Below are 72,089 nucleotides of genomic sequence, written 5' to 3'. Positions count from 1 at the left end.
TTGTTTTTGAGTTTACTCTTCAAAAATGATGAGTTTACGGCCCAAGTATGTTCTTGGGTAGTAAACTCATGTTTACTCCTCAAAAATCATGTTTAAGGTGTTCTAAGTCCGAATTGGTAAGCCATAAAGTCATATCTAAGTCCTAAAGTTGGTTTGGAGGGGTTTTGAGGCTCAAAAACCCAATCTATTTGAGTTTACGGCCCAAGCATGCTCCAGGGCCGTAAACTCATGAAGATGGTCCTAAATCAATGTTTAAACTCGGATTTGAAGGCTAAAGAGGTTGAATAACAAGTTAGGGAAGTTACCTTGAAGATTTGAAGCCTTAATTTGATGTTTTGGACCTAGTTTCTTTGGTTTGAGGAGAGAGGTTAGAGAGAGAGTAGTGAGAGGGGGAAAAAGCTTCAAATGGAAGCTTAATCTCCTTTAAATGGGTCCTAAGTTCGGGACACGGTGGAATTCTACCCGATACCGACGTTAAACGGAGCTTTTGGTCGCACCCGATTAAGATGTCGTAACCCGATATGGTTGAAACTAAAATGTTTCCGATTACTAATATGGAGTGTTAAAACGAGTTTTAAACATGTTTATACATCCATTAAGTCATAATATAAATCTCAAAAATAATGACTTAATTTAAAACTTAAACGGAATCAATTCGAAAGAGACAAATTTTTATGGACGGAATGGGTTACGGCGATGGACAAACTTCGGGTTGTCACACACTACTCAGTAGTCGGTCGAACCGGTACCGAGTAACGAGTTCTACAACCTTGATTGTACTATAAGCTTTAAATAAATCACCAAGTGTAAAAAAAAAAAATCCTATCTGTTATTAGGGTCAATTTCAAGGGTTTTTTTTAAAGCAATCTCTGTAAGATCTTGATCAGCTACATTTTTGCATGCTTGAGCTCTTCCGTATAAAGTCATTACATTTGTACTCTCAAGTTCCAACACCTGTACAAATCATGTTGCCAGACCCTTATTAAAAACTTTTTATTACCAAAAGACAAAAGAAAAAGAAACAAACAAACAGTGACTAAGGATTAATTAATTGTATCTAACCTTAGTGCAAAGCTTTTCAACCTATTTGTAATCCTTGAGTTTCAACTGGCATGTTGCATTATTAAGGTTGCGAGTAGTCTTCAATGCTTTTGCTTGTTTTTTCTCATCTTCTTTGAAATTAGTATCATAATCAATAAATTTAGCAGTCTGTAAATGTGAAAAAAAAAAAAAGATTTAGTAATACACAATTACACAAACTACTACATCGGTTAAACACATATGTATGCTAAGCCCAACAAATGCAATCCTTTGGTGTTTCAGCAATTCAAACAAAAGAGATTCTAAAATTGCACAAAAACATCAACGATTGCACTTCAAAACTATTTTTATTATATATAGTGGAAATTGGAAGGTGCATGATGAAGAATATAGCAAGAAAAGCAAGAGTGGTACCTTTTTTGTTGGGGAATTGAAGCTGAGGATCAAAATTCACATAATTTTCATCCTTCAGAACCACAACAAGCTTCATATTCCATGGATGTATCATGTTCAAGCCCACAGCAAGCCTCAATACATCATTGTTGCCCTATCACTTCTCCTTTCACATTTATACACACTTTGCCTTTCAAAATAAGGAATCAGAATTGCACTTCCACATTGATAAATAAAAAGTTTTATATCTCAAATGTAAATAATAAAATTTACACTTGTCAAATCTAAATGAGCCAAGTTAGCAAAGCCTAAGTGCTTACATTTCTATTTAGATAAGCCTCCATGATGAAAATGAGAATCACAATGTTTTAAATTATTGTAGAAAAAAACAAAGCTTTGCTTAAATATCAATAAAAAAATTTGACGACTAAAGTACTTGTCGCATATGAGGGTTTTTGTGTGCTAAATCTGATAAATCATAACCACAACTTTCTGTAGATTACTCAAATAGAGAAAATATTTTATGAAAAAAAAAAAAAAGATAATGTAAGAAAACTTCACCGATGGAATACCTTTCGCTTATGAAATTAACATCCAATTGTTGTTCTTCTTTACCTAAATATAAATGGACAAGTGTAATTTTAAACTCATATGAGTTTGAACTCGGAAACAACAAAAACTAGAAAAACCAAATATTAATGAACGTTGAGGGTGAACCCGAGCTGACATTATGATCCAACCAGAGAGTCCAACCCAATTTTTAAACATCCAATGATAGAAACTAAATCAAGCCCAATTCCTTCGTGGCCTGCAACATAGGAACAAAAGATGAACAAAATTTTTAGAGTGAGAGGTAATATATAGATGCATAATTCAACATTCTGTGAACATGGAAAATTTTGATTCAGAACTGATGGAGAACTTAGTGTAACGTAAGGAAGAGAAAAGAGCTAATATTCCAATAATGACAAATGAAATAAGAAGCATCATTAGAAGTGTTAGAGTTGTATGGAGGCACTATATAAAGTGGAGTGTACCTCCCCCATCCTCTTTTATCTCCCATACACCTCAAATTCCAACACAACAAATTAATCAAATCAACACATAATAGGAAATCAATTGAAGATTCCTAATACTCAACTATAAACACATTAAAGGCCAAATAAGTTGTTACAGTGAACAGAATTCACTCAATTTATTTACAACTAAACATGGAATTGGAATGAAATTGAAAACCTTCCTTGCTTTTCTTTTATTCTCCATTTTCCTTCTCTACCAGGTATTATTCATTTCAATCAAACATTTCATCAAACACCTTTTCTGCATAATTCATTCTCTTCACGATTCCTTCTCCAATACATGTCAACATATACATCTAAAAGCACACAAAAAAATCATCTGACATCCACAAAGAATAAAATATCAACTATTAATAACGAAAAAAAGCATGTGTTAAAAATGTGACATCCCCATTTTCACGGTCAAAAAATACCGATTTTGTTTATGCTTTTAAAATAAAATTAGAGCAATCTTTCAAAAAGTTGTGCGGAATTTGTCCCCAAAACAAAATATGATAAAATTTTATCAAAAATTTTCTTAAAGAAATGTATTTTTTTCATTTCATTACAAAACTCAGGATGTCGACATCGATGCAGACCAAAAGCATAAACAGTACAATATAGGTCTTACAACATTTATTTACATCTACCGACCTATAATCCAAAAATCTCTCATCATCATCCAACTATGCTCTGGTTCCACTACCTGTAATACAGAAAGTTGAGTGGGTCATGCTTGGGAGACTGGTGAGCATATAGGGTTTTCAACCCACAAATAATAAATTTATTAAATTCATCAACCAACAATAAATTTATTAATTTCATCAACCAATAATAACCCTGATTACCCACTCCCGTTATCCTCACTTTACGTCTCTAAACACCTATCATAAGGGACCTAGCCTAAAGATCATCATCAGGATGTACTTTACTGCTAAGGGGATTCCTTGGCCATATATGTTCGTAAGGCAACCAGGGGGGGGGGGGGGGGGGGGATGGAGTACACCGGTGACACATCATTCACAAACACCTATGGGTTGCGAGGCTGCTAGCGTTCCACCGGACTGTCTAGAAAGGTTTGTGGTCGTCATCTATACTCTACTATATTGGAACAACAACAACATTGATACATCTCATCATTTTATCACACATCAAATATTTCATCTACCCATGTTTTACCCAACATATTTGTAGATAAAAATACATATACGGTTTAAAACATGTATAAAACATCCATTCAACACCCATCTCAAATAAACAAACAATATATATACACATAACACGTATTTTATAGAAAACACTTCATATCTATGTGTAAGATGAAAGTGACTACACACTCACCCGATAAGATGGTGATTGGACAACACTTTGTCCCTTAAAACAATCTTTTTCGTTGAAACCGGGATGTTTCCTAAAAAATTAGGCTTTACGTGGGAAAAGTTTCGACTCGAAAAACTCTTTCCTTGGAGACTTCGGGCTCTCCGGGGTTTCTTATGATGCTAGGAAGGTACCCTTGTCACACCCCCAAACCAAGGATGGCGGAAACGTTCGGGGGTGGAGGACTTTATGTATAGTATCACAACAATGAGTATAATAGTGCTCAAAGTAAATACAATCATTATAAATATAATCAAGAAATTTACATGGTTTTATAAGAGTATATGTTTCAAAACCGATTACAATATAATGACAAAATGTTTTGATTAACGTTGAAGCGTTCCATCCTCAAAAACTGGTAGTCACTGATTTCTATTGATTACCTGAGAATACAAATAATTTTGAAAGAGTGTCAACAATTAAGTTGTTGAGTGCATAACCTTTTGTATATAGAGTAGAAATCATTTCTTTGAAAATGTAAAGTATACACAAGAAAAATCCCATATTTTCCTTATAAAATGGTTTGTAGTCTTAATACCCAAAGACCGAAACGTACAAGTATTTTACCATAATTATAATAGTGTATGCAGTTTTATAAAAATAAAACCCCTTTTTAAAATGGTTTGTCGTTATCTCCCTATGTGAGTCATTTATAACCATATTATGAGATAGAAGACCTGTTGCGATGTTCTTCATGCGTCGGAACTATTATGACATTTGTCACCCCCGACCAGGCGGTCGGGCTGTTGCAAGCAACTTGGGTGTGGGTTTTTAATCGCAATATATATATCTATATACAAATATCACGCTCTCCCTACAAGAAACTCTGGTTATAACTTTCAGGAATTTTAACCCGTACTCTAAAAGTACAATGAAGTAGTGTCTCACAATTTACGTTAACGAGTTTACGTGGAGAGTGAATGAAAAACCTTTTTGTAGTGTAATTGAACCCCTTTTAGTAGTGTATTTGTAGTGTAAGGAACCATAAACTATACCTATTATAGTTTTATTAAGAATGTATGTAGTAATGAAAAACGCGTTTATAGTGTGATTTGAACCTTTTCATAGGGAATGGTAATATAGCAAATCATAAATTATACATAGTATAGTTCATCTTGTATGTTTGTAATGACTAATATCCCATATAATGAATGAATATCTATGTTATTTAGGTGTAACTTAACAGAAAACATAAGTAAATATGTAGTCATTTTAGATAAACACTTTGCTCAACACAATACAAAGTGTGAATAACTTGTAAATTGTTAGTTATAAATTTTTACTTTTCTGTCCCTATTTTAGTAAAAATCATAGAAAAATCATCGTGAGTCAAAATCTAAATCCGTAAACTCCGAAAGTTCAAAAAACATGTCTAGTATACTCAAAAATTTTATTATGATTTTTAATGATCTTTAACTAGTGTCAAAATGACCATTTTCACTAAATGGTCCAAAATCTTAGCTACAGTGATAGGCAGTTTTGAAAAAATCACCATAAATTGTAGAAAATTCGTATTAACATGTGCAAGTAGTCATTTTAAAGGTATGAATAGTTTTTAAAGTTATGGAGTCTAAGATGGTCAAAATAGATCGTGATTGTGCCATAACTTTTCTGTTAAAAGCTGTCATTTGAGTTTAAGCATGTTTAGAAGTTATGACTTGTATTCTCCCCTATAAAACTAAATGGAAACATGAAAAGAAGGGGGGGGGTATGAACTCACATTGAGTGATTCCTTGAGATGGATGTTGAAGATATGGGTTTTCCAAGTCAAGAACACTTAGAGAATGCTTGAGGATTTGAAGATCTAAGAATAAATATGAAGATATTTGTATAAGAAATCCATGATTTGAGTGAAGGAGTGTGGAATATTCAAGAGTAGAAAAGAAGAACTTACCAACAATGGAGGAATAGCTAGTGACTTCCTGGAGTTCTTGGTTCCAGGGGAAATTTGAGAAGGAGAGAGAGAGAGAGAGAGAGAGAGAGTATTTGTTTTAAGAATGTGGTTAATGATTCTTTTAGGGAGCGAGTGAGATATAGATCTTTTAGGTGGATTTAGTGTAAGTAAGTCAAATGGAGTGTTGGAAAGTGCTTAAAAGGATTGTGACTTGATATGGTAAGGAGTGAATAGTGACATAAAGTAGGTATGGTGTCAGAACTTCTTGGAAAAGTCACCCAACCCTTAGATAATGTCTTGTACAAACGATATTATTTGTGGTAAAGATTTACCCAAAGTATGATTAAAATACGAATCTATGGGGTCTTATATGTAGGGGTGGCAATCGTCGACCCAACCCGTAACCTGACACTGACCCAACACGAAAATAAACGGGTTTAGGTTGCGATTTTTGACCCACCAACCCGTTTATTTAATGGGTTGGGTTGGGTTACCTGTTTGGGTTCGCGGGTCAACCCGCCAACCCGATTATATATATATATATATATATATATATATATATATATATATATATATATATATATATATATATATATAATGTTTAAAAAATACTTTTAAATATTTATTAGTTTTGATTACTTGATTATCGTTTAATCGTTTTCCGAATTCCAAAAAGGCAAAACATCTTCGAGTCGACTTAGTGTCCCCTAGCCCCTATTCAAAAAGAAATTTAGTCTTCAGTCTCCAAACTCACGACTCCGTGTCTCCTGTCTCCGTCAATTAAGGCATCGATTCATCGACTGTCGCAGTGTCGCACGCACACCACTCGTCGTCATCACTCTTGTTTATGACTTTATGTTTGATATTTAAGACTTTATGACTTCATTTAGTTGTATTTTTTAATTTCCTTTTAAAATGTGTTGCTTAATAAATGGGTTATATGGGTTGGGTTCAACCCACGAACCCATGAACCCATATACGTATACGAGTTATTTGGGTTGGGTTGGGTTGACGTTTTCAACCCGCCAACCCACCAACCCCCATATTGTATGGTTTGGGTTGGGTCAATGTATTCTGACCCACCAACCCGAACCCAACCCAATTGTCAGGCCTACTTATATGTCAAAATATAAGTTTGGGTGAAAACCCCCCACCAAAATCATCAAAAATGGGCTTAAAACACGAAAGTGGTCACAAATTGGGAAAAAGAAGCAAAGTTGCAAAGTTCATAGGCCAATACCGAAGGTTCGGTCTAAGAGGGTAAGATTCGAAGGCTGATGAGTTGAAAGTGGTGGGACTGAACTGAATGCGAGCTAGGAACCGAAAGAAGATTGGAACCGAACCAAATGCGAGCTAGGAACCGAAAGTAGACTGGAACCGAACTGAAGGCGAGCTAGGAACCGAAAGTAAATTGGAACCGAACCAAAGGTGGATAAGCCGAAGGTAAGTCTCGGACCGAAGGGTATCTCAGACAAAATGTGTGTTCGATCTTAAGAGGACTTCAGTTCTTAAGGGGACCGAAGGGGACTTTGGCCCTAATTTGCTATTTTAAAATTAATCATCCCGTTTAGAGTGGTTTTTGACTAAGTTAAGGGTCGGGATGCCCCGAGTGATTATAAAGAAGTTAAGAGAGGATTTTAAGGGAGATTTGGGAGAGATTTGAGAGAGAGAGAGGGTGAGTGAGAGAGATTGAGAGAGACTTTGTTTGCGACCTTTGTTAGAGTTTGGCCCCATAATGCAAGGTTTATAAACCCCATTATGTCTTGTCATGAGCGTTTTACACCCCCGAAAGGTACTTAGTAGTGCTTTATAGAGTAATTACCCCGCTCACACTGGTTAGGGTTTAGAATTTCCGAACTTTAGAAACTTCTGAGTGATACTTTGCATTATGATAGAAAGTTGTACATAAGAAGACATAGAATATATCCTATCATACAAGCACTACATGAGTTTATCGGTTTGACTGGTTAACTTTTGTTGACTTTGACTTGACCAGAATTTGAAGGTTGTCACAAACCTAGGCTTGGGGGATTTATTGCAGCTTAAAAGAAAGGAAAAGGGTGAAAGGTGTAAATTTTGTAAACAAAAATCGGAATGTTTCGCATTCTATTTATAGTGGTCGAAGCCTTGCATTATGCGAGGCGTAATCTTCAGGTACACGGAGCGTACTGCCTTACAAGGCTCTATGCTAGGCGTAGGAGAGGATTACTTCGGACGCGTCATAACTACCAACACGTGTGCACCATGCGAAGGAATAGGGCGACATGGCCAACTTCAGACCGTGTACATGAGTACGCTAGGAGTACTCCTGTATGTGAAGCGTACTCCCCTGATTATTATTTTTTTAACTTAAAAAATTCATAACTTTTGCATACGAGCTCCATTTTCGATGCTCTTTATATATACACGTAGGTAAGACCGTGCTCTACAACTTTTGTTTAAACTCCGTCGGTTAATTTTGACTTTATTTTTAAAGTTATATTTTAACATGTCGGGACAGGAAAAGTTTGTTAAAAATTCATAACTTCTTCATCCGGCGTCCATTTTTGTCTTTCTTTTTACCGTTAAACTACTATCGACAAGATCTTCGATTCTCGTTTGGGTTGTGTCGGCTAAAAATCGTTTGATCTATATTTCGAGTTTCGGGTTGCATACTATTATGTCAAATCGTAGAAAATTCATAACTTTCTCATACGAAATCAAATTTAGATATTTTTTATGCACACTCTCGATTTAACGTGTACTACGACTTTCATTTAGATCGCTAAGGCTGAAAAGCACTTTATCGTATACTCACTTTTTACGTGATACAACGTCATGTCGGTTCTGTCGCGAAACTTCGTCAGGTCATAACTTCTTTGTTATAACTCAGATTTCGAGATTCTTTATATCTCCAGAATTCTTGTTTCGACCTCTACAACTTTCTTCATAGATATCGGGTTTATATAACATTTGTTTTTGATGCTTATTTTTATCCTTAATTTAGTAAATCATAATAATTAAGTATAAAACTCATAAATTCGCATAATTCATTCTTATTACTTCAAAACGAGTTACAATGGTTGTCATATACTATTACATCATCTTTAATGCTTTATCCCATAAACACGAGCGTTACTAAAAAGTCTCATAGGGTTTAGTTGTAGGTTTCATCTTCCGATTGTACAAGACAATGAATAAAAGGTTGCAATGAATCAATCGATAATGGTTTCATGGTGGTTTGAGAAACTTTTGTTTCTGATTGTGTTTATCGATAATGGTTCTGTAAAGTCGAAGGGTAGTCTGCAGAAGAATAGAACTAGAATAGAGGAATCAATCGATAATGGAAAAAGTTAGATTCTAGAGAGCGAATTAATTGATAATTAATCATTAGCATCCCAAGCAACCCCTCGATTTCAATTTAGTTTGTGTAAGTTACGATCTGACCATTGATTTTACCTATAAATGACGGCTAACTGCTTGTCGCATCCGCTTTCATCGTGTGAAGCGATGTATTAAGGGAACAACCAATGAACGCCATGGACAAAGGTTGTAAGGATGTTAAGCTTGAAGCCGGTGGAGAAAACAAAAGACGGGAAAAATGCTGGAAGAGAGCGATTAGAAAGAATGAATAAGAGGATTAAAGTTGTGTTTGAAGTGGTGGATCGGTGACCTCGGGTGGAGTTAAAGTTGCCTTATAAACAGTGGTGGAGTTAGTTATTGTAGCTAACTCCACAGTCTTTTAGTGTGTGTGTGTGTGTATATATATATATATTAAAAAAATAAAATAAAAAATATAATGTTATCATTTATACTTATCTAAATATTAATAAAAGAGAACCATTAATTCATCAATGAATGAATCAAAACCGTTGATTGTATTTCAAACCTATGTTTTCCACCATCAGAGCAAATTATTGACATCACCCTATCATATATTTTTTTCCCACCTAAAGGAATTAACAGTCGATTATCTTGCATGGGGTTTCAAATAAAATTAAAATGGTTACCATAAATATTATACTTTGTGATTGCATAAAATCAGGAAAATGATATGGAATTATGGATTTCCCTATTTTAAATGGCTACACAATCGTTTAAGTGCCTCGTCTTTAATTTTTTCTCTCAATCCATAACTTCAAGAAAGAACACAAATGACAAACCCTTTGATTTGTGCTTCCGCTGCTACTACTATGTTATTCCAGCGCTTGCTCATTCTATTGCAAGTTCTGTTTAATAAATTTGAAGTTATAGCAACCAACTAACTCTTAATCCAAGCAACAAACTCAATTGGGTTTTCAGTTTTAGGGATTCACTTTTGTCAAATCGATTCAATGATGGTTCCTCTACATCTACATTTGATACCCCATCTTTCATTTGCTTTAAAATTTTGAAATTTAATGTTTTTTTATTGAATTTAAGGAGACTGGGCAATCTTTTAGGGCATATGAAAAGGGGGGAAGGATGTAATAAATAGTATATAACTTTAATGGTTTTATTTTTATTGTAATTAAATTTATCATCTCATTCAATCGTTCTCCTTTTGTCGAATACTTTTTGTCGTATCCTCATACTTTGCCTTGTAGGTTAATCATCGGCGGTAATCGTCACTCCATCATACCCGCATACATTTTCTCATATTTCGGTCAGGTGTAGCTGCCTTGCTGAGATGATTTTCCTTGCTATACTTGGAATGGTGTTACATTCAATAGCATGCATAATCTACCCTAAATTGTAGCTATGTTAATTTGCATTTAATCAATTTCATTTGCAAAAGATCAATTACCTTCCCATTTTTTGTATGTGCATGCGACGTATTTGTAAAAATGTGAAGATCACCATTTAAACCATTACTCATAGTCAACAATGATGAGTCTTTTGATTTTTCAAATTCCAATTTACTGTAAAACTTAGGAAAGTTGTTATGCTTTAAAGATTGGTCATCTATTATGTTGGGGTCTTCGAGTAAAGTAACTACGTTTATGATTTCCTTGTAATTTAAGTTAAAGGTTAAATCTTTTATTGATATTCATATATAATTATTTACTCTACCTTGACACATGTTTGAATTATACTATTATTTTATCTTGACACATGTTTGAATTATACTATTATTTTATTTCTACAATTCTTTTTTGCTTTTGTAGCCACAGTAAGAAAATGGTGATAAATGTAAGTAGTAATGAGTAAATTACACGAATGGTCCTATGGTTTAGGGTAATTTGCACGTTTGGTTCCTAACTTATTTTTTTAACTCGGAAGGTTCCTACTGTTTGTTTTTGTTACACGCTTGATCCCTATCTTACCTAAAAAGACTATTTTGCCATTGATTTTTTTAATTTATTTAAATAAACACACCCCCAACCCTACCCCTCATCTTACTTTACCTAACCCAACATTTTTCCCTATTTAAATAATAGTCTTTTTAGCTAAGATAGGGACCAAACACATAAGAAAAACAAACAGTAGGGACCAAGCCTGTAACAAAAACAAACAGCGGGACCTTCCGAGTTAAAAAAATAAGTTAGGGACTAAGCTCATAAATTACCCCAAACTATAGGGACCATTTGTGTAATTTACTCTTGATTATTTGTATTCTATTACATTTGCATGTTTTCACCTTTAAGTTTCATTTTTAATCACTAACATTTATTTGTTTCTATTCTAGTTATAATGTCCTCTTTGGCCCTTGATATTGATTATCCAATGTGTTTTGACTTCTATAATGCTACTACTGAGAGGATTTCACATTATATGGTGGTGGGATTCATTACAGAAAAAAGGCATGATTTATATGCCTTATGTATTTTGCAAATTGAATATATTTTTGGTTTTTTTCCTTTTCTAACTGTCGGAGATTGATTACACCTTTGATTTTCCATGTAGATGATGTAAAGTTTGATATTACAAGGAGATATTGTACGAGTAAAAGTGTAAAAGTGTGACCCTCCAAAACGGTAGATATGTAAACTTACAACAACACACTAAAGACTTTTTGGATATCTCTTGCCCAAAAGCAATGTAAGTTGATAAACTTGGTCCATATTATTATGGTTTGCTTTCTCTATTTGGTGCCAATGGATATTCCATGTAAGGTGAGATTTTTTACATAATTGATTGCACATGATTCGTTAATCTATATATCCGACTTTTTTTACCTAACACACATAGAACGACTTAATGAGAGATAGTCTTTAAATCCTAACGTTTCTAATATATTTTTTCTCATTTGCTTTTTTTCTTCCATTTCCGGAAGGGTTAGCGTATTTTATTTGAAGATTCTGATGGGATTTGGAATTCAAGATTTCATTCGGTTGCCAAATGGATGATATTCAATTCACACATAATCCTTCACATTTTATGTGTGATGGGTTTCACCATTCCTAAGAGACTGTGGAAGAAATTCTGTTTTCTTTCTTTTTTTATTAAAAGACCGTAACGCCCTCATTGAAATAGGAAAAAAGATTAGAAATTTCTATTTAGAATAAACAAATATATTAAAATAATACTAAATTTTTCAAAATTGCTTAATTTAATGAATTTTATATCATTTTATGCCAACCAAACGTATGCCATGTTGCGATTACTACGATTCCTTTGGTAGAATACATACCTTCTTCTAATTACATTTTCTAAAACAATTATTGAATATGTTTTTGTCTGAATAAAAGTAAATTACCATTTTAATTTCATAAAATTCATCAACTGAGGGGAAAAATAAAAAAGGCCAAATAGGTAAAGGTTTAGGATATTAACATATTAAGTTAATTTTTTTTAGATTAACCCATTAGGTCAGTTTGTGTAGATTAGATTAGTTAATCCCATGTTCGTGTGTGACAATATACACTTACAATACTTTATTGTAATTGTAGAAATTTCAAGCTATGCTAAAACCAATTTTCTTGACAGGTTAACCGGTGCTTTCTCATACTTGTTCATTTTACCTTATTTGTTTATTATTTATATTTTTTAGCTGTCTTATTCATGTTTTTAGTTACTACCAAGTTCGTTAACCTTTATTTGGAGATTCGATAATCTACAGAACATGTTAGAGCTGCACATGGAGTTAGAAATGGATAATTCAGATTTTGGTGGCAATATTGGTTTTCTCTTATGAGTTCCATCTTCTCGATCTCAAATAATTACAAGTGGACCTTATTGGCTGTTTGATCAACTACTTCATTCATGGAGGTAAAATTTATAAATTAATGTAACTTCTATTTATATGAAACACGTTAAAAAATTTAATCTTGGTAAGCTCATATAGATGTATAGGTGATATGAGATCTATAATTTGTGAACTATATTTAGATTGATTTTTTTTTTCATTTTTTGTAAATTGAGGCGAGGTCTATACAAAAAATAGCAAAAAGGAATTTTGAAAATTTGAGTAAAAAGGGTGAAGGCCGTGAGCTGCAACCAAAGGCCAAGTGGATATTGTCCTTGAGTCCACCTCATGTGCCACTTTTATTATGTTAAAATATATACATTGACGTATAAAAATGAATTTAATTTTTTTAATCAATATATTATGGGGGAGCCACCCAAATAGAGAAGAAAAATGGAGGTCATCAATGTCACTTAGTATCAAGCTATTGCAAAAGAGAAGTTACCAAAGATGGTGTAGACTACTATGCTTCTCGTGTTCAAGAATCTAGTAAGTAAATCTGTTTGTAACTCAAGTAACGCCAATACCCTTGCGATTGCATGTTGTTTGTTTTGAAAGATTTAGTTTTTGAATGAAACAAGTTTAGGCATGTGAAAATAGCATTTGGCTTCTGATTTCTCAAAGTATTCATAAAATAACATCCCAAATTCTCAAAATAGCAATTTATGTTCCGAGTTGTGGACTTTCTATTTGATATCAATTAAAAATCCACTTTCTGAAAATAACATCTAACTTTCTAAAATAATAATTTTATATAATGAAATGAAAATAAGATTCTATCCTACACTTAAAATGAAAGTAAGTTGTTATATTGAGCATTAAAATAAAACTAAAAAAATGGAAGCATAAATTTAGGCAAGATGTTATTTAGACAATAAAATTAAAGTAGATTGCTATTTCTTACATTTACCCCAGTCTTGGGCTATACCTTGAATAATCAATGCACTTTTATGCTAACTTGTGTCTACCATGAAGCACGATATACCCACTATTACGTTTAAAGTTAGTAAGTTTATTAATAACAAAATTAAATTTAACCTAAAAATGAAAATAATACCCTACACTACCCTTCATTTTCCGTACCCCTTTCCTCCCTCCCTCCCTCCCTCCTCCACATAAATTATCTAACCTATGGTGTGATTTTTGTAGGAGAGAAGAAAATGGAGGAAATAATAAATCGAAACCTTGTGTGCTACGGCTCAACTTTATCATATGAAAGAATCAATCCATGTAGGTTTGTTTCCTTTCTTGATTTCCTCCTAGGTTTTCCTTCGATTTACTCTATAAGAAACCCTAATTAATTCAAGGTTTGAACATCTTTTTTTGTTTTCAGTCTGTAATATGTATCTTAGTACTTGCTTTGTATGATTTCGATGCATTTTCATGGACTAGTAACTCCTTCCGCAGGTTGAACACGAGTGTTTTAGAGGAGTTCTAGAAGAACACATCAAATAAGGTAACCGAGAGATCATGTACTGTTTTTTTGAAATTTTTAGGGTTATGTTTTTATAAGAATCTTATAGATTTCATTTAATAGATGAACACAAATAGCTAAAGTATACAAAATCTTATCTAATCTCGACCCTTGCTGCAGATGATATAATCATGATTAATTGAAGATCGATAATGCTTGGAGACAAAAAGATTAACAATCATATATTTTTTCTGGTGCCGTTTTAGGTGTATGATAAATAAATCTATGTTGGTAAAATTTTAGGTGGTCAAAATTGTTGAATTTAGATTCTTTTTTGGAGCTTATGTTCTTTTGAACATTTGCTTGAATTTGTAACTATTTAAAATTTTTAACTTTTCAAGTTTATCATCATAATTTTAGCATAAAGGGTTGAATTATCTGAAAATATGACACTTGAATATTTGATATAATTTTTTTGTTCTTGGGTGCTTTAAATGTTTTTCGGGGGTATGAAATAGTTTTTATGTAGTTAGCTCATTTTTTCGGCTATTAGATATATTCTTATTACAGTAAGAGAATACATAATGTAGTTTCATCGGTCATTGGTGGTCTTGTCAATAAGGGAGTTACGGATCAAAGTGAATATTATGTGAATATTATCCACCTACATTTTGTTATGTGATCATCATCATCCAGGTTTATAATTAACATATATTTGGCTTTATGTTTTTTTTTTCTTTTGTATAATGAAAATGATGATGACATTCATGTATTTTTTCGTAAACAAAAGGTAAAGAGCAAGTCCATGTCCTACCTTTTTGGGAGGAGAATAAATTATAATTTTCGTCTCATTCAACATCGGTCTCGGTAAAATGTATTACAATACAGTACAACTTGTATTGGCTTGTCGTGTCATATGTATTGTGTACTTTTATGATTTATTTGAGATTAAATTAGCTTATATTTTTCTTTTACATGAAACAGTGAAACCTATAATCATTCACATGATTATTTATATCAAAATTCCAATGGGACCTCATTCATGGATAATAATGGTTCACATCTCTACTTTATGCATGACCACAACCCATATGTGGGTCAGACTTTCTTAGGTGTTAATAGGTAAAATCGTCATATACTATCATAAACATAGGTGAATTGTAAGCATCCACTAAGAGTGTTCAACCCATTTCAGTTGCCGTATCTGCTAAGGTTCTAACTTTTGATGACGATAAAAATGATCTTGATGATATTTGAGGTGGTTATGACAACGATTCCCATATATATATATATATATATATATATATATATATATATATATATATATATATATATATATATATATATATATATATATATATATATGACAACAATTCCCCTAAATATTGAAATTGTTCTTTTTTCACTATATGTGCAATAAGTTTTAACCATTTAAATTGTTCTTTTTTCGCTATATGTGCAATAAGTCACCTTATGTTTATATGTAGAACGGTGAATGAAAGAAAGCTAAATTGTTATGGTGGCAAAAAAAAAAAAAAAAAATCCAAGCTTCACAAAAGTCAGACATCATTATAAATTTATAATGTTCAGACATTTCATTGTTTTTTTTATGTTCCATACGTTTTACGCAGTTTATAATCTTGTTTTTAATTAAACAATTTTATAATATTGTTTTTAATTAAACAATACTAGCTAAAAAGCGAAAGAAAAGTAAACACAAATAAAAATAAAAACAAGAGGTATATAGAAAACAAGACACCAGGCCCGTCAGTCCACCAGATCAAGCCCATCAACAGACTTATAAACCCTAATTTCATAACCTATATAAACACATCCAACCTCCATTTCCTCAATAGATCGCCGCTTCTATCTTTTTCCTTTTTTCTTTTCTAGCTTTCCACTGCTTATTTGTATTTTCGTTTTGTTTTCTGAAAATTATTGATTGAAAGATCGCGGTGATGACTCGGAAATTCAAGCTCAACAGACCGGAATGCAGTCATCTCTCTTTAGAGATTTGTTTGCGTGTCGATAATCCCGCTGAACTGAGCGATCTTTCTTTTACATTCAAAATTTTCTATTTTATAATTCTATTCTGAATTAGTTGATTTGTTTTGGAAAGTGAAAGATGTTACGATGAGGACTCAAAGCTCCCTCTTCTGATTTCTTAGATGAGGAAACTCTGCTGGCAGAATCGAACCAAATTAAACTTCATGCCTTCTGAGTAAACTCTTTCACCGATTAAATATATTTATGATCGTCTTCATAATAATATTTTTGATACAATTCGTTGTTTTAAATATTGATTCGTTAAAACTAGGTTTTATTTTGATCTATTTGTTGATGCGCAGCCCTTAAGATCGCCTTCCAATTAGCTAAATGGAAGCGTTTTGAGTCATAGCTACGCTATATCAAATCTGATGTGTACATGTATATGTATGTATTAATTTCAAGGTTTCTCTTTAGGGTTTTCCTTTTGAGAATCTTTTATCCTAGAAGAATGAAATTAATTCGAAGCGAATTCATTGTTATTTAAATCTATAACGTGCTTAATTTTCTGAAACTCTTTTACGATGATTTATTATCGTTGTGGTGTTTCGGATTCTTATCGGGTTTGGATTTTTGATGAAAGCTTCGGTTTTATCTTATGGGAAACATCATTGTTTTTACTTATATATGTTCTGTTTATTTGTTTGTATACATATTTAGATGAAAACCTCATTTTGAATAAAGTAAGGTTTGATTGTTTTTTGGTAATTGCAAGAATGAGGAGAAACTTTTTTTGGGAAAGCAGTAATTGCTCGATGATTATTACCATTAAAGCTTATTGATATTCTGACTTGCCATCGCCGATAATTTAATTTAAAAAATGACTTTCATAGCTTATATATTTTTATTCCACTAAAACTTTGTTTGTTTGTATAGCTTTTCTAGTATTAACTTTTATCCGTATCTTACGAAACTCCCTTTTAAATACCCTTTCCCTTATAAATATCCAAGCAGTTAAATACCCATAATTCAATACCCATTTTGATTGATAATCTGTTTTCGCAAGAAATTTGCAATTGGTTCGTATCATTTGTTTAAACAGAGAAATCGCGGTTGAGAATCTACTTGGTGGTTCTGATTCGAGCAACCATAATTCTGTCTTAACCGCGTTTCTCTGTTTAAATTGATGGTTTGGATCAACTTCTATTAGGAAGCCTTATAAGCGGTTGAGAGTTGAACTCCCGATTTTATTTATCTATTCATTCAATGGATTTTTGTCGTTGTAAAAATAGATTTCCCATTTTATTGTACAATCGTTGTAATGCAATTTCAAGATCTATCAAGCATCTTCCCGAAGCATATTTTGTTTGTATCTTACGTTTAATATGCTAAAGTAATGCATTTATTAATACTTTTTATTTTTGTACAAGTTCAACAAGTTAGATCTAGCAATATGTATTTTCTTTTGTTTTTGATAATTGATTTAGTCTCTGTCAAATATGTTGTATTTAATAAATACTAAGTTTTTAATCATGCTTTATGACCCATCTTATTGGCTTTACATTTGTTTTATATGTCGGTTGGTGAATATGCAAGTGTTTGTTACTTTTTTATATTGGGACTATATATATATATAAAAGGTCCCAATATAAAAGAGGAGAGAGAGAGAGAATTAAATTACAAATATTCTTATACATAATGACTTATGGTATTATTTTGTAATTAAATTTAATTTTTGGTCGATATAATCTTTTCTAATAATAATAAATAATTTTTTTTGTTGTCATTTTCTTATTATAGAGTAAATTAAACGAATGGTCCCTTGGTTTGGAGTAATTCGTATGTGTGGTTCTTAATTTATTTTTTTAACTTAGAAAATTTCTTGTGTTTGATTTTGTTATGTGTTTGATCTCTATTATTTGTTTTTATTATGCGTTTGATTTCTATCTAAATAAAAATTATATGGAAAAATGGTGCGGTAGATAAGGTGAGAGGATGTGGGATTGGAGTGTGGTTATTTAATTTTTGTTTGATATAATCTTTTCTAATAATAATAAATAACTTTTTTTTTGTCCCATGTCATTTTCTTATTAATGACATTTTTTTTGTAATTTTGAATAAATGTTTTTTTATAGAGTAAATTACATGAATGGATCTTATGGTTTAGGGTATTTTGTGCGTTTGGTTTATAACTAATTTTTTTAATTTAGAAAGTCAATATTGTTTGTTTTTGTTACGTGTTTTGTTCCTTTTGTTTGTTTTTGTTACACTTTTGATTTCTATTTTACCTAAAAATACTATTAATTAAATAGAGAAAAATGGTCGGGTAGATAAGGTGAGGGGAGATGAGTTTGGGGTGTGTTTATTTAAAAAAATTAAAAAAATATGGCAATTAGTTTTTCTTAGGTATGAAAGGGATCAAACGCTTAATAAAAACAATTAATAACGACCTTTAAAATTAAAAAAATAAGTTAGGGACCAAACGTGCAAATTATTCTAAATCATAGGGACCATTCGTGTAATTTACTCTTTTTTATATTTTTCATTTTTTTTTTATCTTTTTAATTAATATTTTATATCTTCATTTCAATTAATAATTACCTTAAATATAAATAACAAATAAGTTATAATACTCCTACTCAAATAAATTATAATATATTATGACATGTGGTATTATTTTGTCATTAAATTTAATTTTTGTTTGATATAATCTTTTCTAATAATAATAAATAAAAATAATTTTGTTTTATATCATTTTCTCATTAATGATATTTTTTGGTAATTTTGAATAAATGTTTTTTATATTTGTCATTTTTTTTATCTTTTTTAATTAACATTTTATATCTACATTTCAATTAATAATTTACCTTCAATATAAATAACAAATAAGTTATAATACTCCTCATATAATATATAGTTTGTTTTTTTAATTTCAAATTTTAATAAAATATTGTTTGAATTTTTATATTAAGTATTTTGTTTTATCAAATCTGTAACAACTAGTTTCTAATATAAACTTAATAATATAGTTAAGAAAAGCGCTAAACACCTTAAAAAGAACCGAAGTTGATTTTATTTTTTGAAGTATTATAGAAAGCCTTTTGCTGAGTAAAGTAAAAATAGAAATAACAGTTAGCTTTCCTGCAATTGGCAATGTCAATTATAAACAATATAAATAATCAACAGGTGATTTTCGAATATTTGTTATGATAAGCATGATTACACACTTGTATTGTTAAACATAATAACGTTTGAGATTTTTTACGGAAACTTCAACTATTATTTAAGCCGATATAAATAAACATTGCTAGATCTGATTTTATAAAAATGTAGGAAGAAAAAAAAGGCAGGAATAACGTGGTTGATGGAAATTATTCAAAATTACAATATGTATCTGTTTTCTAATTAGTAGATTTGATGATATGATTATAGAACGCAACCTGAAAATCCAAACTGAACATAATTATGCCCAAACAAGCAAATTGATTCCGTTCTTGGGTATTTATAATGGGTTTATTTGGTTTTTGAGTTCTTTTGTCCGGGTTATTTAAATATAGGGCATTTGGTTCTAAAATCCTATCTTGTAATGAAAAGTTACTTTTTAATTGTATTTTTCTTGTTACACTAAATCAATTGTATTTTTGGTTGTTTGGATTTTATGTTTTTACATTTCATGAATAGTTAATTTATGTTTACATTTTTACTATATAAACTAGGTGGGGAATCCCTACGTTGCGGGGTTGGATACGACAGGTCTTTCAGTAAAATGGAAATATGAACAAAATAACTTTACATTTTAAGAATGACTTTTAAAAAAAATTAAATTTCTATTTTTTACATATTCATTTTCACTATAGAATGTAAAAAGTTTGTTTTTTTTTTTATATATATTTGTTTTAAAAAAACAAAAATTGCACCTTAAGACGGATATGAACACAAAATGACCGGGAAACCGAAACTATTCCCAACACGTATCCGCACAAAATATGGGTAATGACATAAAATGACCTAAAGACGGATTTGAACACAAACACATAAACAAAGGATCATTTTTACCAAAAATCACATAAGTTTACTATTCCAAAAAAGTGTCCTTTAATATATATATATATATATATATATATATATATATATATATATATATATATATATATATATATATATATATAAAAGAATACTAACATTTTTTTTTTTTGCATATTTGTAACAATTCTGTATACCTTACATTATTTTTTTATTAACAAATTTTTTTCTCTAAAGGATTTATTACGAAATCATAAGATGCAAAAGTCATATAAAATACAATATGTATAATCATATTATAAATGTTATTTCAGTTATGATACATTTTATTTGGATCTTTTTGGTTATATTATCTTTTTGTATATGTTATTCTGAAAATAACAAAATCAAACAGATTAATACATGAACCGAACCTGAATTGGTTATTTGGAAGGATGAAGCTTGGTGAAACTAAGTGGAGGTCCGAACCGACTCATGTTGAAAAATCAGCGGAAAAGTTATGGTTAGTGTGGAAGTTGATCTGAATTGCAATTGGGTTAGGTCGTTCCCTTCAATGTTACTAAGCTTCTTCTTATGCTGCATGACCATATTCAAAACAAAATCTTTTAAGGTTAACTTTTACTCTTCTCTTTTGTTGATTTGAAAGGCTATAAACATGATTTTTTTAACAAATTTAGTTTCAATAGGTTGGTCTATTTGGTAGTTTCTCATTGTAGCCTCTTGCTAGAGTTGTTTTACTTGTTCTAAAAAAAAACTTAAATAAGTAATATCATGGCAAAAGGTGATAAGTTTATCATTTGAAACAGTTGTGGAAGATGGCTACCATAAGGCTATGTATATCGTTTATGTTTTTTATTGTAATTTGAGTTTGTTGTGTTTTATATTTCTAACATGTAGCAAAGATCTGTCATTTTAAGCTGCCAAAATTTAGATAAAACCATTTTTTTAGTTGACAAAATGCTAGAACTTTAGCTTCCAAAATTATGTAAAATTTGTAAATTTTTAGTGGCTAAAAGTTTAGATTTTAAACTCCAAAATTTATTCAAAAATAAGTTCTTTTTTATTTTAGCTCAAAAGACGACATTTTTTAATCCAAAGAAAACTTTTAATAAAAATATGTTATAAACTTCTTTAACCATTGTACGTACCAATTAAAAAAGAGTCTAAGTTATTTAGCTTTTAAGTAATTAAATTTAATTAGAAGTATTTCACCATAAGTTCTAGGGTTAATCGTTTCCAAATAACCGGAACAATATTTTAATACTATTATAATTAACCCCAACCGGCTTGGAAAGAGTACTAATTTATTTTTCTAAGTTTTGTTTTATGTTGTGTTTGACAAGTTAAAAAATAGTTAATAAACTAGCTTTTTAAAAAGCCACTTCGACTAACTTTTTGGGATGTGTTTGTAGCGTCACAGCTAGCTGAAAAGCTAACTTATTTTTCGAGTTTTTTAAGTTGTCATGTTTGGCAAGCCAAAAATTAGCTTATAAGCAACTTATACGCTAACTTTTTTAAAAACCTACTTAAACTAGTTTTTTAGGAGCTTTTTAAAATTTTTCCAAATATACCCCTTAATTAATTGTAAAAACAGATTATTTTAAATGTCTTTTTATATCATTTCATATTTTTCAGCTAGCTTTTCAACTAGTTTTAGCAAACATCATTTTTTATCAGTTAGTTTTTCAACTATCAACTAACTTTTTTATTTAATAGCTAGATTTTTACCTATCAGCTAGCTTTTCAGTGTGTATGCCAAACATATCCTTAGTTTTTTTTTTTTTTTTTTTTTTTTTTTTTTTTTTTATTATTATTTTTTTTTAAATATACCCATTAATAAATTATAGTAACACATTTTCTTAAATGCCCATTTATGTGATTTTTACCTATCAGCTAGCGTTTCAGCTAGTTTTACCAAACATCAATTTTTATCAGCTATCTTTTTATTTAACAACTAGTTTTTCAGCTATTAGTCAATTTTTCAGCTAATAGCTAGTTTTTCAGCTAGTACACCAAACATAGCATTAGTTTTGAATTTTGGAATACAATTCAACAATGTCAAATACAAAACAAGTATAATCACAATAATTTTATTTTCTAAAACATTTCACACAATTTTTTTAACATTAAAAACCATAAAAATTGTGATCTAACTAGTATAACAAGATTGCATCGTTTTCTCATCATTATATATTAAAAAATTATTTAACAATATCAATCATATTTTTCTTTCTAGTATTTAATTTTGGAAAAACATACTGTAAAATAAAAATATTTCTCACAACATCTACATAAATATGTTAAATGTGAAAGAAAACGTAAGTATTAATGTAAAAAAAGACATGGAATTTTTGTTACAAATTATTGGTTTTGGAGACCAAGAAATGATAAAGGGTATGGAATAATTCACTCACGCTCTCACAATGTAGAGATGAACGTTTGAACCAAAAGCCGATAACAATTAAAACAAATAATCATTATTGATCTGGTCTTCGATTATTATAAGATTGCCTTAATTGGTATTTAAGTAAACCAATATCAGAAGCACTCATTCTAGGGTTAACCATTTCCAAATAACAGGAACTGAAACTTGAAGGAAGTTTATTTAAACACGGTGTACACGTACGGTAGGAAGAAGGATCTGCCTCACTTGGCTCTCTCCTTGTGCATTCACTGTGGAAGATGAGAAAAAATCAATTAAAACAAAATCAGACTCCTCCCCTGATCGTCCTTTAAGTGACTTAAGGATAGATAACTTTTTAGCAATACTTCACCACCAAGGATCCAAAATACATTGAAGTTAGCCTCTTACTGGTTAACCATTGTGTATGACGGAAAAAAAAACCTGAAATTAAAGAAAGAAATTCGATCTCCTCTACTATTCGGCTCCTTCCCTTCCCGTTCAATGTTCACCAACAATCAATTTTTATCATCTTGGATTAAATCAAAGTTGATCAAGCAAACAATACAAATTGGGCCGATAATCAGGAAGCTTAATAAATTCAAGTATGTAACCGCAATCATTTTTCTTCAATATTTCAATGTTTTATGTGTGATATGTATATTTTATAAAGTATTAACCAATATCAAACTTTCAATATTTCAAGGTGTATGAATAACAATGTACTTTTGTGTTTTATCCTAACAAAATACAAGAATAGCAATGTAGTTTTATTTTATTTTTTGTATGTTATAATTCAATATTTTTATTTTTAATAATTTCAAAATTTTTTGGGATGATTCTGCATTATTAATTTTTTTTTCATTAGTTCTATTTTATTTTTTATTGTCTTTCTTCTACCAATCCTATGTTTTATTTCTTTTTCTGCCTGTGAATAATTTGTCAAACCTGTAGATCGAATTTGCCTAAGTGATTCATGAATTATCTGATTGCTAATTATAGAATCCTTTTCTGTTTGAGTTTCACTTGATTCATATATTTCTCTCGTGTATGGATTTTGTCGATATTGTGTATGAATAAAGGTACATTGTTATTCTTCTAATAGTTAATGACATACATTGTATGAAATTTGTCGATATTGTGTATGAATAAAGGTACATTGTTATTCTTCTAATCGTTAATGACATACATAACTGATTTATTGGCATTGCCATTTATGTGTATTGAAGTTAAGTTATGGTAAATGATTTCGTTGTTTATTTAGATTGATGATGAAGTTGTCTTTGTTGAAAACATTCAAAACGAAAGCAATGTTGAACTAAGTGAACCAACAAACAAGAGGAAAAGAAAATCTAAAACTAGGGTACCTTATTGGGATCATTTTGATAAAGTTGTGGTTGATAAGGTTAGACATAGCAAATGCAAATGGTGTGTCATAATGTTTAAAGTTGACTAAAATGTAAATGGTACATCTAGTTTGAAAAAACATGTTATTAGTTCTAAAAGGAAAAAGAAAAAAAAACAAAGCACTTTAAATTTCAAAAAAGAAGAAAACAAGGAGCATAACTTTGATCCTTGGGAAGACGATGACAAAATAATCAAAAAGACTTTGTTAAATTCGTTTGTATTGGGCGAACTACCCTTTTAAGTTTTTAGAGTATGAATATTTTATCAAGTACACTAACGCATTAAATGGGAATGTGGTTTTGCCTAGTAGAACTACACTTTCAAAATGACTTGTTGATTATATTCTTGAAGAAATGACTAAGTTGACTAAATTTTTAAGTAATCCCTAATTACGGTGCGTTTGAACATGAGAACTTAGATAAGCTCATGTAAAAGGGTGAGTTATATGGTGGTCACAGCATATCTCCGAGATGACACCGGATGCAAGTTGCTAAATTTTATTCAAGGGTGGGGTGTCAATAATATAATGACCATAACGTTAGATAATGCTAGTGTAAACCACAAACCAATCATATTTTTTAATAAAAAAAATAACCAAGCTCCTACAACATGGGTAAATTCTTACAAATAAAGTGTATCTCCCACATACTTAACCTTATTGATAGAGATGGGTTTGATCAACACCAAAGAACTATTAAATGCATGCAAAGGGTCGCACGGTACATTAGAAACTTCACTCAACGTATTACAATGTTTAAGAATGTATGAAAGAACTTAAAGTAGAAAGAAATATTCTTTTGTGCAACGATTGTCCCACTCAATGGAACTCGATGTATGATTTATTGAAGATCTCAATGAACTTGCAACACGTTTTTGACAAGTTTGAAGTTAAAGGTAAATTCCCTATTTCATTCCATTTTTTTGAGCATTTGGTCAAATATCACTCTACTTCGAACTATGATAACATTTTCGTCATTACAATGATTGACCCAAATTTTTTTTAGCTTCTAGTTCACAATTTAACTACATATTAGACTATTTAAATTCCATTTTTGGTTATATATTCACTAAGTTATAGGCCCCCAAACAAGCGGTATTGAAGTTGTTTTTGCTTTTTCAGCATTTTGGCATAATTTCACTATACTTTGAACCGCTATGTATTCCCCAGTTTGTACTTCACAATTTAACCAACATTTTATCCTATTAAATGAAATTTTTTTGTTATATATTTATTGGGTTACAGGCCCTAAACAAGAGGTATTCAAGCTGCTTTTTCAAAACCAATATTTTGTTTATTTTGATAGATCCTACCAATGTATGAGATATTATATCCCCGAGGAAGAATATGTAAGAGTTTGGAGAGCTATGGTTGTGCTTTTTGAGAAATCCAAGGTGAAAAACAAACAAAGTATTGGTGTCGATAAAGTCAATGACATCTCGATTTTTAAGAGAAATATGCGATGTGTATAAACATATAAGAGAACTAGGTGAATGCTCGCGCGTTGCGCAGAAACACCTATATAGTTGAAGTCTTTACAAATATATGGTTTTTTAAATATAACAATAACATTGTTGTAAAATTTGATATAATAATTTGTATATACTAAATTGATATAATATATTTATTATTTTGAATGATATGATAATATATACACTTATTATAACTTCATAATTTCAATCGTTTGAATGTCTTCTACCCACGATTTACACATGAATAAAAATAAATATAATATATGATTTGATGTTATTTATAGCTGTTTTTATTGTTAATTAATTTTTTAAAATTTATTTGCTTAATGTTTTAATTTCTATCATTATAATTATTTAAAACATCAAACATTGTTTTTTTATTTTAAAGCTAACAATATAATCATTTATATAGAGTTGTTTTTAACTATTGTTATTATAAGTTATTTTAAGTTACTTATTTAGAAACTTTTAACGATTATAAAAATATATTTAAGAAATATTTTAGTTAAATAGAAATTACAATTTAGTTTTTGCTTTTATCACTACAATTTATCACTTTTAACTATTTACAAAATATTCTTTAGTATTTTTAAATGAAACTGAAATTTATATTTGAGTTGACATTGTAATGCGCAGAAACAACTATATATTTGAAGTCTTTACAAATATATATATATATATATATATATATATATATATATATATATATATATATATATATATATATATATATATATTAAAATATAACAATAACGTTGTTATTAAATTTGATATAATAACTCGTATTTTAATTTGATATAATATATTGATTATTTTGAATTATATGATAATATATAAATATATTATAACATCATAATCTCAATCGTTTGAATGACTTCTACTTGCGAGTTACATATCAATAAAATTAAATATTATATATGGTTTAATATTATTTATAGTTGTTATTTTCAACTAATTTTTTAAAATTTATTAGCTTAATGTTATAATTTCTATCATTATAATTATTTAAAACATCAAGGTAACAATATAATCATTTATATAGAGTTATTTTTAACTATTATTATTATAAGTTATTTTAAGCTATTTATTTGAAAATTTTTAACGATTATATAAATATATTTAGGAAATATTTTAGTTAAACTGATATTACAATTTAGTTTTTGTATTTATCACTATAATTTATTATTTTTAACTATTTACAAAATATTGTTTGGTTTTTTTAGAGGAACTGAAATTTATATTTGAGTTGACACTGTAATGTTATATTTAAAATAATAATTGAAGTATTTTATTCAAACTGTTCAAAAATTGTAGCTTTAAACTGATAATGGTTTAAATGCAACAACATTTTAAATCTAATAAATTAAGTATAATATATTAAAATTTAAAGACATAACTTTATAAATAGAAGTAAAGATATTATTTTAAAATTGAAATTAAGTCTATTTATGATTACACTGTAGGTTTGATATTTATCAAGGTTGTAGAAAACGTTAGACATTAGCTAGTCGGTGGACTGGAGTCTAGGGATTAATCGGCTAGATGAGGATTAATTGGGGGATTAATCGGGGACCATTAATTATTAAGAAAATTATTCAAAAATTTATAAATCTAACTTTATTTGTAAGAATATAAATAAATAAGTATAAAAGTTTAATAATAAGTTTAACAAACACAACAATTTATCATCCAATTAATAAAAAATGTTATTCAAATTTTAATATATCTTAAGGAAATAAGTATATTCGGGTATTTGTATATTTGAAAACATAGAAATTTTGAAAATTTTGGAGAAAAGCTTTAAATTTTTAAATTTTTTTTTTTATATATTAGTTGAACATTAAAATACTATGAACTTTTGAAATTTTAAAAATTTTGGTTTAATATTTAAAAATTTGAAAAATTGAAATTTAGCCGATTAGGCCGCCTAGGACCGATTAGGACCCGCCTAGCTCCGACTTTCACCCCCTCTGACCAAAACCGATTAGCCTTAATCCTATTCGGTTGAAGACCGCCTAGCGATTAATCCCCGATTAATCGGCCGCCTAGACCGATTTTTACACCACTGATATTTATTTAACTTTATTAACCAACTTACAATCGTTATTACAAATACAATTTATCACTTTTAACTATTTATAAAATAATCTTTGGGTTGTTTAAATTAAATAAAATATATATTTAAGTTGAGCCTATAATGTTATATTTTAATTAATAATTTAAGTATTTTATACAACTGTTCAAAAATTATACCTTTAAAACGATAATGGTTTACATCCAACAATATATTAAAACTAATAAATTATGTATAATATGTTAAAAGTTAAAAAACATAATTTTATAAGTAGAATTAAAAATATTATTTTAATATTGAAATTTAGTTTATATATGAATACACTTTATATTTGATATTTATTTAACCTAATTAGCAAATTATAATTATTATTATAAAAAAATTGAAAAGTTATGGGAGTTTCAAATGAATGTGGTGAAAGGAAAAAAGAATGGGGTTTCAAATGCATGAGATTCAAGAAAAAATGCTAACTTTATAAGTATGTATGATGCTTGGTAAGACTCCACTCCCGAACTATTACTTTATTCAATATATAACTAAGACTCAAAATTTAAAACTCAACACAATTAAAACTTGGAAACTTGACTCGCTCTATTTTAACAAGGACTCGGTAGAATAATTCAAATTGATAGATTTTTCTACGGTCTAAGTATATACACAATGCGAAACGTATTAAGTCACTCAAGCTAATCAAGTTCACGTTTTTTGTCTCATGATTTCACCATAACTGGGAAAGATAAATATATTATAACATATTGGCTTAACTATCCCACATAACACGTGAAAACTCAATTTCAACATAATAATATCAAAATAGTCTATTTTAGACCATTTTTTAAGTCTTTAGTTTTTCATTTTTTTTTCCAATATAGCATATTCATTATTTTTAATCAAGAATTCTTATTTTCTTTATTCGACCACCCTACCTTACACATATTTCATACAATGTCCTGATTGTATGCATAACAACATTAAAGCACATAAGAGCACATAAAAGCTAAAAAAGGAGAAAAATGAATAGACTCTCCTAAGATAGTAGTGGCGAAATAGAATCCAAATGTAGTGTATAGTAGTTAACACCTCGTGTAATCGTTGGAAAAATGGGACTTTTGAAGTGTACGAGAATGACTGGATCATGTACCATGAAAGCGAACTTCGACAATGGGTACATCAAAAAGTGAAATTAGGTATGAACTTCGACTGTGCCATGGTAAAGTTGTGACCATGTCGTGGTGATGATAATGTTCTAGGAAATCATCGGGACTGAAGGTATCACCACGCTGTGCTAAATGTGTGACCATGTCGGGGTTTCGTAAATTAGTGTAAGTTGTCGCAGAAAGAACAATAAGCAAGAATGGTGTCGGGATGACACATCCTACTCATTTCATAAACATCATTTCCCCATATTTAAGGGTGTATACCCACAATTTTGCTCAAAACTTCTCTCAAATATTAAAATTTAAAATCACACCCTCACTTGATTTTTGTCACGTCTCTTGATAATCACATTGAAATCTAATGGCCCAATCATTGAACTTACTACCAACATTCTAATACTCTGCAAACTAAAAAACACAAATATAAGTAATAAATGGAAAATCATTCAGGTAACAATCTAAAATAAAATAAAACACACCCAAAACAACCAAAATAAAACATAGTATTCAAACAAACCAAATACACTAAATAAAAACAATAAACATAAATGGATAGATTACTCGTCATCATTTGATTGACGAGTTACGCTTAGGCTAACTCCATCACCTCATGGTCCGTATCTTTCGCTCTGTGTTGGAATGTAGGGAAATTATGTTCCCATGTGTGTCAGTCGTATGATACCCACATGCTACATTAAGTCTATCAAAGTACCCATATATGTCATCTAAATATTCCCTGACTTATATATAAAAACGATCCATAAGGGGTCCATCTCTCACGGGTATGTATGTAATAGGCTCTTGAACCAGTGTGTCAGCTATCCTCCTTCAGTTTCAATAGGGTTGCAGTTCTGGTGCCGACTCCTCAACGCCTCCCAATGGTATAGTCGGGTCATCTCAAGGAATTGCATAACCATTTCCGATATTTATCACTATCTTGGTTGTCTCCAACAACCAAGCATGCAATGGACAACCCAACATTCTCATAATGGGATGCTCTAAAAGACCATACGAGATGACAAGTCTCGATGCTAATTTTCATCCATAAACTAGGCTCCCTTGTAACATTTGTGTTCTTGGGATGAATCGAATTAGGGTTTCGGAGGGTCAAAATATTTAATTTTGTGAAAAATGGGTCCTCACGATATGAGGCATGGAGGCTCAAAACGTGACGAGGGCTGCATGAAGATTCCATCCGGGACTGATCTCACAACATGAGCAATAAGAGCTCACAATGTGAGGAGCGCTGCAGCCCAAGCCCATGGAGTTTTAGGGTTTCCCACGTATTTTAGCTCCCTTATTTCATTTTTAGGGTTCATTTCTCAACCTCCACCTTCCCCTAACTCAGAAAACCCTAGTCCTAATCCATCTTGGTGATTTTGGATCCATTTTAGTGTTTTGGTGGCTAGAAGAAGAAGAAGAAGAGGTTCTAGAGTGTTGTTTCAGCAAGGAAGCTCCATTATCATCATCTTGTGCACATTTTGGACCATTGTAAGTATGTAAGATTCAATCTTCATGAGTTCAAATTGATAGATCTAAGTTCTAAGCTCCTTTCTGCATTTCTGAGTGGGATTTCTTGCATGGGGCACATAAAGTTGGCAACTTTATGAATCATTGACTCATTCTCTTCAACATAGTCGTTGGATCTGAGTTTTGGTGTAGTTTGGGACTCCAAGTTTGAGTCTAGATCTCATTTTCTTCACTTTTGGTTTAGCAAGAGTTTTAGTGTAGTTCGTGAGGAAGTTGACCATCCCATCTATTTTGTCCGGATTAGGTTACGACGTAAATCAAGTTTGGGTGACGACGTGACGAGAATTGGAATCTTTTTGGATAAGTTGAGTGGACTCGCTAAGTCGGGACTGAGTCGAGTTGGTCCTCACGACGTGACCATGGTCTGATTATGATATGAGAACTTGTTGTTGGAATTTGGACTGTAGATTTTGGACCATGTTAGGCCTTAGGGTTTTGTTGGGCTAATGATATTTGTGGATTGTTGGTTGAAGGCCCATGAAGAGGTTTGGGCCCAATTTTGAAAATTAGGCCATAATTGGGCTTTGGATAATCATTTTGGAAATTGTGCTTTTGGTCAATTGGATTAGGCTTTAGCCTTAGGCCAAGTTAGGGAAAGGGTAAAAAGTACTTCTACCTTAGTATGGACTCTTAGTGTGAATCGGAACTCAACTATTAATTGCAAGTTACTTTGTGATTGATAGAGCACAAATTTTAGCGGTTCATCAGCCAGAGACTTTCTTGTGAGATTCAACAGTGCAAGGTGAGTTTCCTCACTGTATTTAGCAAGTTGAAGGCACCAATGCCGACCCATGGTTTTATTATATAGAATGCTAGATGTCTGCGTGACTTTTGCATGTGTATGTGCTTGTATGCTAATCGGGCAAGGCCTGATGCCGGGCGGGGCCCGACGATCATTTTGTATGCTATCTATCTTTGTGATTATTGCATGTGTTATGTATTGATATGCTTACCGGGCATGACACGATGCCGAAAAGGACCCAATGACGATATTGTATGTAACTGTCTTTGTGATTATCGCATTTGTTTGTATGATTATATATTTATATGTCTATATGTATACCAAGAAGGGCTTGATGACTAACATATATGTTTACCGATGCTAAACATATTGTAAAAGAATTCACGTAAAAGCCTTAACTGTTCTTAGCAAATCCTCTCTCGAATACTTCCAATATCTACTGACCAAAATGTTGTTGATCAATTCAACACCAACGACGAATAAATTTCGCAATATACAATGATCTTGCTCATTCATTATCATCCTCGTTTACGATTCCAATGCACTGGTTGTCTCTGGCTGCTTCTAATGTTGTTTAGAAAAAGACAACTGAAATTGTTACTGTCAAGTTGAAACCACTTAAGACAAAGAAACTTACCAAGAAGCAATTCGTCCAAATCCTAAAGTTACCTTCTACATGAGAGTTCTATGAAATTATAGTTTTTGTTTTTATAAATCATATTTAACATATAAGAAAATCTTTAGAAAAAATCTTTAACTTTAGTCTTATTTATGAAAAAACTATGATTACTTATTTTAAAAGAAAATTACAAATACCTACAAAATCTTTACATATTTAGGAATTTAGACGATAAAAAGTTCTTATTCGAATACATGGGTTCTTTTTAGAATAAAATAATTTTTTAATGGCTTTTTCAAAAACACCACAAAAAACAATCTATATAAATTATCTACATGATTTGTCTATACATATTATACATAGTTTAATGTGCATAATAGTAACTATGTTGAAAGTTGTTTCAAAATTTATCTCACAAACATTATCCATGCCACATTACATTTTTCAATATGCCGAAATTTCAAAGCATCGTGCGGACGGTTTAAACTCTAATTAGTCATAACTAGGGAAGAATCTCGCGTTGCGGGGTTTGATACGCTAAAGAAATTCTTCAGGTGAAGATTCCTTAAATCTATCTAAATATTTAGGTATCTGTTGTGACTTGCACTCCAGCCCTCCAAAAGCCGAGTGAAAAGTATCCCGGGTAGAATATTACTAAAACCTTTGACACTTGATAAAGGGTATATCTATCTTTTGTGCTTAACTTCTATTATAATTCCTTAGGCGATATGTTGGAATCATCAATGCAACTCTTACCGACAAAGGGCGAGTTAGTAAATTCAAGAAATTATATAGTCTTGTGTTATCAAGATTGTGTTTGAATGGTGAATTTCAGGATGATTATCCCGGGACTTGGAGATGCAGGAGACCGAAGTTATGGTACATAAATGAAACCAAATGAAGGCGTTTATGGTACATCGTATCTTTTTTAAGTTGTGTTGGGTAGTTTTTTAGTTATAAATTTTGCTGAATAAGTTAAGACATTCATGTCTTTCAGATTGTTGTTGTTATTATTGTGACAATGTGACTTATTTATGTTGAGGTTTCTTTCAGCACCTTTTGCTTGACTTGCTTTACCATAGCATGTGTATGTGCATGTCTTATCTTTTTCTTTTTCTGAATTGCAACCAAGCAAACCAACTTATATTTATTTAACCTTTCACTTGCATTTTTTTAAGTCGCCCTACAATCTGAGCTTTTTTTTATTTATTTATAAATTTACATACTTTGTTATTGCAAGGTTAGATTTATCTTTTGTGTTTGTTTGTGGATTCCAGCGGAATTGGAATTCGGGATTCCATTCCGTGGCGCGTTTGGTTGCCAAATGGATGGAATTCAATTCCATGTTTGATAGAGAAAGAATTCAGTTCCATTTTTTCTTTTTCATTAAAAGAACAAAATACCCTCACTATGTTAAAACAAATAAAAAGGAAAATAATTAATTATCAGAGTTTTCAAAAAAAAAAGTTTCAATTATTGAGTTCCATTCCATTTCCCGTCAACCAAACGCTTGACATATTCCGATTCCTGTGACAGATTCCATTCCTTCCATAAACATAACAGTTGTTGAAGTAACTTGAGGGGTATAAAGGGAAGTTTTCCAAGAAACAACCTAACACATGAGAACAAACTCATACACTTAATCCATTGTTTTACTCAACCAACAAATTAATTATTTTTAAAGCAATATAAATACAAAGTCGATAAAAAAATTAAATTTATTAGAGAAGTAGAAACAAATCAACTTTTTTTTATCAAAACCCTATAGAGTTTTGAAAACCAAATTCCAAATTTCCCATAAACTAAATCTATTAATTCTTATAGACAAAAAGTTGGTATAATATTTACCATTTGAGAAGTGAAAAATGGATGTGAAATAAAAGTTCAAATTTCTTCAACTTTATCTATTTTACCCTATAAGACTTCAAAAACATTTCATTGATTAGATTCCACCTCAGCAATCTTGCGTGGTGACAGTTTGTTGGTGACACTTTGTTGGTGACATAGCGATGTAGTTTATGCTATTAAGAACATATATTTCATTATTATGACACCTGCAAAAAGGAAAATAAAATAAGACAATGTGAAACCGATTATTTACCCACCCAAAATGACAAAATATAAATAAGAGTATGTGAAATGGATTAGTTAAACTACACCTCATGTCCCGGAAAGTGATAACAAAGGCGTTTTGTTTCTCTTAGACATTTCATCGAACACCTTGAAGGCATTTAGAAAGCAAAAGAATGTTCATTGTTGAATCAGTAAGGGAGTAGCATTAGAATGAACACCTTGACGGCGTTACAAAGCAAAAGAATGTTCATTGTTGCATGAGTAATTGAGTAGCATTAGAGTCAGAATCAGTTGCGGGAATAAGGTCAAATGAAACTAATTACTAACCTGATGACCGATAACATGGCATACCTCCATAGAAACATGTCTGTGAGTCTCTATTGATCTTTGTCCATACTTCTTGTATTCAGTGGATCGTTCACCAGGCTTCATAAAAAAACCTTAAAAGAATTCAAAGAAATAAAATGAAACCTTTATGAACGTTTTGACGATCGACGACGGTGTCAGTGGAAATTACATAAAAGTATGCAAACATGATGGTTTTGTAACTTCTCAGAAATCAGTATGGTAGTTTAGGAATTTCACAGTCGACGAAGTTCTTGAGCAACCCAAAATCAATCGCGACGGGGTCGTCTGTTTGGCAAATCGTATGCATTTGATTGAGGCAGTATCGATTTCAAAGTGAAAGTTTGTGTAAGGTAATGTGAACATGCTAGCAGCAAACCGAAGGTTAAACGGACTAAAGAAGGGCGGTGGGAAGCATCGAGATAACCTATGAAGCGGTGGAAGGTTATTAAAAAGAAAAAAAAGTAGCCGGAGGCGGAAATGGAGTGATGATCAGCTTAAGACGCTTACCAAATGTTATCTGAGAAGAGAACATGCATGTTTTTAAAAATCTGTTTGGAAAAATCTGTTTTGGATTAGTTTTTGAAAAACAAAAATCAAAATTGTTTTTAAAAAGTTTTTGGTTTAATTTTTAAATGATTAAAAATATATGTTTATATATTTACAATTATTTAGTAATTTACATATATTATTTTCTAGTTAACAATTTTTTTAAACACATATTATAATTTTGTAAACATTTTATAAGAAAATATAAAATATAGATTTCTTTTAAATATTCCTAAATTTTTTATTATACCATTAAAAAATGTTCATACAAATTATAAATAATTCATAAAAAAAATATATCATAGATAATATTACATTCGTCTTCGCAATGTGTTTATATCTTGCGCAATAATATCTCGTATCGTTGCCATATATAAATTATCATCACTCGTGCGACGTGTACTTGGACCTTCTTCGTAAACTTCACTACTAGTATCACCTCGTATGGGATTGTAGGATTCTTGTTGTGTCCTATTATAGTTATGGATCGCCATCGATGCTATCACAATTTTAACTTGGTTCTTATACTTGTAATTAACATGCATGTCTCTTAATAACGCCCACCTAGCTTTCCTCACTCCAAAAGTTCGTTCAATGATATTCCGCAATGATGAGTGGAGATAGTTAAATTTCTCTTTTGGTCCACGAGCTTCACGAACAGCAACCGAGTGTCCACATCGAAAATCCAGTAAATGATAACGAATATTTGTACTTTTGTATGGAGCAAGATACCCTCTAGTATTTGGATATCCGGCATTAACAACATAATATTTATCTGTAATTAAAACAAACAAATTATTTTTTCCTTTCAAAAAAGTAGTAAAAATATAAAACTTGTGTTCCAAAAAAAAATATACTAACCACCCATTGGATATGGAAAATTAAGATATGGTCTCTGTAGGGCTTCATTGAATTTTTTTTTTGTTATGTGCAGTCTCCTCCCAACCGGCTCATACAAATGCAAAACACATGTTAAAATCACAAACAACCATTATATTTTATGTTGCATATCCCTTTCGACCAATGTACTTTGCTTCCTTGTTTTGTGGAAATGATGCCCTAACGTGTGTCCCATATATAGCACCAATGCAATCCTTCAAATACAAAAATATATCATAAATAAATCATTTGTTAAAGTTTGACTGCTAAGAAAATGAACATTAGATAATACCTTGAACATTGGATAATACCGAGGGTTATTTAATATATATTCAAGAACATCATCATTATAGTTTGCGTCTGGCTTGATGATGTCGACACTCAGTTTTAGCACGACTTCCAAAACTATATGGAAATGCCTATGAATTGTTTCCCCCGAATGATTAAAAAACTCTTGCACAAATCTCTTGATACACCCATGAGCCAACGTCATCAAGAATATTCCTACAGATTCCTCAATAGATATACTTCGTGTTTGTTGTAGCCCGTAATTTGTGGCAAGATATGCGCATAATTGTCTAAAAACCGGTACGTGCAATCTAAACATCTCATAACACCATCTAGGATGTCCATTTAGTACTTCATAAATAAACATGTGCCCCGTGCGGTCTGAAGTGTGACATGACATACGTACGTTACGAGCTAGTATTATCCCTTTTAAAGTTAATCCACATAACATTTTAAATTCTCTATCCGCTTCCACCCACCATTCTTCATTATCATTAGAAGAATTAGAGTCATCACTATCCATCCTACATAATACAAATAAAAATATGTCAAACAATAACACATAACATAAAGACAAACAATAACACATAATATAAAATGTCAAATACATAATATCAAAGGACAACACATAATGTTAAAACATTGTAAACACATAATACATATTGTCAAAGCATAAAACATAATGTCAAAGCATAACACATATTGCTAAATCATTATTTCATAAGTAACTTAAGGAACCCCATCTTGGCTTCGCCAGTCGTTGGAAACATAAAAGCTTCACGGTTTTGCTTTTTAGTGAACACAAACAATGCTTGTGAAAATTCGTTGGACCCTTCACGAAAATCGGGAAACTTCGTAACAATGGCCATGCAATCTGCTATTGTTGTCGAAGGATTATTTTGTGGATAAGTTTGTGTGCTTTTTGTTGATATGCCATCCAATAAAGCATCTACTTTTTCTTCAAAAACCAAACTTTTACTCTTAGTTGAACGGTTGTTGGAAACAAGCTTAGACCTTTTCTTCTTACTCGAACTACTTTCATGGAAACTAGGTAAAAGCAGTTCAACATCATCATCTAAATTGATATCATTACTATCTCCTTTGCCCTCCACATTTTCTCCGTTTGGATTGCTATTGTTTTGAAACTGTAATGGAGTCATAGTATGATCTCCAACGGCAACAGAATCCCGAAACAAAAGAGCATATTTCTCATCAAGTATGCTCAAATATGCGTTCCTAAATTTTGCATAATCTTTATTCTCCTGCAAGATAAAAAGATAATGTAAATCAAATATGCTTAATTTATATGCAATATATATGCAATCATAACTTAAAATAATTACAAAGAATAGTAAATCATACCTTTATTTTCTCATCCCACCACTCGGGCAATGCATCTATTAGGCTTCTCGTCCTACCGAGTCCGATTTCAAGCCTCATTAATCGGTCATAAAGCTTCCACTCTATTTTCATATTCTCCCATTTGTTTGTTAATTGTTATTTTTCAAGCGTATAACCTGTTTTTTCCTTCATGTGTTTTTGTATATTCTCCCACCAACTTTAGTTAAGTGAGTATCGGTTTTATTGCCTTTTCTTACTTCAATTACACATGAATCAACAAACACCATGAAGCTACGATTATCCTATCCGAATTTTGGTTTTTTCATTTTTAAAGATGTTTCACAGTCAACAACAGTGACGAGGTTTTCGTCCATTATCTGTAAATTTCATATCAACATTTAAACACCAAACCAATTTCATTAACTTTCCTAAATGATTTTATCAATTTAAACAATTGCTAATCAATCTTTTATATGATTCATGAGCTATAGTTTAATTAAAACAGAAAAATTAGAACAACAATAGAAGAAAACAACACAAACCAAAATAAAGAAATTGAAATAATTTTCTCAAACGGTTACCTGTTAAAAACACAAATTGGTCCCTGGGAACAAAAAATTTCATCACTTTAATCAATATCATCCATATTTCATGAATTTCACTAATAATTATTCAATAAATCATTAATTTCACAATTAGATTAACTGTTAACAACACAAACTGTTAACATGGACCGATCCATGTAAGGAAAAATTGAAGGAACAAATCAGATATAATGCTAGGAAAATCGAAATCAAAAGAACAAATCCGCATACAGTGCAAGGAAAAAAGAAGGTTCACAGTTTCTTTGCTAATGAAAATCGAAAATCAAGACAAAAACAAAACCAAAATCGAAGTAATTTACTTACCTGGTCGGAGAGGGAGAAAGGAGATCGGCAGAGAAGGTCAATCGTCGGCTTGGTGGACAATCCTCGACAACTTTGGAGGGATCGGTGACGACTGGGAGGTCGATGATGAACGACAGCGAGAAGAAAGGAAAAGAACGAGAAGAGAAGAACGTGTATTGATTATGGTAGTGGTTGTTGGGGGTATATGAGTCATTTAAGTGCGAAGGCTTCAAAAGTTCCAAAAAATCACAGATACGTGACTTTTCCAAATGCTCATAATCCTCCTTTAGGAAAAGTTAGTTTTAAAAGATCTTTTACATTTACCAAACATCTTTTACCCCATTTTAACTGTTTGGAAAAGATAAAGTCTAAAAGTTGGTTAAAAAAGATAAAACAAACACCCCGTAAGGGTGGAAAAATAGTTTATTCTTCTTTTTATAATAAAAAAATAGTTTATTCTTCTTTTTACATGTGTCATCATATTAGACATCATAATTAATGCATATTTTATTTTTCTTTTGTCATTGATCACCCTATTATGTCTCATAATTAATGCATGTCATTTGTCAACCTATTGATTTTCCATTTCAAATTTCAAAATTTAAATTTATCACTTTAATTATATAAAATTAATAAGACATAATTTTACATATTTATCTAAATCAGTGATTATAATTTTATATAACTAAAAAAATATCTTAATTAATAATTTATTTAAAAAAATGATAAATAATTTTAAGTTTTTACTATTAAAGTTTAATTATGTTTGTAACCGTGATTTTCACAGGTTATAAACTAGTGTATATATAATTGCAAAAAAAAAAAATCCCAACATCGTCGTTTTTTTTTTAATTTTTAAACCGGTTTCATTCAAGCCGAACCTATTTACATAAAATTAGATATTTTCAATGAATAACTTGACTTGAACAGAAAATCGGTTTTTAAAATGAAATCAATTTTGAAAAAAGCAAAAAGAAAGAATAATGTGGTTTAAATACAAGTGCGGATAGTTTTGGGCCGGATGCAAACATTTCTGGTTTGGTGAATGGGCCGTCTAGAAAACCCGGCCACAGTCGAATAAACCCTAATTCCACAACCTATTTATACACCCCTTAATACATACTATCGTTTCATCGATCGGCCTTTGTATATTCTTCATCTACTTGTAATTTCTCTTGATTTGTTTCCGTTTATTTGTATTCTTTTCATATTGATTTTTGAAAATTATTGATTGAAAGATCGCGGTGATGACTCGGAAATTCAAGCTCAACAGACCGGAATGCAGTCATCTCTCTTTAGAGATTTGTTTGCGTGTCGATAATCCCGCTGAACTGAGCGATCTTTCTTTTACATTCAAAATTTTCTATTTTATAATTCTATTCTGAATTAGTTGATTTGTTTTGGAAAGTGAAAGATGTTACGATGAGGATTCAAAGCTCCCTCTTCTGATTTCTTAGTTGAGGAAACTCTGCTGGCAGAATCGAACCAAAATAAACTTCATGCCTTCTGAGTAAAATCTTTTGCATTTTAAATCAATTTAAATTTGTTTTTGTTTTTATTGAATGCGTTTGTCTATTTTGTTAATATTTGTTTATTGTTTTGGTTTTTTAATAAAAGTTTGATTTTTGATTTCTTTTGAGATAAGGATGAAGCGAAACTTATGCAAATTCCAACACTTGGACTGAGAGATTCATTCTCGATAGATGAATTAATTGCTCCTGAATCTCTTTGTATATGTTTAATTGGATGATAAATTAGATTGTTGGTTTATTTTAGATTTTTTTAAACCCGCAAATATGTTGTTAGAATGCTTCACTCTTAGTGAAAGAGTCCAAATGAAGCCGATGTTCAACTCGACTCCAAAGCAACACATACACTTTTTTGAGAATTACTTCACACTTTTTTGAGAATTATGATACACAGGACATAATAAGGAATCTATCAGCACTCTTATCTTAATGGGATCTAAAAATAATCACCATAAAAATGTTAATTTTAATAGGTAAAAAACGATTACACCTAAGATTTAATTTCTCCACAAGATAATCAAAATTAGGTTGATTCATATACTTGCACCAATGTCGTTTGAGTCCCACCCCTACCACTTTATGTATGGAATTAAAAGGAATACAATCATTATAGAGATGATTAATGCAGCCTAAAATCTTTTGCTATACATTCTTTTCAGTTCCTATTCTTGAATTGTGTGAAAAACCACCAGCTTCCCATGACAAAATTTGATAATTTTAAAACCAAGGAGCTCCATTGTCATCAAGAAACCACTATTTCCATTTATAAAGAGGTCGATATTAAAAGCAGCTACCAAAAAAATAAAAATTTACTATAGAGATTTATAGTTTCATACGAGGATAATTACTTAGAAATGTAATAATATTTTCCGTTTGTCCATATTAGGTTTCTAACGTATTTTTTGTGTGTATATTACATCATTAAAGTTATTGTAACTGTTTAGAAATAATCCATTTTACTGGTTTTTTCATATTAAACACAGTTTGTAAATGGTTATAATAATCTTAATGGTATAATATCTAAAAAAAGTACCTTAGAGATCTTAAATGGACAAACATAAAATAAGAAAAATGTTAAAATCTTAGAAAATGTTATTGTTTTTTTAGTATAAAGGATATTGTTAAATTATATTTTGTGTTTAAATAAAACTTTATTGTGATTGTTTATCTTAGGAAAATAGAAAAATGATTTAAAAAGATTACAAGGTGGTGAAATTTTCAAAAAGTTTAAAAAATACTGTTATTTTTTTATTACAAAAAATATGAAGTTTAAAATTTGTAAACACAACACTTTCTAAGTATATATTTACAAAAAATATGAAGTTTAAAATTTGTAAACACAACACTTTCTAAGTATATATTTTGATTGTGATCGAAATAGAAAAACAATTTAAAAAGATAATAAGGTAATGAAGTTTTTAAAATGTTAAAATTTTTTTTTTATTACATGTAAACACAATACTTGCAAATATATATTTTTGTACAAAAATACTATCGGAAGTTATCAAAATCTTTAATAAAATGTCAATAAAATGTCATTGTTGTTTTTAGAGCATTTTTTTTGTTAATTTTGTTAATTTTGGATTATTTTTATAATATGGTTGTCATTTGTCACACATCATTTGTGGTCGATTTGAGTTCATTTATTCTATTGTATTCTCTCAATTTATTAGTTGTTTATTCTTTTATATTCTCTAAAGTTATTAGTTTGTATCTAAATAGTCATAGAAAAACACAACTAAAAATCCTTTAATGAGGATACTTGTAGTTCAAGTGTTCAAACAATAGGTGACAAAAATTGATAGGATGCGGAACCCAACACAAAATAACAAGTTTGGGTAACATATTTTTATGCGTTAAAATAAACGGGTTGATACGACACGACATGAAAACTAAACGGGTAAGATTAAGTTTGAGAATTTCAACTCGAATATGATTAAAAAATGATATGTGTATTTATATGTAAGCTTTTGAATTCTTTAAGTAAACTAGATAGATATAAAACCAAAAAAGTTAAGTAAAAGAAAACTTTTGGATTGATTTATTTTGTAATGTTGGAAGGCCAATACTTCATTTTTATTTCTTTCCTTCTCTTTCAAACTATATGGTTCTTTGAATTACTCTCTCATCCTCATGATCTTGTCTTTCACCTCCCAAACTCAAACTCTTTTAATTTTGTTGTTTGAACTTGCTATGACTTTATATATTTTACCTTCAAACTATTAGTTTTTCCTTTCTCCCTACCCAACTTTTATTTTTTCAACATGCTCAATCCTTTAACCTCACATTATATCACATATTTCAAGGTATACCTACAACATGAAATCCGACACGAACTGGACACAGAAATAAACGGGTTGGCACGGCACTTTAATTAAACGGGTTGGGTTAGGATCAACCATTTTCAACCCGTTTAGTGTTTCAACACTACACGAACCCGACATGATACGATTACCATCTCTCGTTCCAACAAATGTTTTTTTTTTCTTTACTTTAACTACAAATAATCATCAAATTACGTTTGAGTGTTTCCAACCATTTATGTCTCAATGGTTCAAAGAATTAAATTAGCTACATGATGCTTATTGTTCCTAGCAATTTATCCCTCATGATCTGGATAATTAAAATCAATTTTTACTCTTTACATCTACATTTAAAATTCTCATGACATAATGCTATATTTGTTTTTCTCTTGTGTCGCAATACTAATAATCAAACAATTAATTTTGATATATACTATGTGAATCTAAATAACCTATATATGTTTTAGGTTTGAAGCAAATAAAAGAATCTGCAAGCAAGAATGTTTAAGGTTATTACTCATTTATTTGTCATGTTATTGCAAGACTATTTCAAAACAATTTGGAAATATAAATTTTTTATTTCCAATCCATTATTTTTTTTACAATAAAATAGGTTTTTAATATGAAAAATATTAAAATCAAACATTGTTTTTTAACTCGTTGAACTATAATTAATATTAAAAATGATTTATTTTAGTTATATTTTTATTTATCTAGTTCTTTTTTTTTTTTTTCTAAAACCATTATATTTGTATTTATTTAGCTATTAAAAACTTGTTCTTCACCTTTTAAGTCAACCTTTGTATATTGGCTATTGAATTATTTGTATCTATTTAGCCATAGAATTATTTGTTGTCATGTTTCAAAAGTTTGTTTTATTTAGTTTTGGAAAATATCTAGTATAGTTCTAAAAATTATGGTCAAGTTTACGTTTTAATCATTTTTTTTTTGTTTTTATAAAATCATCTTTAAAACCGGCACAAGTTTATATTCCATCTTCTTTTTTTAACGGTTAGAAGAACAACAAATTAGTTTGAGACTATTTTATAATTTAACTCAAAATATTTGGATTTTTCTACAAACAAAAATATTGATATTATTTTACAAACAAAAGTATTATTATTATTATTATAAGGATTTTATTTGCATAAAAGCTCAAATATTTTTGTTTGTAAAAAAAATCTCATTATTTTGAGTCAGTTTACGATATAATCTCAAACTAATTTATTATCGGTCTAACTGGTAGATAATGGTCAGAATGCAAGCTTTTATCGTTTTTGTATTTTTTTTGTAGAAAAAAATAATAATTTTGGACTTACACCTAAACTGAGTTTAAATTTAGGAACTTTACTGGAGATTTCTCTTTAATTTTTAAAGTTAGTTTGTTGGTTTATGGCTGTATAAAGTAGAAAGCGATCTATATTTTTAGTTAACAAGACATATTTTAGTTGGTTTAAGTGCCATATTTCCTTAATTTGCCACAACCATTACATGTTATTGATTAATGGTATTAAAATGATGCAATGATATTGCTTAGCCCTAACCTTAGGCTTTTAGATACCCGCCTATGTATATATGTATATGTTGGTGCCCTCAGATGCTAAAATCATACTAAAATCATAGAGCATAAAGTTTTTAGCAAAAAATAGGTAAGAATATTAATCACAACTCATAACATAAAATGATAAACGGTAAACCAAACTTGTTAAGATCAGGATCCTATGTAAGATTGTTTTTGGGTTTGTAACATCAGGATCCTAAGATCGTACAAACTATAACATAATTTTAACTTATAAAGTTAAAACATGAAAAATATCTCAAACATTCAGTTTTCCGTTCAAAATATCTCAAATATTCAGTTTTCCGTTCAAAAGCTATAAAAACTTCAAAACATTAGTTACAACTCATAACATAAAAACAACGCATAACATAAAATGATAAAACAGTGAACTGATAAAAGATAAAAGACGAAGTGGAAAATTCATTTTTATAAAAAAATAAATAAAGAGAAAGTAGGATTAGATCAAATCCCGATTCTACAATCCTACCTACCGATTCTATGATCCTACCTGCGATCGTACTCTAAATAGGATCCAAATGTGATCCATATCGTTTTTTCTTACCTAGGATCGTACGATTGTTAGGCTTATTAGTATTGTGTTAATTGTGTGTTGTATAGGATTGTTTATATCGAGATGGGCCTGTCAATTCTCGTGTTTTGTGCTTATCCGTCTAGCCTATATATTGCATGCATGTAACAATTAGGGTTAACTTTTTTTTGTATCGCCCTACCTAGTTCTCACAGAGAAGTTCTCGTTGAGCTCTTCTAGAGCTTTGATAATCTAAGAATTCGACACTATTTCTTTGTTCTTGTTATTTGATTCACGTTATTATTTATAGAATCTGTCGATCTATCTACTGTTTCTACAATTGGTATCAGAGCAGGAGATAGTGTAACTCATACGCTACTCTTCTGTCAAGTTCTATTAGGGTTTTGCATTTTTATTGGATCTGTTCTTGTCGTCTTGATCATTTCTATCGATTACAAGGTTGCAGAAAACGCTAGACGTTAGCTACGCGGTGGACTGGGGTCTAGGGATGTTGCCCCAAGCCTCTGAGACTCTATGTTTAAAGCGTTAATGAAACTTTCATTATGATTTTTTCTTCCCAATCGGGCTGATATTCACATATGTCATTTAACTACCTTACTCTTATCACAATGAGTTAAGAGTTGACTGCTTTGCCATTCTTTTATAGAAGAGGTACATTTTACTCTTCGGAACCATCTCCAACATTTCTCCATCGATTTTGCATTCACAAACATAACCCTTGAGACTCTCAATAATTACCAATGATGTTTATGGTTACACAACATCTGTGTTTATGATCTTAAAATCGTTATCACCACGATTTGAGTGAACCCAAAATCCAAAACCTATTTTTGAATTGACGGTGAACAATTAATATGTTCTAGATATTTTCACCAATGAATTGATGATTAAAACCTTTATGGTTTGTACATTTCACAGTATGAAATCTTTTTTTCTTTTTTTAATTTTTGAGTGATCTTTATGAAAAGCTCTTGACCCAAGACTTTTCTTCCCAAAAAATCCAATTTTTTATTTTTCTTGAGATTTTCAGAATTTTCTGCCACTTAAAATAGATTCAAAGCTTACTTGTTATTATGGCAACATTTATCAAACAAGTACTTCTTCCAGACTTTCAGACTTATATTCAGTTTCGAATTTTGGTTGAAGCTAAAGCCACCCTTGAAGCCTACTCAAAAGAAGGCTGTCACTATTTCTTAACAAATAGATGATCGTAATACAACGGGAAACCACACAAGCACTTAAGAGTCTCTCTTGACTCAGAAGGAAGAGATCATTGCCTAAGATCCATCTGCTTTTGTGTCAATTTTATTTAACATCACGGAATCCCACAAATATAATTTTCTTTATTTCTTATTCTTTGGCACACTCTTGAACAAAAATCTTTATGATTTTTTCCAACTCTGGTTCTAATTCCTGTTGATAACTGTTATTTAAACAACAGGTTATGGTGTATTGGCATTCAATTCTGAATGAGTCAAAATTGAAAAAGGCGATTTTCTTGGGGATAAGGGTTTAATCAGGCGTGTCTTATTTCAAAATCCTTGACATCACGCGTGTCAGTTACAATGCCGCCTGACACATACAACTGTCACGATATTCAAGGCAGATTTATAAGGATATGGGAACGTCAAACGACAAAATTTTCTCTCTCCACTTATTACAGATGTATAAAAAGGGTTTTGACGGTTTGGTTTCTCTCACCGCTCACAAATTTATCAATACTCTCACAGAAAAACCCCTTTCTCTCTATTGTTCATCGTCGTCCACAATGCTACCATGGCTGGTTCATCTAAAACTGCGTCGTTTTCTTATCAATCGACCTCTATGGTCATGCTAAACGTGAAGCCTGGTCAAAATATGATTCTCGATCTCACCGCCTCACGCTACAATGAAGCCCTAAGGCCGATGGTGGAGTGCTTGCGTTTCTCGCCACTGGCTCAAGCTTTGACCATGGCAGAATCCATTCCTCTCATCCATCTTTCGAATGCGTATTCCTCTACTTCTTTCATCCAAGCTAATGATGTGATTACCTTTGAGGTTGCTTCATGTAAGATCTCTATTACCAAAGATCTTTTCTACAGAATACTAGGGTTTGGTTAATCTGACGGTCTTGTTGATCCTGATTCGATTTTCTCCATTTCTCTAATCGATATGTTTTACCAAATGGGCTACATTAGGGATCTTTCACTGCTATCCAAGTTCAAGAAGCCCAATCTCCCTCAAATGTAGAATGGTCTGTTTACGTTGTTGTTCAAGATCTTCTCTGAACGAGTTGCTGGTCCTGACAGAACTAGTAGGCTCTTTTATACCATTATATATGGTCTTTATCATGACATCAACTTGGATTATGGTTCTATTCTCTGGGCACAACTCATTCAAAACACTGCCTCTGCCACTCATAATACTGAGATATCCTACGCTCGTTTCTGGTCGATCATTGTCAAACGAGCCCTGGTTCACTTCGAGGTTCCTTTGACAGATGATTATATTGTTGTTTCTATTCCGATTCTACAGACGTCGACAATTATGATGTCTGACCCGAGCTAGTTTACTTTTATTGGCTCAATTCCGGAGGTCATGTTCGCAAAGGTGCTTCAAGACAATGTGATTCTTAATGAATATCGGATGTTACCTCCTTCTGGTGCTTGCCCTATGACTGAAGAAATGTGAAATGCGATTTAGGAGGCTAACAAACCAAAAAGGGGAGCAAAAAGAAAAGGAAAAGCTGGTAATTCAGAAGTGGTCAAAACTCCAAAGAAGAAGACCAAGAAGCAGGCTTGCAAACCAAGATCTCCCTCTCCAGTCGTTCAGGAGGACTCGAAATCCCGAACGATTTCATATTTCTGAAGGGATGATACCGTTCAACATGAAGTTGAAAACACAGCTGCGACTTCGGAACCATCTGATGGGTTTTGGTCATAAGACATTCTATGTGCTCATACAAACCCTAAAGCTTGGATCTAGGTTTCTCTATTGCACATGCAAGTTATCCAAGACTATAAACCCTAGTTCTAGCATGCAAGTAATCATATTAATATGTAATTAGGTTTAAGATCATACTTGGATTGTTATGTAGCAATAACAATCCCAAATCTCCTTGTGTTGACTTTGGAAGGCTTAGAGTCACAAGTGTCACTCCTCTAATGGCTTACAAACACCAAGAGAAAATGGAGAAGATATAAGAAGAAAGGGGAGGTATCAAATTCGTCCCTAGAACCCTTAGGGAAGGTCTTACACGAAATCATGTGCCAAGGGGGTTTATATAGGTGTACAGATAGGGTTTCAATCATTATCCTTATCTAGTTGCTTGCTTACCAAGCAACCCATAAGATAATCCTTGGATCCTTATCATAGTCGAATTCTAAGGCATTATCACCTTAAATTCGTCCATCCTATACTTAGGATAATCCTTACCTTATTTTGTAACTATCACATAATTACAATTCAGCCCCTCTAGTTTAATTAATTACACTTGATCACAAAATTAATTCTTAATTAATTATTGACCAATATTAATTAAACAAATATGATTTCTCCTATTAATATATTATTCTTATAACATATTAATAAATCATAATAACCTCTCTCTCTATTTATTTCTCCAATCAAGTTGCTTTGGTGAAGACAACCCAAAAGGACCATGCACCATCGGGTCAAGTACTTACCAAAATAGTTATGGACTTAGACACTAATCCAACAGTCTCCTACTTGGATAAGTCTAATAACTATTCTGCGTATGACTTCAGATCCTGATCTGCAATCGTAGCTTTCCAAAGCCACTGTTAACTCTGATCATATCAGATACGCGTGTCCTTAGATAAGGGATTATTTATTCCTCCATTCTAGATATCGTATGAGATATGATTTCTAATCATTCTCTTTGTACTATTTTTCGATTCCCGATTTATGATGACTGACTAATTGAACAAATCAAATTAGCCCTAGCCCGGCCGAGCATTTGCGTTTGTCATCACTAAATCATCGAGGGGCCCAAAGATATCGCTTTTATTCTACTTTGAATAAAAGGAACGGATAAACTTTGATACAATGCTTGCTTGCACTCACTAACCAAATCACACAAAACAATATGTTTTATAACACCAAGTTACTAGTACGTTTACATATTATCAACGTGCAACCAATTTGCAAGATACAACTCACACATCTCGGTTTCAAGAATATAAGATGTTATCGTCTCACCAATCACTCGTGATACAATTCATGGAGTGATCCAAGTGAGCGTGGGTTTAATCCAATGCTCAAATTCATATTCATAAGCACTCATGAACGTTGCAGCAAACATTTACTTATGTCTAATACTCTTTTAGACAATCCACACACCAATTCACGATAGTCTTCATTCATATCTACTTCCAACATATGAACGACTGTGGCTCGTTGAATAATTTGATTGTTCTAAACCAATTAAATTATTCAGGAAGTCAAAACATGCAAAGTGAAACACAAGAATAATACTAATCCCATATGGCCTCAAAACTTTGAGTATAAATAAAACTCCTTTTATTTATCACCATATCGATTACTCATTATTTGTCGTTTCGGGTAATCAACTTCTTACTTGAATTATTACACTTTTCCCATGCTCTTAGCATGCACGCAATGTTTACATACGGTTCTTACTTTGTGAAATAGATCAAATTGAACACATTTCCAATCATTCTCATTTCACAACTCCAAATCCTTTTTCATAAGTGAAAGAATATCAAATTCTTGCTACTTATAGAATATGCTAGATTCTAACATTCTATGCAATGATTCTTTCGTAATATCACTAACCAAAGTCACAAAGACTATTGCCAATGAAATTACAAAGTCTTTTATCGGAGATTGTTACAAGACAATTCCTTAGATATGATGTCTCTCACTCAAAGTACATTCCTTTGAACATCCTTTTGCATAAAAGTTTCTAATCTAGACATAGATTTTCAATATTCAATTCCCAATATGGACACGCTTCCATATTTTCCATATGAAAAATCATTCTTAATAGAATCTTATCTATTCGTAATGATGTCGATATGGTCCATCCAATACCATGCTTCCAACTACTCACAAGCAACCAATCCTCGTCAAACTTTGGATTGTCCTTTGATAGTTGTTTAATTATTTTAGTCAAAACCGATCCTAGTCCCTTTTCCCTCTAAATGCGCTAGACATTTGGAAAATTTTAGAATGGTCAAACATTAAAGCATTTGCAATCGATCCTATACCCGAAGCGTATGGGACACAATGCATAATGTTTTATTTGCTATGTTCTCAAAATTCGAATTGTGAAGAGGAATGTCGTAATCATAATCGAAATTTTAAGAACACACTATGTATCTTTGACTTAATTTATTAACATTTCTCAACCTAAGCCTTTAGATTTGAAATGAAACATAATATTCTCTCCCATTAATTATAGCAAAACAATTTTACAACCCTTACGACTTTGCAAGGTATAACTCTTGTTTTCTATAATTAATATTGCCAACTTGCAAAACTTTCCATAATAATCATACAATCATAACTTTTATGCTCCCACTATCATGATGATTACTATAAAAACATAACACTTATGCTCCCACTAGCTTCGACATGTATTCATAAACATCTTAACTTTCAGAAAATCAATACCTATTGATTTTCTTAAGTCCATGTTTCTAATACTTAGTACTTTGATAATCCTTTATCAAAGCTCCTTGAACTTATACACCTTTGCCTTAGATAGTTCATATGTGTTTCTAAACAATTAATACTAATTTCTAAACCTCACAACTCAAATCATGGAAAGGGATACCGTAACCATAATCGAATTTGAGAATGCAATTTTACAATCACTATCCCTTTAAAATCTTTCTTAGTGAAAGCATTTCCTCACAATCATTTTCATGAAGGAGGAAATCTTATGACACTTAGATTTAAACGGTGTATGTGTTCCTATCCATGTGAATTTGTTAAAACCAAAGTTTACGCAAATTCAAACTCATATGGACCGAACTTTCTTAATCTTGATTTCTTGCCTTATGGTAGCACAGCTGCCCACCACGTCTTCCAAGTAGTTAAGCAGCTCACATTTTCCTATCAATGTACCTTCCATTGATTAAGGTGCTTTGTCTTTTATGCGTTCAAAATAAGAACTCATAGGACTCACATGCATAATTAACTCAATTGGAATAGCACAGAATCAAAATATTGTCAACACGATAGGTTGTAAACCTCAACTCGTGTGCTAGTGATGATCGATAAGGTTTATTTGATTTGTTCTTGAAACCTTTCAAGACCATTAAGACTCCCACTGACTCCTTGACATATAAGATTCTCTTGTGAATAACCATTTCTTGACAAAACAAATATTCAAGAGTTAGTGTAGTTTTTATCAAAACACTTCATAAATTGGTCCTAGTTGGCCTTTGTCTTATCCAAGACATCACAACTTTCCATATTTGATGAATGTTATAAACCTTCTTAATACTTTTCACTCATTGTCAAAATCTTAACTTTAAGACTTGTTATTGGAACGAAGTATGATTAACCTTTTGATTTAACCATTTCTTCAATTCTTGATTCCTCTTCTTAAACATACAATTGTACTAAGACTCACTTAGAGGATCAATTGAGATATGGTTCTTAATCATAAAGATCTATCATAAAGCATAAGAGGTACTCTCCCTTCTTCTTAGAATGGAGAAACTTTTATCTTTCTGCCTACTTGATTTTTATTTGTTTTGCTTTTGATTTAAACTTTTTCAATCAATTCAGAACTACACTCAATCTTATGAGTATAATCATATTTACTAAACCTTTAGTAAATTATGACGAATATCTTTGTTATTCTTATGGTGGACTTGATCAACACACAACTTTGTGTGCTCGATCTCCTATTCCTTTCACTTGACACTTTGTCAACGAATTAGTCTAATTTCCAAATACGAAGTTTCTCATTCATCATGCAACCAAGTTGCCTGACTCCAAATTTCTGTCCAATTGAAATTTGGGTGATGAGAAACTCTCCCTATTTGGTAAATTCTCGACTTTTTCCATAAGAATCATATCCATTTGTTGAAAAAAAATATTCAAACATCAATTTTCATAACGATTTCATTGCAAGGAAGTAAACAAATAAATAAGTCAAACCAAAATTTATTTTATTTATAAAAGCAGCGGAAAACATTTGTCCTTACAATGCAAAATCCATTGAAAACTATGTATGTCAAAATGAAAATTTCTAACAACTCTATTATAACTATCTAAGCTCAAAATCTAATCTTCAAGTCCATGCGATCAAGATCCATTTCTTGTGATTAGATTCATCTTGCTCTTTCACCAAGCTTCCTTTCTTTTCACCGATCCTGCAAAACATTCAAATGCAATCTTATCACATCATGTATTTGAATCAATGAATAGGAACTTAACGAAGTTAGATAGTGGATTTTACCTGAAGCGCAATCATACTTTTTGACTCTCCCATCTTTGGAATTTTCAGGCTCTTGGGGCAGACTTCTATCCAACGCCCTTTCTCTTGGCAGCAAACGCAGGCCGGTTCTCCTAGAACGTCCTCGGAAGCATGGTCGATTGACTTTCCCAACAAATATGCTCCATTGCTTCGCCAAATCATTTCTGATTCAGCAGCAATGAGTATGTAAGTTAGGTCAATGAGGTTGTCGTCATGATCTATCATATAATACTTTCTTTTGAACTGATTATATGATTCAGGGAGTGATTGCAAAACCCAGTTCACAGCCAACTCATTGGGAAATGACACACCCAACATAATCAACCTATTGATGTGTGATTTCATTCCTAGAATGTGGGCACACACGGATTTACCATCTTCATGTTTCATTTCCAATAGGGCCTTAGTGATATTGAACCTTTCAATTCTTCGATCTTGTGGGTTAGGGAGAACAATTGGAGGAGGTAGAGGAAGTGAAGCATGATTTCTTGTTCCTTGATCGAATCGTGGAATACCATCTTCATGTGGAATACTTGTTCCATGGGATTTGGGAAGACCATGGTTGTCGAACTTTGACATATACAAAATGGGAGAAACAAATTCAAGTTAGTTGATTGAGTCCTTAGTAAATCACCCAAATGAGATACTAAGGCTAGGACCCAACACAATATGCTACAACCTAGAAAAGGGATGCCGTAATCTAGTTGCAGAATATTTGAAGGTAAGTGAATGATGATTCACTAATTTCCACCATGAAAAACGAAAAAGAAATTTTAAGTTTTAAATCTATAAAAACTCCTAGATCCTTTGAGATTCATTGACCATTTCAATGGCATGTTTAAATCTCGATATGCCCCTCTTGTTTGTGATTGAGATGCTGAGGATCACAAAGCGGGTGTGAATAACCATGAAAACTTACATGGTGCCCTCACATGTTACAGTCACCTATTCGATGTGCCGGTAAATCACACACGCTCCACCGAACTATGACAAACATTGAGTCACCCTTTGCTACCTTTGCTTAGAACCATTTAGTGTGCCGATAAACCACACACGCTCCACTAACATCTTCGCAAGGGCACAAAGTGTAATTTCATGGAATTGCATCAATTCACTTTGCCTAAGTAACTAAGATTGGGAATTTGTAAAAACATTTAGTTACTTTTGTATTTCATTATACTTATAATGGAAGGTTTCGTCCTATCCTACCCGTTCGGCTAACGACCCTCCACTAGTCAAGAGTGCGGTGGGTAAGAGTGGATACCCATTCAATCGCCATATTATAGACAATTTCCTTAAACACCCCTTATAGACCAGCTTCGTGAATGAGGCCTACTAACGGTAAGACTGACTTTTACTCATATATATATATATATATATATATATATATATATATATATATATATATATATATATATATAATGTTAGACTTTTAATGTTATATATATTATAGGGTGCATTTTACACTTTCAAAATATTAGGTGATCAAATTTAACAATTATACTTTTAATTCAATTAAATTGTAAACCTAAACTTTTATGGATTTATTAAAATTCTTTTAATTATACACCTTAATTAATTAATAAAACCATAAGGGTGTGATTTGAACTTTTCAAAACATTACTAGGGTTTTAGAATTTAACATTCCTAATTAAACTTTTAATCAACTTTTAAATTTCAAAACTTGAGGGCAAGTTTTGAAACATTTCAAAACATTAGGGTTTAGAATTTAAATATATATCACAATTAAACAATTAATTAAAATTCAAATTCCAAAACTTGAGGGCAAGTTTTGAAACCTTTTTCATAACATTAGGGTTTTAACTATTTAAATTTCAAAACTTCAAAACTTTTAGGTTCAAATTTAAACTATAAAACCTAAAGGGGAAAATATGAAACTTTTCATAACAACAAGGATCAAATAACAAATAATTGAAATTAACATTTAATCACATAATTATCGATATTTGATTTATTTAACGATTTCTTGCAAAACAATTTATCAATTTACTCAAAATAATTAATCAATTATCACATAAGGAAACAATTATCTTATTAATTGATAAATATCTTCAATTAGATCAAAATTATAGTCAAATATATCATATAATCGGATTAATATTGATCTAACATGATAAGGTAACTATCCATAAGCAAAAACAACAAGAAAACCCGAGATACCCTTCATCTGACGAGTTTACTCATCGAGTCAGGCTTGGACTCGTCAAGTCTGCATGGACTCGGCGAGTCCAGCCTCCAAAACACCAAAAAACAAAATTTTTGAACATGTAATGCATCAATACAATTGAAACCAAGCTAGGCTCTGATACCACTGATGGGTTTTGGTCATAATACATTCTATGTGCTCATACAAACCCTAAAGCTTGGATCTACGTTTCTCTATTGTACATGCAAGTTATCCAAGACTATAAACCCTAGTTCTGTCATACAAGTAATCATATTAATATGTAATTAGGTTTAAGATCATACCTTGATTGTTATGTAGCAATAACAATCCCAAATCTCCTTGTATTGACTTTGGAAGGCTTAGAGTCACAAGTGTCACTCCTCTAATGGCTTACAAACACCAAGAGCAAATGGAGAAGATATAATAAGAGAGGGGAAGTATCAAATTCGTCCCTAGAACCCTTAGGGAAGGTCTTACACGAAATCATGTGCCAAGGGGGTTTATATAGGTGTACAGAAAGGATTTCAGTCATTATCCTTATCTAGTTGCTTGCTTACCAAGCAACCCATAAGATAATCCTTGGATCCTTATCATAGTCGAATTCTAAGGCATTACCACCTTAAATTCGTCCATCCTATACTTAGGATAATCCTTACCTTATTTTGTAACTATCACATAATTACAATTCAGCCCCTCTAGTTTAATTAATTACACTTGATCACAAAATTAATTCTTAATTAATTATTGACCAATATTAATTAAACAAATATGATTTCTCCTATTAATATATTATTCTTATAACATATTAATAAATCATAGTAACCTCTCTTTCTATTTATTTCTCCAATCAAGTTGCTTTGGTGAAGGCAACCCAAAAGGACCATGCACCATCGGGTCAAGTACTTACCAAAATAGTTATGGACTTAGACACTAATCCAATACCATGAACTACCCCACCAATTCCATAGGTATCCACTCCACCCACTTCTTCTATGCCCCTTTCTACATTCTTTCAAATGAACACTCCACCCTACTCTCTGATCAATACTAACATTCTGATCACAATTGCTCCACTACCACCAAAGATTTATGTGGGTGTTTCTCTTCCACAGATGTATGCTCCTCTCTCCACCCCAATCTTTTCATTATCGACTTCTAATACATCTACAAGTATTTCCAGTGCACCTAAAGTCAACATATCTGATATAGGGGTTGATGTCAACATAGGTGTCACTTTGGGTCAAGGTAATTCTTTATCCTCTCCATTCCGTGAGGATGATCCAGATATCATGTTTAATGATGATCAGGAAAATTTCCAATATTTTATCTTAGCCCCTTTACTGTTAATCAAGCAAGCGATGATGACGAAGCCCCAATTACCAAACGACAATTCAAACAACTCAATGATAAGTTGGATTCAATTCTGGAGTCTTCAAAATCTTCGTTCAACTTTGAGTATATGCTAAAGTTGATGGGTTTTGAGCATTCTAACACTTCCTAAGTGTATATGCAACCCTAATAACCTTGGATCTATGTTTGTCTAGTTATCATGCAAAGTTGAATTCCAAGGTTATATTCCTATCTAGCATACATGGGGAACATCTTTAACTTGAATGAAAGTTAGAATAACTTACCTTGTTGTTGGTTATGGTCCTTGAAACCCTGTGAGCCTAGCACCCCAAGTGTGATGCCTCAAATGCTTCACACAACACCAAATGCTTTTGGAATGACTTTTGGGAGAATACAAACACTTTAAAAATCGGCCTAGCCTTCTTTTTTCTTAGTGTAGCCAATTTTGATGGAGAATGAGTTCCTTATATAGTGTTGACACAACTAGGGTTACACCATGTAAACCCTAATGTGTCATGTTTCTTCACTTCCATGACCCATGGGTTTGGAACTCCCATGGAGCATCCTATGGGTTTAACCCAACTTGATAATCCATGGAGCCTCTTAGCCCACTATACAAGTTATGGATGATTTACATAATCAACCCATATATTTAATTAGTTATCTTTTGATCACTTAATTAATTCTAAATTAAATCTTGATCAAACTAATTAAATAATAATATTAATATATTAGAACTTATAATATATTGATAAACCACAAGTGTTATTTCTCTCATTTAGTCTATCCAATTGCATGGTGCCATGCAACCCAAATGGACCATGTCAGGTCGGGTCAAGTACATACCATAAATAGTTATTGACTTAGACACCTTATCCAACAGTCTCCCACTTAGATAAGTCTAATAACTATAACTTCAAGTATGACTTCAGGAACCGATCAACAATCGTAGCTCTTTCAAGGTCTTTCGGAACTGAGAAGTTGATGATACGCCATTTAAGATAAGTGATCATATAATCCTCTGTTCTAGATATCAGCCGTACAAATACATGGAATAATGTCTTACTTATTGTACAATAGTTTGTTTCCCGATTTCCGATTTGTTTGATAAAGAACTTGATTGAACACATCAACTTAGTTCTGACCGGGCCCGGTACATAGGTCAAAACAAAATCATCGAGGGGCCCAGATATCAGCTTCTAATCCAAGAAGGAACAGATAAACTTCGACTCATATGTTTGTTCTACTACTCATTGAATTATACACAAAGGCACGTTTTATAACATCGAGTTACTAATGCGTTTTCGTACAATCAATGCATAACCAACTCATAAGTAACAAATCATATCTCTAGGTTTGAAGACTTATATGATATTACCATCTCACATTCACTCGAGATAAATTCCATGAAGTGATTCTAGTGAGCGTGGGTTGAGTCCAATGCTCAGAACTTATGAGCACTCATGATTGTTGTAGCTATGTCCAACAACTTAGACCTATGCAACCAATCATGACAGTCTTAATTCATACCTACTTCCGGCATATGACCGACTGTGGGGGTTCGAATAATATGATATACCAAACATAATTATTCTAGAAGTCAAAACATGCAAAAGAAATATAGTAAACGATCGACAAGAGATAGCAACATTTTACTCATAAATAAAACACCTTTTATTCATCATCTAATGCCAATTACACTTAAAGTTTTCAAGGTCATCTAACTACTAAATCTAATATCATCATTCAGCCCTATGCTCCGAGCATGATGGAGATGTTTAACCGGAGTCAGTCCCTTCGTGAGGGGATCTGCCAGATTCTCATACGATGATACCCTCTTTGTCACGAGGAGTTCTTCTTCTATTCGATGTCTGATGAAATGGTATTTTCTATCGATGTGTCTAGATCTCCCGTGATCCCTTGGTTCCTTGGCTAAGGCAACTGCACTTTCACTATCATAGAAAATTTCCATTGGCTCCTTAATAGCTGGTACAACTCCAAGGTCTCCAATGAAATTCTACAGCCATATCGCCTCCTTTGCTACCTTGCTAGCTGCTATATACTCTGATTCGCAAGTTGAATCAGCCACTGTCTCTTGCTTGGAACTCTTCCAAGAAATTGCTCCTCCGTTTAAGGTAAAGACCCAGCCTAACTGAGAGCGGAAATTATCCCTATTAGTCTGAATGCTAGCATCACTATACCCTACAACTCTCAAGTCGTGACTCCCACCAAGGGTAAGGAACCAGTCCTTAGTCCTCCGTAGGTACTTGAGGATATTCTTTACTGCAGTCCAGTGTGCCTTGTCAGGGTTCCCCTGATACTTGCTAACCATGCTCAAGGCAAAGGCTACATCAGGTCGAGTACACGTCATAGAATACATGACCGATCTTAAAGCCGACGCATAAGGTATTCGACTCATTTATGCTATCTCAACCTCAGTACTAGGGCTTTGTGTCTTACTCAATCTGGCGTTACTCTGGATGGGTAACTCTCCTTTCTTGGAGTCCTGCATGCCGAATCTCTTTAGCACCTTATCCAAGTAGGTACTTTGACTAAGTCCAATTAGTCTTTTACTCCGGTCTCTCAAGATCCTTATCCCTAGAATATAGGTGGCTTCTCCTAGGCCCTTCATAGAGAAACACTTCCCAAGCCAGGATTTAACTTCCTGCAGAGGTGGGATGTCATTTCCTATGAGTAGTATGTCATCCACATACAATACCAAAAAGCTAACTATACTCCCACTAGCTTTGACATACACACAAGATTCATCATCACTCCTAGAAAAGCCAAACTCTTTGACTTTCTCATCAAAGCAAAGATTCCATTTGCGAGGTGCTTGCTTTAATCTATAAATGGATTTCTCAAGCTTACACACTCTATTAGGGTACTCTGTATTGACAAAACCCTCTGGCTGACTCATGTAAACATCCTCAACCAACTTTCCATTAAGGAAAGCGGTTTTGACATCCATTTGCCATATTTCATAGTCATGGAATGCAGCTATGGCTAACAAAACCCTAATAGACTTAATCTTGGCCACTGGAGAAAAAGTCTCATCATAATCAACTACCGGAGTTTGTGAGAAACCCTTTGCAACCAGTCGTGCCTTATAAGTGTGTACATTACCATACATGTTGGTCTTCTTCTGGAAGATCCATTTGCACCCTACAATCTTACGACCTGGTACATTCTCAACCAAGTTCCAAACTTGATTGTCATACATGGACTGTATCTCGCTGTCCATTGCCTCTTTCCATTTGGCTGACTCAGGCCTACCATGGATTCCGTGTAACTGTTAGGTTCATCTAGACCTATCAGTGTCTCATCACTGATAAGCGTATTACCTTACGCAGTAATATGGAATCCATAGTAATGCTCAAGTGCATTCCTAACCCTTGTGGAACGCCTCAGAGGTACAGACTTCTCAATTGGCTCAACAGGAGTTTCCTCCTCAAGTTGAGTGCTAGGATTTGAAGTTCCTTCACCACTTGACTCTTGAATTTCTTCAAGGTCAACTTACCTCGCACTTTTTCCTTGACTTATGAACTCTCTCTCTCTCTCTCTCTCTCTCTCTCTCTATCTCTCAAGACAACCCTCCTAGATTTAAAGACCACATTTTCACTAGGTCTGTACAAGAGGTAACAAAAGGATTTCTGTGGGTAGCCGATGAAAATACACCTCTCGCTTCGAGGTTCAAGCTTATCATGAGTCTTGCGTCTCACAAAAGCCTTGCAACCCCAAATCTTGATGTAGTCTAGTTTGGGTACTTTACCAGTCCACATCTCATGAGGAGTTTTGGCAACTTTCTTCGTAGGGACCAGATTAAGGATATGGGCGGTAGTCTTTAAGGCATACCCCCAAAACGAGATTGGTAGCGAAGCTCGACTCATCGTGGAAAGAACCATGTCCAACAAGGTTTGATTACGCCTCTTAGCCACACCATTCAACTGTGGTGTCCTGGGAGGTTTCAATTGTGAGATAATCCCACATTCCCTAAGATAGTTGAGGAACTCTGAACTAAGATACTCACCACCTCGATCGGATCGAAGCATCTTAATGTTCCTGCCCAATTGATTCTCGACTTCCTGTTTAAAGTCTTGAAACCTTTCAAAAGTCTTTGACTTATGCTTGATTAAGTAGACATATCCATATCTACTGTAATCATCAGTAAAAGTCAAATAATAACAATTAGCATCCCTTGTGGCATGTTTGAAGGGTCCACACACATCCGTGTGTACGAGATCCAACAAACCTTCACCCTTCTCATAAGAACCTGTGAAGGGTGACTTTGTCGTTTTTTCCAAGTATGCATGATTCGCAACTATCATCTGACCTTAGGTCAAATAACTCCAAGACTCCATCCTTTTGGAGTTGGCCTATGCGTTTCTTTCTTATATATCCAAGACGACAATGCCATAATGACGCTTTATCCAAGTTATTATCATTAATAGAATCAATACACAATACATTATTTCCTAAGTTATCAACCACATATACAGTTTCATACACACCATCACAAGGTAATGCTTTAAAATAAACAACATTATTAAGAAAGCATTAATCGAACCAACATCATTATCAAATGAAAAGATAAAACCTTGTTTATCCAATGCATAAAAGGAAATAATGTTTCTTGCTATTTCTGGTGAATAACAACATTTATTCAAATCTAAATTAAACCCACTACTTAGCGATAAAGTATACACTCCAATCTTGGTGACAAGTAAAGCTTTCGTATTCCCCATGATTAAGTTTATTCTTCCATGCTCCACATTCTCACTTCTTCTTAGTCCCTACAAATCAGAACATATATGAATACAACAACTGGTATCAAGGACCCAAGAGTTAGAATGGGGTGAGTTATTAGATAAGATAGTGTAAATACATGCATGGTTAGGTTTAACTTTCCCATCCTTCACATCTTGCTGGTATTTTGGGCAATTCCGCTTTCAATGTGATTTTTCATGGCAATAGAAGCATTCAGCCTCTTTTGGGTCAGAAGAAGGAGTGACGAAACCTTTCTTGGTTCTACTTGAAGAAGAGCCATCAAGGGTCCTAGCCTTGGTACCCTTTGAAGAGCTCTTTCTCTTCTTCCCTCTACCTTTCCCGATTGCCAAGACAAGGGCGGAGTTTGGAGTAGGAGTGTTAACAACCGACTTACCCTTAAGACCTATTTCTGCGGTCTTAAGGAGTCCCTGAAGTTTGCTGAGTGTGACCTCTTCCTTATTCATGTGATATGTCATGCAGAATTGATCATAGCACGATGGTAAGGAGTGCAAAATGATATCTATTGCAAGCTCCTCAGGGAAGTTCACATTAAGCTTCAACAACCGATACACATACCTTTGCATTTTTTGCATGTGGCTCGTGATGGATTCCCCGTCCTTCATCATGGTTGTTATCATGGAGTAAATGATTTCATACCCCTCTTGTCGTGAACTTTGATGGTATCTTTCCATCAGATCTTGGTGCATTTCAAAATGGTAGAAGTCCTCATAGGACTTTTGGAGTTCCGCTGTCATGGTGGCCAACATAATGCATGCCACTTTTGTAGCATCCCTTTCATGTGTCTGGAAGTCAGTGATCTCCTGGGGAGTTGTAGTGGTCTCATCAATCTCCTTAAGCTCCTTGTCGAGGACATATTCTTTGTCCTCGTAGCGGGTAATCATCTTGATGTTTTTGATCCATTCATTGAAGTTGCATCCATCAAAAGTGACTTTCCCACACAAGTTCATAAGGGTAAAGGAGCCATTAGGATTAGAGCCAGAAGCAGCGTTGTTTGAAGACATCTGAATGAAGAGAACAAGATTAAATTAGATATTAAGAGAGTCCTTAATAAAACACCCAAATGTAATATTAAGGCTAGGATCCAATCACAATATATTATAACTTAGAAGTGGTATGCCGTAATCCAAGCTATAACATATTTGAAAGGTAGGTGAATGATGATTCACTAATTTCCACCATGAAAAACGAAATATAATTATTACGTTTTTAATTGGTTCTTAGAAATTCCTAGATTCTTTTGAGATTCAATGAACTTTTCAAAGGCATGTTTCAATCTCGAGTGTGCCCTCCGAGTTTTGTGACTAGGATACCGAGGATCACAAAACGAGGTGTGAAGTAACCATGCAAATTACTTGGTACCCTTAAAGTTTATAACTTAATCGATGTGCCGGTAAATCACACATGCTCCACCAATACTATTATAAACCTTAAGTCACCCTTTACCTACCTTGTTAAGTCCAAGTTAGTGTGCCGGTTAACCACACACGCTCCATCAACGACTTAAACAAAGTGTAAAGTGTAATTTCATGGATTAGCACCTTATTCACATTTTTCCTAAAGTAACTAAGATTGGGAATTTAATAAAAGTATTTAGTTACTTTATAATATTCATCATACTTTTAATGAGAATTTATAAGTCCTTGTCTTACCCATTCGGCTAACGATCCTCCATCGATCAAGGAAGCGGTGGGTGAGAGTGGACACCCATTAAGTTGCCATTTTATAGGAAAAAACCTTATACCCCCCTTATAGACCGACTTGTTGAATGAGGCGTACTAGCGGTAAGACGACTTGATCTTATATATATATATACATATATATATATATATACATATATATATATATATATACACACACACACACACATATATATATATATATATATATATATATATAAACTTATAATATTATAAAGTATAAGGGTTGAATTTTAACTTTTAAAATTCTAAGGGTTGGAACTAAAGTTTTAATCAAGACTTTACTTGTTCCAAAACTTGAGGGCAAGTTTTGTAAGCTTTCAAAACTTTTCATTTCTTATAACTTATGAATTAATTAAGTAATAAAAATGAAGACTCTTCATTTTTTATAACTCTTGTGTTCTTTTAGTGGCTTTAATAAAAGTGTGACTTTTGGTTTTTCATAACTTGAGGACAAGTTATGGACTCCATTAAAACACATTATGATAATGAATTAAACTACCATGAAGGTTACAAGCAATTCCTATGATCATCTAATCTTCATAAGTTCAAGAACATGAATATGAACATTTCAAGAATCAAAAAATTACACTTAAAAACATGTAATTTTGATAATTGCCATTGTAAATGGATTAGCATAAACATTATACCATCTAAAACTAGTTTTCAAGAACCAAAACAGTTTAGGGTAATGTTTCTAGTCCATTTCTAGCAACAAAAGTCGAAAATCTGCTGTCAGGGCCTCTTACTCGTCGAGTGTATGAACCTACTCGACGAGTAGGATGAATATTCACTTGAACTCGCCGAGTCCCCCCATGGACTCGGCGAGTTCACTGATCAGACAACAAGCAGTTTCGATTTTTTAATACAATTTTGCACAAATAACAAACAAACAAGCCTATGCTCTGATACCACTGATGGGTTTTGAGCATTCTAACACTTCCGAAGTGTACATGCAACCCTAATAGCTTGGATATACGTTTGTCTAATTATCATGCAAAGTTGAATTTCAATGTTATATTCCTATTTAACATACATGGGGAACATTTTTAACTTGAATGAAAGATAGAATAACTTACCTTGTTGTTGATTATGATCCTTGAAACCTTGTGGGCCTAGCACCCCAAGTGTGATGCCTCAAATGCTTCACACAACAACAAATGCTTTTGGAATGACTTTTGAGAGAATACAAACACTCTAAAAATCAGCCTAACGCTCTTGTTTCTTAGTGTAGCCGATTTTAGTGGAGAATGAGTTCATTATATAGTGTTGACACATCTAGGGTTACACCATGTAAACCCTAATGTGTCATGGCTCTTCATTTCCATGACCCATTGGTTTGTAACTCCCATGGAGCATCCATGGAGCATCCTATGGGTTTAACCCAACTTGATAATCCATGGAGCCTCTTAGCCCACTATTCAAGTTATGGATGATTTACATAATCAACCCATATATTTAATTAGTTATCTTTCGATCACTTTATTAATTATAAATTAATTCTTGATAAAAATAATTAAATATTACTATTAATATATTAGAACTTATAATATATTAATAAACCACACATGTTATTTATATCATTTAGTCTATCCAATTGCATGGTGCCATGCAACACAAATGGACCATCCCGGGTCGGATCAAGTACATACCAGAAATAGTTATGGACTTAGACACCTTATCCAACAAAAGTGTCATCAAGCAACAGTGAGGCGTTAAACAAGGAGAATGACAAAGCACTTTCTGAATCCATAAAGGCAGTTGAAGCTTCTGAGAAAACTATTCGGGAAATGACCGAAAAGTCGAAAAACTACATGATGAGGTTACCAAATTTATGGCTGAATTCTGAAGTTCTTCTGATCGGAATACCGAAGCAGCCAATAAAGTCATGTCTAGTCTCGGTACCACTTTGAAAACCGAGAGAGAAGCACTTTCTCGTGTTCATGGTGAAATCAAAGTTGACAACTCCGAGCTCAACACCTCTATTGTTTCGAAGATAAAGCAGCTTCAGAAAGATCTTGCCGTAGAGAACATTATCATGTATAAATTAGCTGAGAAGACTGAAAAAGCCAAGGATCTGTCATTCAAGTTACACTATACCAACAAACTTCTAGATGACTTAGAGTCTGAGAAAAAGGTGTTCAAGAGCTGCATTTCGGAAATTAATCAGTATTTGCAAAGGCGGTTGGAAACTCATGATTCTATCCATGCTTACGTTCTTGGTTCGACAGCATCTCTTGGGAAAACTCAAGCCTGTTTTTGCAAAGCTCAATCAAATAGAGGTGTTTCGGGTAGTGACGCTATTCCGAAACAAGGTGGAGATAATGCAGATAAAGACGAAACCCACAAAGAAGATCCACAACCTAAGAAAAATACCGATGAGCATCATGAACAAAAACCGAAGGTTGACCAGAAGTGTAATGAAGCTTTCGGGTCAAAAGGAAAAGAAAATATTGATGATGATGATGATGAAGAACTCTTTGAAGGTGAAAAGCTTGTGAGAAAGAAGCGAGACAAGGAACTTGATCATCTTTTATTTCTTCAGAAGGAGTTAGAAGAAAAGAAGGCTGAAGCTAACGTCGCTAAGGTCACTCTAAAAACTCACAAATCGCTTTTTCCACCGTGGACCATGGAAAGAATTTAGAGTGAGGTTTTCGATGATCCAAGAATTCACTAGTTGGAGCCATTGGTATCCTTTGAACTAGATAATACCGCTGACTCTCAATTTGATTTTCCAGTCACTCCCAGGGCATTTCTATTCCGATACTTTGAGAAAATTGAGAGAGCTCCAATTTCGGACTATGGCATTAATCATATGCTCTTCTCATTCTATCTCAAGTATGGAAACCTGCAATTCCAAACCTGGAACTTATAGAAGATGGTTACTGTAAAGGTTTATGCACCGGTTCAGGTTGAAAACTTCATCAATGTCAAGTTAAAGGCTATCGAGGATCCAATCGTACTGAAGTTGACTTTTCTCTTGCTGATCTGCCGTGCATGAATCCAAACGACTATATTTCTTTATTTCTTATTTTGTCTAAGGATGAACAGAAGTATGAACCGATTGTTGAACATTTGAAGAGGATGTTTATTTGTTATATTCATGAAGTTGCAAAAATGCATATAGAAATAGCATTTGTTTTGAAGAAAAAGGCACTTGTGTAATTTGAAGAACAACCGAAGGATATCCGAAAGCTAAAGCTGGGTAAAATCAGAAAATAAAATTGGAGTGTGGTGTACTAGCAAAAGGAAGGTTAAAATGTTCAGAATAGGATGTTTTTATTACTTGACAAGCACTTATACTCAACCACTGCTCTGAACAACATTATGGGTCTAACTGAACCTTGCAAAGCAATCAATGCTGCTGATATAACATGCTTTACTAATATGATCAAGTGGTATATTATGGTCAGGAATACCCTTAGGAATCTGATGACATGTTGTTTAAAGTTGAGAAGAGACAACCATGAAGATACTCCTTCCTTATTTGACTCAAAGGGGGAGATTGTTGGGCTTATAAGTGTTGTGTCAAATGGGTATTGTATATGTTTGTCTATATCAAGATGGGCTTGCCCATTCTCGTGTTTTGTGCTTATCCGTCTAGCCTATATATTGCATGCGTAGGGTTAAATATTTTTGTATCGCCCTACCTAGCTCTCACAGAGAAGTTCTCATTGAACTCTTCTAGAGTTTTGATAATCTAAGCATTCGACACTATTTTGATCTTTGTTCTTGTTATTTGATTCACATTATTGTTTATAGAATCTATCGATCTATTTATTGTTTCTACAACGATCCAACGATCAAGATCACGATTATGACAACCTTGGTTTCCAACTGTAATATTATTGACTTCATGATTTAATGCATCCATTTTTCTACGCAACCTCTCCTATAGTGGAAGCATGTTGAAAACAACATCCTCCATAGGATCCCGATCTTCAAAAACTTGGTTTACCGTTTATCATTTTATGTTATGATTTATGACTAATTCTTTACCCGAAAACCAAGGTTGTTAAGATTGGGATCTTATGTAGGATCCCGATCTTACAAACCCAAAAACGATCCTACATAGGATTCTGATCTTAACAACCTTGGTTTACCATTTATCATTTTATGTTATGAGTTGTGACTAATTATGTTCTAGTTTGTGCAATCTTAGAATCCCGATCGTACAAACCCAAAATCGATCCTACATAGGATCTCAATCTTAAAACCTTGGTTTACACTTTATCTTTTTAAAATTATAAGTTAAAATTATGTTCTAGTGTGTGTGATGTTAGGATGCCGGATCAACAACACTTCCAACTAAGTTTGGATTAAGGTACACAACATATTCTGTGATTGGAATCCGATTGTGTTGGAATCATTTTCTTCTAGGTGGCGACGATTTTTGAACGACCAACTCTTTGCGGGAGATGAAATAGGCTACATGTTTGAAGTGATTAGGGTATGAGGTTCTAGCCAAAATTGGGTAATAATGTTTGAGGTTTTTACCATTTTAGGGCACTGACGTGTACTTATGTATGGAGATTGGTATCCAAAAGTCCAAAACTTGGCCATGCTAAGTGACATTATTCCATCATTTCGTAATAGTTAATCGATGACATGTCATGACTCATGTGACAAATCTTACAGATTTGGCATTGAAACTAGCTAAAATAAGTTTGAATGACCATAAAGACTAGTTGATTTTTACTTTATGCCCCCAAAAAGCAACAAAATAACTTTAGGGACCGAATGAACCAACTTTTGAAATTTTGTGGGCTTTGTGTCATTTCCCTTTATTTAAACTAGTAGTTTCCTACATGACATTTAGAAATATATGTATTTAGGAAATTTTAAACATCATTTAAATAATTAACTATCATCTATTATTGAAATGATGTTCCTCCTAATTGTAGTTATATAATAATGGTAAGACTTGCATAAATGGTTCTTGATGTTTGCAAATTTCCTTGGTTAATGTCTAAAAAAATAGTTTAATCACACAAATGGTTCATTTTTTGTGGTTTAACTATAGTTTTGGTCCATAAATCTAGCTTCTTCGAGGTTTGTTTAGTTTGGTGAAATGATCATTTTTCCATTAATTTTATAATTTTATTCAATTTTATTTATATGTATTTATATTATATAGTGAGACCCATTTACACCCCATCCTTCATAAGGCACCACCTACTTCCTATTGTAACTACCAGGTTGCCTCTTTCGCCTTCTCCAACCACCCTCTTACTCTTCTCATGTCACACCACTATTTTTCCGAAAAAATAAAAACCGAAAGCTATAACGATAACTTAGAATCAAGAATCATTGCATATTTCATATATACAATATGTAATTTTTTCTTTTTTGAAAGGGAACTTCCCTAACAAGGGTTCCAGACTAGCTTTCGCGCATCGACTAATCCCTCGTTGCAAACATAAGACTATGACCAATGCCCTCGAGTCAATACAAATGAACCTCTATAGCACCAAAGGATGAGTAGTGTCATGATTTGAACATGAGTCAATAGGTTATCTATCATATCTTCCAAACGCCTTACCAAGTCACCATAACACAAATGGTTCACAATATGAAATTTTATCATATATTTCATGGATAACATAAACAAACAAATGTTGATGCAAGAAAATCACCTAAAAATCATCAGTGTATTTACGTTCTTCAACTATGCATCAAATTACTTTAACCAATAATATAAATAACTATTACATCTCAACTTCTTCATCTTCAATCTTTTGTGCACAAACATGCCTAACAAATCCTTTTTGGTATGTATTTGAGTCATCCTTTTCTATTTGATTATGCCCCACAAGTAAAATTCAAGCAAAAGGAATAAACCTTATGGGTAGAAGACAAATTTGAAAATGATTGGAAGTTATTCATCATTGATTCAGAACACATTGGAAAATTCTAGTGCTTTCTACCTCCTCCAACAACCAATATCGCTACCTCACCCTCTCCTTTATGATTTTCTCTGATTTCCCTTCGGTCTCCGCATTGCTTACCCCCAATCATGTGTGTGGGATCTGATTCATAATAAAACACTAAAACTATTTTAATTTGAAGAAAACAGTGATAGCAACCATTTTTAATAGAGAGAGGTAATAAAAGGTAGGCAATTTATGGTAATCTGCTCTGATTTCCATTCTGCCTCTTTATTGTTCACCCACAAACTCGCCATTACTCCTACCAAAGTTGGTCCAAATATATAATGACCCCAAGGCGAAAAGAATAAATGGACCCTCCAAAATCATAATATAATAAAGATTAATTCGAAAATAGACATGTCGTTATAAAATGAATTATTAATACTAAAGAAGACAAATATGGCATACAACATTACAAAAACAACTAATTCAAAGATCAATTTCATCTACCATAGATGCAAAAGCAAAAAGAAAGGTTAGTAAGATGATATAAATGCTTTTTAGGAAACATTATAGATTATCAATAACTAAACATTACTGCCTACTTAAAGGAAACGATTACACCCGATTTCTAATGTTTGTCTTAAACTTGTAGAATCCTAATATAAGATTCAAATCAAAGCAAGCAGCAACTGGAAAATAAAATTATAAAAAAATATTAGAAAATTAGAACTAGATTAAAACATGTGAATCAGAAATATACAAGGATATTACCTTGTTAACTGTTAAGTAAATAATAGGATATGTAGACGCTAGAAAATTTAACTCAATAAAGTCTCTAGAAGTCTGATACATAAACAAAATCATAAAAAAAGCTTTGAGCATTTGATCGGATATCAGGAAGACTAGAATGTGAATACGAAATCAAATAAAAAAATGGGATAACTGAGAAAAAAAATCCATAAAAAACCAAAAATAATAAGTAGCTAACCATATGTTGGACTGATGAACAATCGGGTACTCTGCATAATTTCTTTCGATCGACAAACAAACATGATCGACCCAATCATTGACATGTATAAGGTACCGAATGTGAGTATAACTGGGATATTATAATTTAGAAATTAGAAAAGAGTATGTTGAACTAATGAATAATCGATAATTCAAGAGTGACTAAGTGGGAAGGGAAGAACTCAGACAATATAATTGATGTAACGTCCGGTGATTCGAGCTAGTCAATTTTGAGATAATAAGCATTAAAAATAACTTTTTGGTAGAATATTATTTAGAGTATATGATATGTGCATATTTAGTTATATATTTTGTGTAGAATCTTAATACTTTTTGGCTATTTTATTGCAATTATCGAACAAAAGGTACTTAATTATGTTTAAATTGTATTTTCAGCCTAAAAGACGAGCTCGGAAGCAAAAGGAAGCGGGAATAGCAATCGGAAGCTCGGGAATTGAAGAAAGAAGAAAAAGAGTCCAAAACTTGAAGAAATCGGCGAGTTGGACACCTACTCGACGAGTAGACACGAACATTCGCGAACCATCAAGTACCTTACTACGTACGGATTTTAAGTGAAGGACTCGGCGAGTCGGTCTATGGAGTCGACGAGTCGGTCTATGGACTCGACGAGTCGCCCCTGCTTTCAAAAACTATATAAAGGGCATAAACTCATAAGACAAGGACTTTTCTCTGGAACCCTTGAAGACTGAATTGCGATTGAGAGTGCTGTTGGAGCTCTGGAAATTGAGGATCAACCTTAGCATTCAATTTCGAGGAGATCGAAAGGCACAACATTATTCTATTTTCTTTATCTATTGTTTACATCATGCTTAAATCATTAGGTTTAGTTTGTGAGATATTTTCTGCTATGATTATGAGCTAAAAACTCGTTTCTTCTATTTAGGGTAGACAAACTTATAATTATGGTTTGAATTTTATGGATTGGATTATTTAATTTGGTGAATTTTGTTTTGTTAAGCTTGTTGAAGATCCTTATGTGTTGACAATAACTATTTTCTGTTAATTATCAAGTCTATTAAGTTGTATGAACATCTCTTTATTACTTGTATCATATAATTTATGTGAAAACAATTTTATATGTCTAGGAATAGTGAACATGAAACTAGGGGTTAATTAGAAAATAGGTAAGTCAATGTGTGAGCTTGTGTGACGAACCACTATACAAGAAGTTAATTGGATTAGTAATTTAATTAGCTAATTACAAGTTTTACTAAACCCGAATCAATAAACTAAGAAATTCATTAGTTTAACCAATTGGCCACTGTTTGAATTGATTTGTTTTCTAAGGCTTAGTAATAGTGAATATGAAGCTAATCACATTAATCGGTAGCCAATGACAAATTAATCCATTGCATGTGCTATAAAATCAACCATAGGAATAAGTAAGTCAAACTTGAACAGAAGTCTCCTTTATTATTGAATTTAGTTGATTTTTATTTGCTTACTTGTTAATTGTTTTGTTTGAGTGTTAGTTAAGTGCTTAAGTTTCTAGTCTTGCAAAACTAGAGAAAACCTCTTCTAATTGTTTTTTTTAGATAATTCTAGTAGTTATTTTACTTACCGTTCCCTGTGTTCGATACTCTGGTTGCTTAACTATACCGCCAATTGACAGGTACATTGCCTTTTGTGTGTTTAAATTATATTTAAAAAGTAGGACTAAAATTAGTGCAATAATCACACACCAAGTTTTTGGTGCCGTTGCCGAGGAACGGTTCTAAAATATAAATTTTAATTGCTAGTGTTATCAATCCTTTGTGTGAGATCTATCTTTCATAAAGTTCATGTTTTAGTAAATTAGTTATTAGGTTTGATTTTTTTTTCTGTTTTAGGATTTTAGTTCTAATTTTTTCTGTTTTAACTTTGAACTCGTCGAGTCCAGTCGCAACTACTCGACGAGTCCATCGCAATATTCCGGTTTCGTTTTTAGTTTAGTTTTGTTATTTTTACGTGTGTTTTTTGTTTCTTTCAGGTATTTTATGACCCGAGGATCGAACTCATCTTTGGTACTACCTCTTGAAAATTTGGGATCAGCTTTGAGGAAGGATAAGGAGAAGACCGTTGAAGAGACTAACCCGCCGAAGAAATCACCTTTCAAGGACCTTAAATCGGTCTTTGGATAGAAGAAAAGCAAGAAAGTGGGTGAGTCTAGCAGCCAAAATAGTGAAGAAAGCAAGATAGAAGGCTTTGGATTTAACCCAAATCCAAAAGAAACCAAATACAAAACCGAAACAGAAATCGAAGAAGAATGCGACCTAGAAGGCGTGAAGAGTTCCTCGCAAGTTTGTTTTGCTTAGTAAGCGACCGAAGAAGCACATCGACGAGGTCAATGACATAACCGACTATTTCAATCCCGAAAGTTCCTTGTGAGACTGTTTTGCTTAGTATGCTACCTGTCACATTTAAGGGGGCTGCGAAAGATTGGCTGAAATCACTTCCCCTAGGATCCATCACCACTTAGGCAAAAATGCGTGAAGAGGTCATTGACCAATTTTTCCCTCCTTCGAAAATAGAAAAATTAAAGAAAACCATTTCCAATTTTGAGCAACAACCGGGCGAGTCACTATATGAGGCGTGGGAGAGATACAAAAGTTTGTTGAGGAATGGCCCCCACAATGACTTGAACGTTCAACAAGAAGTCTCCATTCTCTATGATGGAGTAAATGTTACCACTAGACAACTCCTTGAATCTCAAGGCCCATTAACAAAGAAAAATACAGCAGAAGTTAGTGAACTCATTGATGAATTCTCTAAGCACTCTAGAAAATATCATAACCCAATGAATGACTCAAGTCGAGGGGTGGTGAACTCTATTTCCGATGACATGGCAGCAATGATGGCAAAATTGGAGAGCATGGATTGAAGAATGACTAAAATGGCCCAATCTATCCATGCCATGAGAGTTGGATGTGATAACTATAGAGGGCCTCACCTTACTAAAGACTGTGATATTGATGAGAACGAGAACCAGAAAGCCCAAGTTAATTTGTTATTCAAGTGGTGATAGGTATGATGATGATTGGCGAAAACCCAAGAAATAATGACTACCTTATGATGAATACAAGAAGGTGAATGAGGAAAGGTATAAGCAAAAATCAAGAGGTTTTTATCAAAAGGAGGAGCCGGTGCAAGAAAAGAAATCGAATTTGGAAGATATGCTTACAAGATTCGTAGCTGCATCCGAGAAAAGGCATAGCGATACCGATGCTATAATAAAATATCAACAAAACATGTTGAGAGAGCATCAAATGTTTAATAAGTATTCCATACATATTTACTTATAAAATAGGGTTCTTACAGTTCTTAATATTTTGTGGTTCTCATATATATATATATATATATATATATATATATATATATATATATATATATATATATATATATATATATATATATATATATATATATTCCAAAACAACCTTAACCATTTATTAAACTAAATGTATGAAACTATATATGGAGAGTGGGACGAGTTACACCATTAGTTATGGAGTAAATTACACGAATGGTCTCTATGGTTTAGGGAAACTTGTACGTTTGATCCTAATTTATTTTTTTAATTCGGAAGGTTCCTATTATCTTATTCTGTTATACGTTTGGTCTCTGTCTTACCTAAAAAATACTATTTTGTCATTGATTTTTTAATTTATTTAAATAACTACACCCATAGCAG

At 32.3% G+C, this 72,089-nt stretch overlaps 1 long non-coding RNA gene and 5 other non-coding genes across 6 annotated transcripts; 4 read left to right on the top strand and 2 right to left on the bottom strand.

Moving 5' to 3' along the window:
- Positions 1-16,272: 16,272 nt before the first annotated feature.
- LOC145018893 (small nucleolar RNA Z107/R87) lies at positions 16,273-16,376 on the top strand. The gene has a single exon (XR_013667253.1). It is a non-coding gene; the product is annotated as a small nucleolar RNA Z107/R87 (small nucleolar RNA).
- Positions 16,377-16,447: 71 nt separating this feature from the next.
- Positions 16,448-16,549, top strand: LOC145019000 (small nucleolar RNA R30/Z108). Its single transcript, XR_013667320.1, has one exon. It is a non-coding gene; the product is annotated as a small nucleolar RNA R30/Z108 (small nucleolar RNA).
- Positions 16,550-33,141: 16,592 nt separating this feature from the next.
- LOC145017700 (uncharacterized) lies at positions 33,142-34,660 on the bottom strand. Its single transcript, XR_013666625.1, has 3 exons — positions 33,893-34,660; positions 33,647-33,787; positions 33,142-33,345 (listed from the first exon to the last, which is right to left on the bottom strand). It is a non-coding gene; the product is annotated as an uncharacterized LOC145017700 (long non-coding RNA).
- A 4,672-nt stretch (positions 34,661-39,332) lies between these two features.
- Positions 39,333-39,436, top strand: LOC145018892 (small nucleolar RNA Z107/R87). Its single transcript, XR_013667252.1, has one exon. It is a non-coding gene; the product is annotated as a small nucleolar RNA Z107/R87 (small nucleolar RNA).
- Positions 39,437-39,507: 71 nt separating this feature from the next.
- Positions 39,508-39,609, top strand: LOC145018999 (small nucleolar RNA R30/Z108). Its single transcript, XR_013667319.1, has one exon. It is a non-coding gene; the product is annotated as a small nucleolar RNA R30/Z108 (small nucleolar RNA).
- Positions 39,610-70,931: 31,322 nt separating this feature from the next.
- On the bottom strand, positions 70,932-71,038 carry LOC145018861 (small nucleolar RNA R71). The gene has a single exon (XR_013667221.1). It is a non-coding gene; the product is annotated as a small nucleolar RNA R71 (small nucleolar RNA).
- Positions 71,039-72,089: the final 1,051 nt, after the last annotated feature.

This window comes from Lactuca saligna, chromosome 9 (assembly GCF_052625555.1).
Source record: "Lactuca saligna cultivar CGN05327 chromosome 9, ASM5262555v1, whole genome shotgun sequence".
Taxonomy (NCBI): domain Eukaryota; kingdom Viridiplantae; phylum Streptophyta; class Magnoliopsida; order Asterales; family Asteraceae; genus Lactuca; species Lactuca saligna.
Note: the sequence above shows the minus strand (reverse complement) of the source record. Positions and strands in the feature narration are given on the sequence as shown.